This window comes from Panthera uncia, chromosome D1, assembly GCF_023721935.1.
Source record: "Panthera uncia isolate 11264 chromosome D1, Puncia_PCG_1.0, whole genome shotgun sequence".
Classification (NCBI taxonomy): domain Eukaryota; kingdom Metazoa; phylum Chordata; class Mammalia; order Carnivora; family Felidae; genus Panthera; species Panthera uncia.
In genome coordinates, this window is record NC_064808.1 from 23819171 (window position 1) to 23889453 (window position 70283).

General features: G+C 46.8%; 1 protein-coding gene and 1 non-coding gene across 3 annotated transcripts; one reads left to right on the forward strand and one right to left on the reverse strand.

Annotated features, from left to right (window-relative positions):
- Positions 1-40323: 40323 nt before the first annotated feature.
- On the forward strand, positions 40324-57349 carry COMMD9 (COMM domain containing 9). 2 transcript variants are annotated; one of them, XM_049648142.1, is made up of 6 exons: positions 40324-40387; positions 49794-49919; positions 51643-51782; positions 53148-53182; positions 54061-54164; positions 55233-57349. In XM_049648142.1, the coding sequence occupies exons 1-6, from the start codon at positions 40337-40339 to the stop codon at positions 55371-55373; spliced, it is 597 nt and encodes a 198-aa protein (XP_049504099.1). In that variant the 5' UTR covers positions 40324-40336; the 3' UTR covers positions 55374-57349. The 2 variants fall into 2 exon arrangements, with proteins under 2 accessions (XP_049504099.1, XP_049504108.1); XM_049648151.1 differs by lacking the exon at positions 40324-40387 and adding an exon at positions 40416-40671.
- On the reverse strand, positions 40844-40948 carry LOC125917204 (U6 spliceosomal RNA). Its single transcript, XR_007456114.1, has one exon. It is a non-coding gene; the product is annotated as a U6 spliceosomal RNA (small nuclear RNA).
- Positions 57350-70283: the final 12934 nt, after the last annotated feature.

A 70283-nucleotide genomic window follows, 5' to 3' on the forward strand; every position in this document is an offset into this window, starting at 1 on the left:
CGCTGAAGCAGACCATACTGTATCTGCATTCTAAATAAATACCACGTACTTGAGAATACTTTGTCCCTCAAGTGGGTCAACAGAGCCTCACCTCCCCAGTTAAAGGAACAACGTAAATATGTGACAGCATGTGTTGCCGCCCTCCCCCAAGCCCTCTGCCCTCCACCCCTGTTCCTACCCTCAGTTCCAATTCCCCCGAACTGCCACCCCTACCCCAGGAGACGGGAGGTGAACTGTACAGTAACTTTTATTTCCACAAACTTTACTCATTTCACATCACCTCCCCCATACACATACCCCCTGCCACCCAAGCAGACATTTATGGAAAGATCTCCCCTCAACACATCGATGGCGACTCAAGTGACCATTTAGGGTGGACGTACAGAGCAAACAACCGAAGAAAATACTATTAAGCCTTTTAAAATCGACACCTAACAAAGGGAATCAGGGCTCAGTGAAACTACAGAACTTCTCCTCAGTGACTTCACTTTGAGCAACAGCACTGGATAAAGCGCATTCATTCATTCATTTACACACTCGGTAAAAGTGTATTTAGCTCGCTCAGCCTTGTTAGGTACTCATATACAGAGGTGAACAGAAAGGAGCTCACAGTCTAGTGTGTGCGAAAGGTTGGGATCATACTGTCACACAAATATAAAATTACAAACCGTGAGAGGCACCATCTAGGAAAGGTAAGTGTAAAACAAATGAGGAATTTGCCCTAAGCTGAGGAGTCAGGATGAACCAGAGCTGAAGGATACGGTGGTTCACTAGGCAAAGAGTGAGGGTAACGTGTTCCAAGCGGAGGGAAACAGTGAGTGAAGCCCTGCTGATGTGCTAGAGGGGCTAAAGGCAGTAAATACTGGCCGGAGCTCCTCAACCAAAGAGAGTAAGGTCGAAAGTTGGCAGGGACCAGATCAGGCTGGTTTAGGGAGGCCGTGCAAGGAGTTTGGCCTTTATTCTGAGGCCAGTGGAAAGTCACTGCAGAGCTTTAAGCAGAGAGGGTACTATGATCAGATGCACATTTTGAAGACAAGATACAAACAAGCAGCTGCGTAAGATACTAAGTCCACTAACTGTCCCTTTATTTCTATTTTCCCCTTCCTCTATATACATGTGACCATCTGAGATAAAGACTACATTTCCCAGACTCCTTTGTAACTAGGTATGTCCATGTGAGTAAATTATGGCCAATGGTATACAAGCAGAGTTGTCGCCAGGGGGGGAGGAGCTTCTAAGACCCTCTTTTAAGAGGCAAGCTGCACGTGCTCTTTGCCCTCCTCTTTGTCCCTTCCTCCATCCTGCAGCTGGGAAACCGGATGCTGCCATCTTGGACATGAGGAAGAAGCCATGCATGGAGGGGTAATGAGATAAAGGATCCCAGGTTCCTGACATGGTGGAGAGCTTACCAGTCTCAGACTGCTCCTTTGACTTTTTAATTTATCGATGTCTAACTTACATACAGTTTTTATATACAAAAAATTCCTCCATCCATTTGAAGCATACAATTTGGTATATCTGACATTTGTATACATTCGTGTAATGACTAAGATTGAGAATATTTCTATTATGCCCAAAAGATTTTTCCATGCCCCTTGGCAATTCACCCTTCCCTGTACTCCCAATATGAGACAACCACTGACCGATCTGCTTTCTGCCACTATAGACTAGTTTTCATTTTCTAGAACTTTATATAATGGAATCATATAGTACGTATCCTTTTTTGTCTGACTTCTTTCATTCAGCATGATTATTTTGGGATTCATCCAATTCCTTCCTTTTTACTGCTGAGTAGTATTCTATTGCATGGATGTAACAGTTTGTTTAATCCATTGACCAGTGGATGGACATTTGGGTTGTTTACTGTTTGGGGCTATTGTGCACAGAGCTGGTATGGACATCTATGTTTAAATCTTTGTGCAGGCATATAATTTGCTTCTCTGGGTAAATAGCTAGCCATGGAATGGCTGCATCATATGGTAGATGTCTGTTTAGCAATGTGAGAAACAGCCAATTTTTCAAAGTGGGATAGTATTTTATGTTCCCACGAGCAGTGAATGGGAAGGTCACTTTTAAAATTTTTAGATATTCTTTTAAAAAAAATTTTTTTAATGTTTATTTATTTTTGAGACAGGGAGAGACAGCATGAACGGGGGAGGGTCAGAGAGAGAGGGAGACACAGAATCAGAAACAGGCTCCAGGCTCTGAGCTGTCAGCACAGAGCCTGATGCGGGGCTCGAACTCACGGACCGCGAGATCATGACCTGAGCCCAAGTCAGATGCTTAACCGACTGAGCCACCCAGGCGCCCCAAAAATTTTTAGATATTCTAATGGGTGTGCACTTGGCTACATAAATTTCTATGTGGGAAAAACAATCACCATCTTAATTGAATTTAAACCATGTTATTTTGGATTTTCTGTCACTCCAAGCTAAAGCTACCACTATGGAATACAGAAAGCAAGAATGGAAGGAGGAAGAGAAGCCAGGAGACTCCTTGTGGCGTAGATAAGACATGGTGGTGGACCAAAGTCGGGGAGTCAGGGGGGATGGAGAAAAACGGATGGATTGAGGAGGTAATTAGGAAATAATGGATTTAGGCTCAGAAAATTAGGTATGGAGGGGGTGTCTGGGTGGCTCAGTTGGTTAAGCGTCCAACTCTTGATTTTGGCTCAGGTCACGATCTCACGGCTTCGCAGGTTCGAGCCCCACATCAGGCTCTGCACTGCCAGCGCAGAGCCTTCTTGGAACTCTCTCTCTCCTTCTCTCTCTTCCCCTCTCCAATTGCGCTGTCTCTCTCAAAATAAATAAATAAATTTAAGAAAAAAAAAGACAGTTTGGTATGGAGGGTTAAGAAAATCACTTGGGTTACACAGCAGAGGAGCTGGGTCTCAGACCCAGGCTCATTTAAAGCCAGAGGATATGGTCAACCACTTCTCTCTTTGCTCACTAGATGTCAAGGTCATATGGAGGAGAACCAGCAACTGCTCCAGCTTCCACTGGGGCAAATCTCTGGTTTTTGGTCGTTGAGTTGTGCCTTTGTTTTGGTGCAGAGGAGAATGTTTTGGACAGGAGGAAGGAGGAGGATGTAAAAATGCTGATGTTGGCATTCATGAAGATTTTCAGTCATACTGGTACTATTTTTGTTAATACTTATAAAATTACTATTATTAATATTTATTTCTGTGGGTATCTCATCCTTTAACTCCAATTCCAGGAATAGCAAGAAATCGGAGGATTCAAATACATATAATCCCATGTGAAGCCAAAAACTAAACCAAAAGCTTTGGGTAGATAATTTGTATTTCATTCTTATAATAATCCTGTGTTTTTTCTGCATTTTACAGATAAGGGAAACTATGACTCAGAGAGATTAAGAAACCTGCCCAAGGTCACACAGCATGTAAGAAGGGATGCTTCCTATGTTTTGGAACTTCACTTCCAAAGCAGAAGGATTATAAAGGAGGGTCTGTTGGGATTAAGATGGGTGAGGAAGAGCACAAGAGATTAAATAAGGACAGTGAAATGGTGATTAGCAAAGCTGGGCAATAGGGATGTGGAGGTTCACAGTACTTTCCTAATTTTGCGAGTATGAGATTTCAAATAAGTAAAATAAGACAGTACACATCATTGCTGGTGGTGTAAATTAATACAATTTTTTTTGGAAAGCAATTTGGAATTCACATCAAAAGTACTAAAGATGTTTACCTCTGAAAAAAAAAGTCTCAGCATTTTTGCAGACTTCAACAATGGGCTCATGGGAAGGCATCCTAGGAAAATAATCCCCGATATATGTCAAGACCACTAAGAGGATATGCATTCAAGAGGGGGTTATAATGTCAGAACATGGAAAACAATCATAATGAATATCAATAAAAAAGGAGTTAAAAAATTAAAAATAATAAAAAATTTAAAATGAGGTAAACAAACCATGGCAAAGGAATGTGTTGGTGTATTACGCCTTCTTGAAAAAAGCTCCTGCTGGAGAATACTTACTGATATGAAAAAATGTCTCTTAATAGGTTAAATAAAAGTAACAAAACAATTGGTACCCTATAATCAGATTTTTCCTTGATTTAAAAGAGAATGGATGGGGCACTTGGGTGGCTTAGTCAGTTGAGTGACTGACTCTTGATTTCAGCTCAGGTTATGATTTCACAGTTCATGAGTTTGAGCCCCACATTGGGCTCTGTGCTGACAGCTTGGAGCCTGCTTGGGATTCTTTCTTTTTCTTTCTTTCTTTCTTCCTCTCTCGCTCTCGCTCTCACTCTTGCTCTCTTTCTCTCTCTCTCTCTCTCAATAAATAAATAAACTTAAAAAAAGAGAGAATGAAAAGATATATATCAAAAATCAACGATATTTTATAAGTAGTAGGAATGTGAATGACTTTAAGCTCTTTGTATTTTCTAAAATTCTAACAAGAAATATGTACTTGTTTTCAGGTAAATTAGGAAAAGAAGAGGTTAAAAAGACTTTTAATATTAAATAACCATGTTTTATAGACTCAAAACTCAGTATATTTTAGAAATTTTTGAGTGATAACACACCTGAAGTAAAGCACACTAATTTCAAGTGCCCAACTTGATGATTTTTTTTTTTTTTTTTTTTACAAATATACACACCCATGTAACCACTACCCAGATCAAGATCTAGAACATTTCTGGCACCTCATGAGGTTCCCACACACAGCTTTCTAGTCCATTGCCCACTCCCTTCCCCTTAGAAGTAACCATTGTTTGGACTTCTGTAAACATTGACAAGCTTGTGCTTTTCTTTAACATCACATACATGGAATTATGCAGCCTATAGTCTTCTGTGTCTGGCTTTTGTAACACAACACAATATATGTGATTCATCTATATTCTTGTGTGCTCCAGCGATCCTGTCTTTTCTGCTAACCGAACAGAATTCCATTATTTAAATATACCATAATTTATATATTTATTATCTTGTTTCTGGGGCATTTGGGCTGCTACTGACCACTAGGAGTAATTCTTCCGTGGACTTTGCTGTTCAAGTCTTTTTGTAGACATATATGACCATTTCTCTTAGGTGTATGCCTAAGAGTGAATTAACTGCCAAACAGTTTTCCAGCGTGGTTGTACCATTTTATACCTCCACCAACGATGGTACAGATGGTACGACCTTCAGGTGCTCCACATCGTTGCCACCTTTTGTGGTTGTCGCAGCCTATTAAATTTTAGCCCAAAGAGTTTTTAGTAGATATTCTCCAAATGCTAAACAGATTTATAGCTGATGATGTCAAATTAACCGGGACCATTTTAAGTGCATGTGCTGGAAACCGGGGCAAACTAGTGTCCGCAAAAACAGGAACTTTCTGGTCGATGTCCCTGGGAAGGCTATGGAGTAGGTTAATGCTTCCCAACATTCTCCTGTCATAGTATAGATAGAAAATGACAACATGTGCAGAGTGCATGGGATAATACTAACTTGGGCTGACTCTGGTTGCAGTTGGAGGCAGTCTGCTCACCTCATCCCAGCTTGACCACTCAAGAGCCTGTAGAGACCAATCTCTCAGGATACCTACAACCCTCTTGCCTTTGCTGCCCTGGTTGAGAAGCTCTGAGGTAGGTCACAGGTAGCACAATAAAGAGTGGCTGTGGGAACCAGGCCAAGAGATGAAACTTACTCCTTACAGGTCCATCTCTCGTCTCTGTTTATCTCTTTATTTTGGCCTTACTCTTCCTCCACAGGCTGGGGATGGTAGCCACCCAGAATTCTCAGCTTCCACTTGCTATTTAAGAGAATGGGGGGGGGGTGTCTCAGTTTCCCGTGGCTGCTGCGATAAAGTACTACAAACTAGATTCCTTAAAATAAAAGAAATTTCATTTTTCACAGTCCTGGTGACCAGAAGTCTAAAATCAAGGTGTCTACAAGGACATGCTCTCTCTAGAGGAAGGCTCAGGGGAGAATGTCCCATGTCTTTCTCCTAGGTCCTACTGCTTCCAGCAATCCTTGGTGTTTCTTGGCTGTAATATCACTCCAATCTTTGCTTCACCGTCACATGGCATTCTCCTCATGTGTCTCTGTGTCTCTTCTGCTCTTCTTAGAGGGTACCAATCATATTGGATTAGGGCCCATCCTACCCAAGTACGACTTCATATTAATTTAATTATATCTGCAAAGATTCTTTCTGAATAGGGTCCCATTCACAGGTAACAGGGGCTAAGACTTCAACATATCTTTTGAGGGAGACACAATTCGACCCACAACAGGATGGCTATTCTTGGTCTCTAATTCCTAACATTCCAGTAAATCCCAATTCGGGCCATGTTTTCAGTTGCTCAACTAATCACCATGTCCCAAGGATGCAACCACATTTTTAACCCCAAGATGGGGCCAGAATAGTGGTGGTAGTGGGCAATGATTTGACAGTTTAATACCCAAAGGTCACTTGAAGTAGAGAAGGAATTCCCCCAAAGAAACCAAAAGAAAAGGTATGACCAAAGTGTGATAGGCAGATGAAAATAATAACTGCCATAGTTCGCTCTAAATCATTAGGTTAAATCATTCAGTGTTCTAGGGTTATATTTATTACCAGTTCATTTTGAGAGATTCACTGAGTACTTATGTGGAGTATATTCACATGGGCATTTTACTGAGATACTTTTTATTTTATTTTTTTATATTAAATATAATTTATTGTCAAATTGGTTTCCATACAACACCCAGTGCTCAGCCCAACAGGTGCCCTCCTCAATGCCCATCACCCACTTTCCCTTCTCCCCCATCCCCCAACAACCCTCAGTTTGTTCTCATTATTTAAGAGTCTCTTATAGTTTGCCTCCCTCCCTCTTGGTAATTTTCCCCCCCATCCCCTCCTCCATGGCTCTCTGTTAAGTTTCTCAGGATCCACATATGAGTGAAAACATGATATCTGTCTTTCTCTGCCTGACTTATTTCACTTAGCATAACACTCTCCAGTTCCCTCCACATTGCTACAAATGGCCAGATTTCATTCTTTCTCATTGTCAAGTAGTATTCCATTGTATATACAAACCACATCTTCTTTATCCATTCATCAGTTGATGGACATTTAGGCTCTTTCCATAATTTGGCTCTTGTTGAAAATGCTGCTATAAACATTGGGGTACAAGTGCCCCTATGCATCAGCATTTCTGTATCCCTTGGGTAAATTCCTAGCAGTGCCATTGCTGGGTCATAGGGTAGATCTCTTTTTAATTTTTTGAAATTAAAAAATTTCACTGTTTTCCAGAGTGGCTGCACCAGTTTGCATTCCCACCAACAGTGCAAGAGGGTTCCCGTTTCTCCACTTCCTCGCCAGCATCTATAGTCTCCTGATTTGTTCATTTTAGCCACTCTGACTGGCGTGAGGTGGTACTGAGATACTTTTTATTTTTATTTATTTATTTTTTTTAATGTTTATTTATTTTTGAGACAGAGAGAGACAGAGCATGAATGGCGGAGGGGCAGAGAGAGATGGAGACACAGAATCAGAAGCAGGCTCCAGGCTCTGAGCCATCAGACCAGAGCCCGACGCGGGGCTCGAACTCACGGACCTCGAGATCGTGACCTGAGCTGAAGTCGGACGCTTAACCGACTGAGCCACCCAGGCACCCCTGAGATACTTTTTAAAAATAGGCACTTAAATTAGTGGTTACACCTGCCTTAAAACTTATCTAAAGTGAAATTGTCAGGCACATGAAAGACTTCCTGACTATTGAGAGACTCTCATGGATAAAATGGTTGCCTTAATTTCTGAGGCAATGTCAGCATAGGTTCATTACAAAGAATGTTTTGAGAACAATTATAAAGTATAGATACGTACCAGACCACAAAGAAAGTTATTCTAAGGAGTAGTCTTGGAAGTTGAGAAGTGTTATGGGCTGAATTGTGTTCCCTAAAACTCACGTACTGAGTGAGATCCTAACCCCTAGTACCTCAGAATGTGACTAAATTTGGAGATAGAGCCTTTAAAAGGTAATTAAGGTAAATGAGGTTTCCAGGATGGCCTCTAATCCAACATGACTGGTGTCCTTATGAGAAGAAGAGATTCAGGCCAAACACACAGAGACAGAAGAAGAAATAGCAAGAAGGCAGCCATCTTAAAACCAAGGAGGGAGGCCTCAGAAGAAACCAAACCTGCCAACACCTTCATCTCAGATTTTTTGCTTCCAGAACTGTGAGGAGATTAATTTCTGTTGTTTGAGCCACCCAGTCTGTGGCATTTTGTTATGACAGCCCTAGCAGACTAATACAGGGACTTACAAACAACACAAAGGGTTAAAATAGGTTGTGGACTGCAGTGAGTGTTCTGGTCTTACCACTTGGTCATGGTGCAGGTTCCTTGGGGGCACACGCCCCTCCCTCGTTCTTGGGTGTGCTGTGTAGACACTCAGGCAGCTCCACGGCTACATCTGGATCTGGATTGCGTTAAGCACGTTAGTGATGCCCAACCTTGATGGGCGCAATTTCTTTCAAGAATGAGTTCATGACCCAATCTGGGCAAATGAGGCTTGAAAGGACTTTTGTTAGAGGCTTACGGGAAAACAACTTTCTTGCTTTTCGGAAAGAGCCACTTAGAGAGACTTTTCTCTTTCTACAAAATGTGGAGGAGGAAGCAGACAGCCCCTAGATCTATTGACCCCCATCTATGACCATGACTTGACGTTGTTTTACCATTTCATGGTCCCCAAAGAAGGAAGAAGGTAGAGAGAGGAAGAAAATCATCTTTGAGAACATTTTTGAGTTATTAAGGTTGAGAGGACTTTACGATGACAAGGGACAAGAAATGCTCTTTCTTATATAAATCTGTTACTTTAACTGAAAGCATCTTACTCTAATGGTTAGAAAATCAAATGTGTTTTTAAAAACAGGTGTGTTTTACCTTTGTAATTTTATTTTTTTTAATTTGTTAATGTTTATTTATTTTTTGAAAGAGAGAGACAGAGTGTGAGCGGGGGAGGGGCAGAGAGAGAGAGGGAGACACAGAATCCGAAGCAGGCCCCAGGCTCCAAGCTGTCAGCACAGAGCCCGATGTGGGGCTCGAACTCATAAGCTGTGAGATCATGACCCGAGCCGAAGTCAGATGCTTAACTGACTGAGCCACCCAGGTGCCCCTTTACCTTTGTAATTTTAGAGAAATAACTAAAAGCAGGCAGCAGCACTGAAACTCAAAGAATTACTTTTGAAAAATTGCATAACACGAACAGTAAAAAGCAAAAGGAACTTGCTAGGAGGAACCCATTTCTAAACGCCGAATAAAAATCATTATAAGAAATTACAATAAGCAATTACCTTTTCCAGATTATCTACTATGTACTAAGCATGCTGTGTGCAGTATCTCATCTAATCTACACAACAACCCCATGAAGAGGGTCCTATTACTATCTCCATTTTACAGATGACAAAACAAAGGTTTTGCTCCACGTGACTGTAAGAAAAAGGCTAAACAAGGATGGAGTCCTCCTAATCTAACTCCAAAGCCCCCACTGTGAACCAGTACACGCACACGCACGCACACACACACACACACACACCGCCCTTATGCATGTAGCATACATAACTCTAATCCTCACACCCTTTTTCCAAGGTAGAGCCAATAACAGATGAGGAAATTCATGCTCACGGAAGTTCAGTAACATGAGAAGCTCCCAGAGCTAGTGCGTATGCAAAGAGGTGAACCACAGGGCAGGGAGTGTTAAATCTTAGAGACCAAACAGCAAGGTAATTGACATATGGAAGGAACCATCATAACTTGGCACCCAATGGGTCTTAAAGATCCCTATTTCATCACCTTTTTTTTTTGTACTTGAAGATTTAAGGCCCAGAGAAGTTTCATACCTTGCCTGGGGCAACATAGCATGTTAGTGGTCGGGTACAACTAGGACCCAGGTCTTCTGTCAAGGAGATTTTTTTCTAACACACAAAAATGCCTCTGATGAGCTTCGTGTCTAGGGTGCTTGCTGAATATGCTTGATTTTGGAACCTTTTCCTGTCTTAACGGAGTAGGTCCAACCCCCAGGGCTGTTTTTTCTGATAACAAGGGGGTTAAGCAGAAGTTGGGCCGTGAGAGGTTAGAGCTTTGTGTGTTTATACGGGAGGCCCATTATCCCTCAAGGACCTCCATAAAGCATCAACTTACGCTGACTTCCGGTGAGTCCCCAAAGTAGGTAAAGGAACCCATTATGTCATACCGGGGGCTGATTCAGACAGCTCCATAGAAAGAAATCAGACCACTTAGGAGAGCCAGACTGAAAGGAAATTGAAAAGCACAATACCATGGAAATACAGGTAAGTTTTAAATGCTGTTCCCATGGAACATAATTCATTGATAGCTCAAGTGGTCTCTGGAAGCATTTTTAATAAGAAAATTAATAAATGGGGTGCCTGGGTGGCTCAGTCGGTTAAGCGTCTGACTTCGGCTCAGGTCATGATCTCATGGTCCATGAGTTCGAGCCCCGCGTCGGGCTCTGTGCTGACAGCTCAGAGCCTGGAGCCTGCTTCAGAATCTGTCTCTTCCTCTCTCTCTGCCCCTCCCCCATTTGTGCTCTGTCTCTCTCTGCCTTTCAAAAATGAATAAATGTTTAAAAAAAATTTTTTTAAAGAAAAGTAATAAATGTATTAAATATAGTGCTTGACAGCTTTCAAAGGATTTGAAAATTTTGGCCCCATGCCCACTCTCTGGAGCAGATACCATCTCCACTTTATAAATAAGAACATAAGATATGTGAAGGGGTTCTAGCTGGTAACTGAGCTGTCCCTGTCCTCCTAGTCTTTTAACTCCAAACTCTTTCTACTCCAATGAGCCGTAATCCCACAAATCACATGCTTTTGCCTTGGGTTGTGTCCTCACGGCCGCAAGTCAAAGCTTGAGAACCAAGTCACCACGAGGAAAAATACCAACATAATAAATGCTTCTATTTAGGTTTTATTTTCACAGGCTACTGAGTCTATTTAATGCTGTTTCATATTCGCTAGCTGTGTTCGTGCACAGAACGGTGTTGGTTAATTTGGCTCCACTTGACTTGCAGAGTGGTAGATTTTACCACCCTTAGCTGTGGATAGCATAGTGGTTCAGAGTTCAGATTCTGAGGATATGGATCGGAATCCCCATTGCTATCTGGGGATATTGGGTAAGTTGTAAAATGGGGATATAACAGTGCTGAACTCCGAAGGTTATTTGAGGATGAAGTGAAAAATAGTATCTGAAAAATGCTCAGAACGGTGCCTGGCGCACAGGATGCCCTTGATAGATGCTAGTGGTTAGTATTTGTATTGCAATCAACACTTTGATCTGATCGTTATTATTGATGGCCCAACCAAAATTTTACTTTGCACGAATATTAGCTTCAGAAGTACACCTTTCAATGCCAACACTGCATTTGGGATCTGTTTATTCCCGTATGGTGAAAACCGTACATTCATTCATCTCCATGTATTTTTTATACGGCCCAAAGCCTGTCTGAAAATATCCTCTCACTTACTCCTCCAACAACAGGAGGACTGGAATCCTTTTCACACTGGATAGATAAGGGATCGGAGATTCAGAAACTTAATTATTAAGCGTCGGAGTCAAAATGCAAGCAAGGTCTCCTGACTCCGCAGTTAGTTCAGGAAGCTGCACTTTGATGCTTTTTGGCTCCTAAATCACACAGCTGCTCTTTGTTTACAAAGCTCCCCCGACACTCCAAGTTCCCTTGCTAGGTATGATGGCCCTTGTTTGATACTTCCCCGGCATCAGCGGCCTTCCTGTTATTAGAGAATTCACTTGCCCGCCTCTCAGTTTGGGCGGGACCAAGCCCACACCCAACTCCAGGTTGGATCTTGTCTAGTAAAGATAGCTTGCCTTTGTCTCTTGGCCAGGTGATTGGATGAGGCACGGGCACGTGACCCCCGTTGTGGGCCAATGAGAGGTTACAAATCCCAGGTTTTCAGTGGCGACATTAGAAGAGGTTCCTTGTATTTCTGTGTTAAGTGCCGAAGGAGGGTTACAATTGCTTTAGTTATTTTGCTCTTACGAGGAGGGAGTGGGAAGCTACCAGGGGGTGGGAGTGGCCATGCATATAAGCCAAGGATGAAGTCAGCAGTAGTGAACGTAGAGCCAAGTAACGGAGAAAAATCCCAATCCTTGGTGACATAAACTGCTAGAAAAAGCCTAAACTGAGGCCAGCATGCACTCTAGATTTTTCAGTTACGAGAGTCAAAACTTTCCTTTTATCACAGAAGGCTTCAAGTTGGGTTTTTCAGTCACTTGCAAACAAGAGTTCTTTCTGATAGAATCGACCTCCCAATACAATTGACACAGAACCCTCAAAGAAAAGGAAAGATTCAGGCTGGGCTAGTTCTATAATTTTGACATAGGATATATATTCTTCACATTGCTGGCTCCCACTTCTAAATTTCCTTTATAACTTATTTTATATAGCACCTATTCAAAAGTTAATAACCCATTTTATTTCCCATCAGGAAGGGGAAAAAAGTGGTGGGTATGATGTGCCTCTATTATAAGAAAGGAAGGAAGGAAGGAAGGAAGGAAGGAAGGAAGGGAGAGAGAGAGAAAGAAAGAAAAGAAAGAAAGAAAAAGAAAGAAAGAAAGAAAGAAAGAGAAAGATAATAAAGAAAAAAGAAAAAGAGAAAGAGAAAAAGAAATCATTGCTACATGATTTGGACTATTAGGGCCTTCTAATAAAAAAAAAAAATGGGAAAATTTAAGAAGACCACCTCTCAAGGCCAACCTCCCACGAACACCTTCTTTTGTTATATTTGAGTCTCTGACATTTGCTACCAAATCTCTGTCTTTTCCTTTCATCTCCCTTCCCTCCCTTCTATCCTATGATTCACCCCATCTTAATTCCTTTTCACTTTTCCGGATATCCGGGACATCTCCCTGACCACACTGCATGGTCGTTCAGCTTCCATTTCACTGTAGCACTTCACCTCGCCTCTGAAATCCTGCCCCGTCGCAGACTTCCTGCCCTCGGTGTACACAATGATTCAGCGTTCCACGCATCCATGACCATCCTTTTCAGGTGGTTGAAAATGAATCCAAATGAATACCAACTGGTTGAGTTTCATGGATTCATCAAATCTCAGGATTAAAACAAATTAGCTAGCTAGTCCAGTGGTTCTAACTGGTGTGTATTGATCAGCTATGTGAAGTATTACAAACAATGGAGTGTAAATAGCTCCAAGGGGCGCCTGGGTGGTTCAGTTGGTTAAGCAACTGACTTTGCCTCACGTCGTGATCTCACAGTTTGTGAGTTCGAGCCTCGTGTCGGGCTCTGTGCCGACAGCTCAGAGCCAGAAGCCTGCTTTGGATTCTGTGTTTCCCTCTCGCTCCTCCCCTTCCCCGGTCACACAATGTCTCTCTCTTTCTCCAAAATAAATAAACATTAAAAAAAAAGTTTTTTAAATAGTACCAACTAATTAAGTTCTTGAACTTAAGACAGTAAAACAAAGATTGATAGATAGCATTGTATTAAAATCAGAGGCTCGGTTAGAAAACATCTGTAAAGGCTGAAGTTCTCCGATCCAGACTGTAGAAAGAACCCCTACAAACCAGTAAGAAAACGTGGCATTCAAACAGGCGCTTCAAAAAATGGGATATTCATATGACTAATAAGTAGATGCCATGTGCGCAAACTTATGACTTCCTTGGAAGACGCCAGTGAAAACCACCAGAAACCAGAATGATAAACAATTGGAGCTCTTATAACAAGGCTCACCGAACTGTGAAGAGGCATAGACATTTTGGAAAACTACTTAACGTCTACTAAGCTATTTCTTATCTACCAAAGCTGAGCACATGCAACCTATGACTCAGCATTTCCGCCCCATGGGGGTATCAGGGAACTAATTAAATACCGCTGAACACAGACCCAGCTTCTGGGGAGTCGTATTCTCAAGTCTGTATGAGAGGGGGACGTGGGCGACTCAGTCAGTTAAACGTCCTGCTCTTGATTTTTGGCTCAGGTCGTGATCTCATGGCTCATGACACGGAGCCCCGAGTAGGGTTCTGTGCTGACATTAGGGAGCCTGCCTGGGATTTTCTCTCTCCCTCTATCTCTCCTTCTTCCCTGTTCACGCTCTGTCTCCCTCTCTCTCTCAAAATAAATAAATAAAGTAAAAAATAATAATAATAAAGTCTGTATGAGAGGTGGAAGAAAATTCCCCAAAGGCAAAACGACTCTTGAAGCTTCCTTAAGTTGCCCATAAAATACGGTGTTCAGATATACTACATCGGCTATTTAGTGTGTGCTAAGCACTTTACAAAACACAGTTCATTTAATCCTCATAACTTTATGAGATGGGTTTTATCATCCCGGTTTTACAGATGGGCTCTGAGGGGTAAAAATAAACCAAGGTCACACAGCTAAATCAGGACAGGGTTTAAACCTGATCCCGGTAAGTTCCCACACTCTTACCCATTCTGTACCACCTCTCTAGCCAATTGCTTACATTAGGATAGGCAAACCCTATAAAGGAAGGGAAAAGAAAACAGGTTTTGAAGTTTCCCCCAGCCCCAATTGCCCACACCCCTATTTCATCCATCAACCCAGATGCTAGCCTGCCTCAAGGAAGTGGTGGTTTTGATACTCTTCTCCAGTTTCCCATTCAGAACCTTGGCCTAGACCAGGACTCCATGAACTACAGCCTATGGGCTAAATCCAGCCCGTCACCTGTTTCTTTAAATAAAGTTTTATTAAGGGGCAGCTGGGTGACTCAGTTGGGGTTAAGTGTCTGACTTCGGCTCAGATCATGATCTCACATTCATGAGATCGAGCCCCACATCAGACTTTGTGCTGACAGCTCAGAGCCTAGAGCCTGTTTCAGATTCTGTGTCTCCCTCTCTGTGCCTCTCCCCCACTCATGCTCTGTCTCTTTCTTTCTCAAAAAATAAACATTAAAAACAAACAAACAAACAAATAAATAAATAGTTTTCTTGAAACATAACCAGATCTGTTAGTTTATCAATATACTATGGCTGCTTTTGCACTACAATGGCAGAGTTGAACCATTGCAACACAGACCATATGACCCTCAGTGCCTACAGTATTTATTATCTGGCTCTTCACAGAAAAAGTTTACTGTCCCCTGGCCTAGCCTAATAAACTTTCCTTGCAGCCAAACCCCTATAAGGACGAGGATGAGGTTGCATTCACCATTCAACAAGCTTCCTGGTCACCCAGGTCCTATCCCAAAGGACAGCCATCTGGATGCTCTGCGTTCAGAAGAATTCCGAGGGGTCCCAAAGTTGCTTTCTGCTCCAAACCCATCCTCTTCCTCTGGTAGCTAATCCCGGAAGGACTTGTCTGGGAGCAAGGTAACCACAGTCATCTGTGTGAACTGCATTTATGTCTAATTACCCCACGGCGTAATATTGATTTTGCATATCCTTTACAACATCACATTAAGTTTGTTGCAAGCCTTATTTGATCCCAACACTAAACTCTGCTCATGCATATTCTGTCTAGTGGCTCGTGGAATATGGCCAATTGCTCACAGTTTACACAAAATCAAAGGGAACACCGGTCAGAACTACTGAGCTATTAGCTCGTACCCCAAATTAATTCTTAATGTGTAGCCGATGAAAGGAAACTAGTACAAAGCTAACAGACCAGAAAGAATTTGAGATCTCCAAAATGAAATATCAAGAGAGACCCATTAGTAAGTTTATGAATTGCGTAGTGATTTAAAATTTCTAAAGCCAAAGCTATCTGCTTGAATTAATCAATTTCTGTCTTGACTAAAGCATTCAGTTAAATAGCACTGGGATTTCCTGAATACATCTGAACTTTGCAAATTTGAATTTTATGCCAGGGAAGGAGACAGATATATCTCCCTATCCTAGAAGTTCAATTCAAGGCATAAACTTTTAATAGTAATAGCTACAGTTTTCTAAACTTTTAAATTGGACGAGGCTCTATTTTTACATGCATTATCTCATTTAATGCTCCCAACAGCCATATAAATAGGTATTATTATTATCCCCATTTTACAATGGAGGAAAGTAATGTGCAGAGTGATGAATTAGCCTGCAAAATTTCCCAGCGTCATCTGGTTAGACCCACGTGTTTATTCTTTTATGTCCCGTCGTGCCTTATACACATCTCATAAAAAGTTATAGATACCCATCTTTTGCTGGGAGAAATCCCACTTAGGTTTTCTGAGAGATGAGGCTATTATTTATTCCAAGAGCATAGGTTGCACGACTATGAACCACCAGGCACTGTTCTGTGTTTTGCAGGCATGATTTCATTTTGTTCACAACAGCCCCTGAAGGCCCATCGTTACCTTCATTTTGCAGATGAGTCACCTGGGCCTCAGAGAAGTTGAGTAACTTACCCAGCATCACGGAGTTAGTAAATAACAGAGCAGGAGGGACTCAACATGGGTCTGGGCATTGGGATGTGTGCAAAGTGCTTTGATGCGCCATCTTGATACGTCAAATGAATCAAGTTGGCGATGTTGGGCCATCGTGTATCTGAGAGGGTGTGTGCTGACGCTGGGGCAGGGCCAAACAGCTCTGCTTCTTACAAAGAGTCAGGAACTTAAAGTTCCCCAGAGGCAGAGAGAGGAGAACAACACTGGAGGCTGGTGTGGGGAAAAGGGCACCGACGGAAATCACCAAAGTGTAGCCAAGCGGGGACTTTAGAGGGAAGAAATCCTAAAGGAGACGTGAAAGCTGTTTACGGTGGTGTGTGTGCCCAAGTGTGTGCGTGTCTGTGCACCGCGATATCCCTCCCCTCAGCCCCTCCTCACCTCACCAGAATACTGTCAGAAAAGTCCACCTTGCTCACTGATGTGTAAGGAGATTCTTCTGGGGTAACTTAGTGAGGTGCCAAGATCAGGACTATTGCAAGGCCAAAACAGAGACTGCTCCTGCGGACGCAAAAGCCCAAGCCCAAGGGGCCCAGTGACATCCACCGTAAGTCATTTACAGGGAGATTATTTCTGTTCCTTCTTGCCAACCACACGGTTCAACCGAATTAAGTACTCTTTAGTGCCAAGTACTAAACAGGAAAAGAAGAAAAAAAAAAAAAAAGACTCATCACAGAGTGTTTGAGACCAAACTTCTCTATCACTTACTATGAAACAGGCACTTGACCCACGTTAAGTCATTTACCCTCACCGCAACCCCACGGAGTAGCTGCTATTATGATTGCCATTTTACAGAAGAGAAATTGAGGCACAGAGGAGTCAAGTGATTGAGCCAAAACCACTCAACTGCTAGTAGGCAGCACAGCTGGGACTTGAACTCAGGCAGACCCATTTCCGAGCCCATGATCTGGACCACTGCACTAAACCACCTTGGGCACGCTGCCTGGAGTGTAGTGCACGGAGGAGAATGACAGGAATTGCGGGGCCCTACCCCCCAATCTCTAGTTGCTGAGTTGGCCAGAGTGTCCATACTCTATCTAGTATTCTTCCTCGAGGTACGTTTCATTGGCATTGTAGGTAAGGTCAATGGCGCTTGGCTGCTGCTGGGCCCCTATTTTGACGTGTTTGGATTCTTCATACAGGAAAGGCACTGGGGATGAGGTGAAGCCGACAAGCCAGATGTCTGGTCCCCAGGCTCTGCTCTGCTCTGCTCTGAGCACAGCTTTCTCTGCCTGATCACGTCCAAGGGGCAGGTTTGTCTGTCATCGGCTCACCTGCTGCTTCAAAAAGAGACTGTATTTGGCAACACAACAAAGCAAAGCTTGCCTCTGACCAGAACATGGGGACCAGGACAAAACTAGCCGCGAAGTATGAAACATTTTTAAAACCTGAAACACACTTAACTCTTTGAACCTTGGACATTGCTGTGGCTTAAAACTTCTTTCACAAGGCGGGGTAAAAACATAACAAAATTAATCGAGGGATCCCTCCAGCAGCACGGCTAACACCTTCTTCTTGCCCCAACTAAGACCCAATCATCACAACCAGAGCTCCAAATAAATTTCTCACCTAGGATGTAGTCCGGTCCATCGCTCCTTTCCAGGAGACAGAAAAAAGGCTGAGAACTGAGGACCCGGTGCAGTTGGGAAATGGGAGGAGGGAAGAAGGTTCTCCTATTAGAGGAACCATTAACTTTTAGAGTCATTTCCACAATAACATTAAGCCATTTACTTGGCAATTATACAGGGAATAAACACTGATAGGGTGCTCTGTGAGCACAGCTGCATGTCAACATCTGGCGTCACCTCTGGCATCCTAGAGGGCACATCTGCCAGCAGGTAGCTCTTCTGGAGAGCCCCACACCAGGCCCTCCGACTCTGGAGAGGACAGGCGACTGCTTGTCGGGAAGCATCAGCCAGTGAGGTCGGGGAGGGGCGCCCTGCCCCCGCCAGAAAGTGTAGACTCTGTTCAGTCTTACGTGCAGAGTCAGGACCTGTGCTACTTTCCGCAAAATAAGTGACTAAACTGGCAGAAATAAACACCAGAAGCTCTTGAGCACCGATAATGTGCCAGGTGCCATCCCATGCACTCTGTGTGTGAGTCTTCATAACAGGGAGGTGGGGGCGCGTACTTTTCTTGTTTTACAAGCGAGGTAGGGATGGATTAGACACTCGCGCCCACACGTCTACCTAGTGGCAGAGCCGAGAACACAGTTTTATTCTGACCGCTGGATCCCATGCTCTTCACCATCACCCTGCACTGCCTCCCAAGTGGGTGGCAACAAAGTGCTGTGCCAACAGATTATTCAGGGTCCTGGTGAGCTCAGACCCTCGCAGCTGTATTTCTGAGCACCTACTCAGCGTAAGGCCTAGCCAGTGAGCTGAGATGTGGGGAGCACACCCCCGGCCCGGTCTCAACAGGGGCAGACTGTAACTCTCCACCTTCATGAAAAGTACGCCCCCGTTCCCCCTCTCTCTCTTGTACCTTCTCGTATTTTCCCACTCACCACTCTTTCCTTCTCCCTTTGCCAAAGTCATGACAAGAGACAGCCAGGTGACTTACGAGGAGGGGCAAAACAACTGTTTTAATCCATCCGTCTAAGTCCTCCCCTTCTGAGTCATTTTCTAGGTCTCTAGCCACATGCAGATAATAATGTACATGTTTTCCCAAAATGATGTTCAGCGAAAAGCCTGCCTCCCACCCAGGCCCCTACTTGCCCCGTGCCCATCCCCCAAGCTCAACCTACTAGGATTTTCTCGTGATTCCTTCCAAACTTTACATATACATAGGACACTGCACACTTACGTTAGCCTCCCTCATTTCTTGCCATTTTTTTGAGTTCTTCCCTGTGACTACTCAGAGCATATTCGTTCCCTTTTTTAGTCGCATAGTGCTCCATTTTATGGTTCTACTGTGTTTATTTACCCTTTTCACCTATTAATGGACATCCAGATCGTCTCCGGCCTTTTGGTATTCATAAGTTGGTGCTTTGACTCCTTGTGTCTACACTTAAACTGGTTAGAACTCAGTGAGGAAGGAGGTTGATGGGTTTCCCCAAATTCCAACACTCTCCACCACTGCGATCTATCAGAGCAAGGAAGTAAAACACACTCAGTGAAAGCCCCACTGTAAGAAGACCTTTCTCTGCCAGGAGAAACTGCCATGTCTATCTTTCCCCAAATATTCCATTTCTCTTTAGCCCAGAGAGAACGTGACATCCTGAACGAGGTGATCTATACAGGGAGTATTTTTTAAAATGATAATTTCTAGGGGTTCGTTGAGGTAATATAAAATTCAACCGAGCCTAGCCTACCAACTCAAGAGAGGGCCAGGTAGGGAGGACTTTGCCTCTCTGACTGGGCCCATCAGGGGCTAAGCAATTGTCCTCTCCCCTAAGACATTCGCTGCCCCAGCCCTCCCCCATCCGAGTCAGACATGCATGCCTGCAGCTGTGAACATGCCATGTCAGTGCTAGATTTGTCACCAAGGAATGATATGTGTTTCTTCTCCTATTCCTTTAAGGTTTTTGCTAAAAACAGCTGTGGCAAGCAGCCACCCCTTGGAATGAGACTAGCACTAAAAAATGAGAACGAGGACAATCTGGGTACTCTTTGATTTGTCCTACCAACCTTGCCGCGCCACATTCTCAAGCTGTCTTCCCGCGCCCCCCCCCCCCCCCCCCCCCCCCCCACCGCAAGCCTGTTATTGATATTGTTGGTGTCCTCCCCACATTCTCTTGGGTGGTAACATTTCAGGGCGCGCTGGTCTGGTTTGCAGTGCCCAGCATCTGCATCCTTTTACCTAAGGGCTTTCTCCAGCTACCAGAGTTCAAACTTGCACATGAGCAAGGTAGGCTGGAAGGGCTCAGTAGTTAACCCCACCACCACGACTGCCGGGCGGCCTTCAACCAACAACTGACCAAAGCTGGTATAAATAAGTAACCCAGCTCCCTTGCCACTCAGGCGGGATAAGGCTAAGGATTGCATTGTATGCTGTTTTCCAGTGTCCCCCAGCAGGGATTAGGCTCATTGTGGTAACTTGCTTGATAATATGACCTTTACTGGCCTTCCTTTGCTTGTCTCACTTCCTCACTCCCTGCTCGTGTTTCCTTCATTTTCTACGTGAACTATGGGCACTGAAATCCTTGTTTCAAGGTCTTCTTGGTACCAGAAGTTCTTCTAAGAAGCAGTGTCTCTGGAAATTGCGTCACAGATGGCAACAAGGACCAGCTGCTGGTGTCAGGTGAGGTCTGTTAGCATCACAAGAACTAAGACTGTGGGTAGTCTTAGAATTGGATTGGGACACAGGGGAAGAAGAATGCAATAAGAATTGGCAGTATACGGGAGATCAACCGTAATTATTGAGACCTCTGGATGGCTCAGCTGGTTGAGCATCCAACTCTCGATCTCAGCTCAGGTCTCGATCTCAGGGCGGTGAGTTCAAGCCCTGTGTTGGGCTCCACATTGGGTATGAAGCCTTTTTTTTTTTTTTAAAGGGAGGGGTGGTGATTATGAGGACTGTGGGGTGGGTTGGTTGCTTAGAGGTTAAGTGCAGCAGGAACACTGAAAGAGAATGAGAGGCTAAAATCATCCAACTATCAGCTCAAGTTACGGTGTAAAAGCCAGAAATCCCTCATAAAAGCCCTTAAAAAGAGCTCTCCTGTAGCCAGACAGCAGATGTGCTTAAAACCAAGCACAGGATCTAACTGTGTGAACAGCAAACTTGCAAAGCATGTGGAATTCATAGCCCCGGCAAGTCTCCAATGCTCAAGTCAAGGTCCTGATAGGGCAGGGGTACTGGAATTGACCATGTATTCCAGGTATGGATTTGCCTTTCCTGGCTGTAGTGCCTCAGCTAGCTCTACTGTCTGAGGGCTCGCAGAATGTCTGATTTATTGTCATGGATCTGCAAGACATTGCCTTGCCAAAAGACTCATTTTATAGCAAAGAATGTATCATAAGAACCATGGGATCTACTGGTTCCACTTCATACCACATCACCCAGAAGCTGTTTGCCTAATGTACGATTAGAATGACTTCATAAAAATGCAGGTAAGATGTAACTCGGGAGATGACCCTTTGCGGAGCGAGGTGCTTTAAGATGTAGCGTATACTTTTAACCATTGGTCACCATATGGTGCTGTGTCTCCAATCCCTTGGGCTACATGGGTTTGGATACCAAGGAGTTGAAGTAGAAGTAGCTTCTCTCACCATCATTCCCAGTGACCCACTTAGAGAATTTGTACTTCTCATTCTCCCAACTTCAGGATATGCTAGGTTCTGGTGCAAGGGGAAGAGAATGTTTCTACCCGGGACACAATAAAAGGCACACTAAACCAAAACTATAGCTGATGCCTGGCCATTTGGGGTACCTAACTGCTAGTAAGCCAGCGTGCAACGAACGCAGTCAAAGCTGTCTAGCAAAGCTGTCAATCTCAATTATTATAAGGAACCTAGTGAAGGGAGGGAGAAGTATGTCCAGAACTCAGAGAAGGGAGGCACCCTGTGGTGCTTCCATGTACAGTGATAACTGTGAATGGGCAACTGCAGTAACCACAGCTTGTCAAAGACAAAATAATCCAAGGCTCAGATCCTTCAAGGATGGAGGTCTGGATTGCCTTAATGTACAAGCAACTTAGAGCAACAGAAGTGCCAGTGGGGATGAGGGGAATGAGAATAGGGTAGAAGGGCAGGAGTGGATGATGATGATTTGTGGCCACAGGAACACCTGTAGCAGTGAGGACCTCAGTTCCCTTAGCATGGGAATTTGTCCCACAGATTTTTCTGTTTTTAGTCTTTTAGTTTACTTTAAAGGAAGTATGACTGGCCATCATCTTGAAGAATCAGTGACAGAACAGAAAGAACTTGAACGATGACAGTGGTAGATCTGAATGGCACAAGGGGTGGACTGTAGCTGGCAAGCTTGTGTGTGCAAGCCTTAGCATTTAGATGCATCTCTTTACCTCATGACATTTTCTGGCCACCAGGGTGCACTCTCCTCATGCATATGACTGGAAAAGTCGGGAAATTAGTGCCCTGGGAGCAATTCTTACCCAGCAACCAAGGAAGTTGGTGTGTAAATGCCCCGGCTCCCTTTCCTCTTGGGTGGAATAACTGTAAGATGTGTGTTCCATGGGTTTCCTAGTGGGATTTGTCTTCAGTCACCCACACAGTAGTTTGAATGACAACAAACCCATTACTGGTTGCTTTCCCTTGCTCACTTCAATTCCCTTCTCTTGTAATAGTGCTTCCTTCACCTTGCAAGTAAACTACTTGCATGTGAATCTTTGTCTCAGGGTCTGCCTCTGGGGGACCCAAACTAGGACACTGTACTCCATACTCATCTAATACTCCTGAGCATGAATCCGAGGAACTGATTCTTATTAAAATGTGAATGACTGATAGGGCCCAGGGAAGTGAGTTTAAAAGAAGAAATATCCTTAAGGCAGTGATTCTGAAGAAACAGGCTGGACACACAGAAGCCCTTGGCAGGTGTGCTGACAAATTATGATCTAGGGGTAAGATCTATTTTTGTAACAACCAATTTCACTTATTACACTGTCAGACAGGCTTGTAAGCTGAACATGTCCTTGGGTACAGAGTAACATGGGGCACAATTTGCAGCATGTGAGAATAAAGAAGCCCAGCATTATATGGAGCCACAGGATGAACGTGTGTTCCTCTGAGAGGACGCAACAGATTTCCAGGTCAGGTTGACTTTGCTCAAATAGTGACACGGGGTTGAAAAACAGCCATGTGACTAGAGGGATAACCACAGGTGATTGCACAGACACTGAGTCACTGCAGCAGTGACTGTGTTGTAATTATGGTTGATTTGTTGAGGGTGGTTGAGTCTCTTCATCCCTTCAAGCTTCAAAGTGTGTCAAAACACACATACACACACACACAAATCTTTCATTTTGGATTTCAGATTACAGTCAGTGGGAGAAATCTGGGAGGAAGAGACAGCAGGGAAACCTTTTGGGAGACTGGAATCATATGCCATCACCACCACCATCACGACTACCACCGCCATGGACGTTTGTAGAGAGGTTTCACTATATAAGTTGTTTTCAAACTGGGTTGTGGGGAATCCTAAGGGCTCTGAGAACCCAGCAGGTTCTGCCGACAATGAAAAACTTGGTGCCAAATAATAAATATTTAAAAACAGTTATTAGTTTTGTATATTGATTTTGTTAGAAAAAATTCACCCACTAGAAGTACAATTTGAAAACCATAGATGTGCATGATCATTTTATTTTTATAACCACCCCCAGCTTGCAGGTGAGGACAGCGAGGGATTCAATGACTTACCCAAAGTCATGGACCACACATGAGCTGAACTGTGGTGCAGAACCACACAATGTCCAGCACTCTTTCCTCTACATTCTACTATATTTGAACACTGATGATGAAACACGTGGTTTAGCAATTTCTTGGCCATGAAGTTATTTTGTTGAGAAGGGGCCAGAGAACAGTTTATAAAAGTTCTTAGAATTTGGGCTGTTCCAAGAAGCTTACCCAAATATCTCCAGTTCATTCTCTCCCTGAGCTATATCCAACACATGCTATTCCAGGAGGTGCTTTGATGGGACATGTTCTCACAGCCTGTCCTGCGTGTGTGCCACACCCTCCAGACCCTTCGGGCAGCATTCAGAAATACCCCTTGTAGCAGTCAGCTTGGCTGCAGCATGGCTCCGGAATAAAGGCGTGAGGCTTATGAAAATAAGCATTAATTTTTCCTGCACACAGGTCTGCAGGTTGGCTAGGGCGACTCTGCTTCAGTTTGAGTTCGGGTCTACTCCATGTGGCTCATCGTTGGAGGCCAGAGAGAAGGGGCAGTGGCTATCCAAAGTGTGCTCTTCTCATGGTAGTTACACAAGGGAAGCCAAGCAGTGCACACGCTATTTAAAGCCGCTGCGAGAGTCACATCCATTCATCTTCCACTGGCTAAAACGTGTCAATGACCAAGCCCAAAGTCAGAAATATACTGTGTCCTAAGCTGCAAGGGAAGTGAATGAAAAATTGCTGACTAATACTCCAATCTATCACATTAGCTAAAAATATGATTCCCATGAAGGGAGGCCAAGTACCTCTTCCCAAAACCCTCTAAATCCACAAACTGACACAGTCTTATTGATGAAGTCAGTCCCTGAAGCTGCCAAGAGGAGACCTTTCCTGAGAGCCCCAATGGGAATGTGAAGTGACAGTGTCCCAGGCTAGAGATCCCCAAGATGGAAATTACCTAGTTGCCTCTGGGATATTTAAAAAACCCACTACTTCGCTCCCAGCGATCTGCCCTAAATCAAACTTCCAAGCCTCCCATCATAGAGGATGGGACCTTCAGGCAGAGAGAAGGGGCAGATGTGGGTGATTTATAAGCTTCAGCTTTAAAAAACCAATTTCTAGCCATGGAAGCATTGGCCACCATGCAGAGCAGTGCGGTAACTAGAAATAGACACTCTCGACTTTGACAACGTAAGTCTCTCCATATGTTGGATACTGTTGGGTCCTCCACCGAACTCTTCAACATCCACTTACCCTTTTCCCTTCCAAACACACTCCTAATTTTGCTCAGGGGCCTCCCTTCCTCAAGGAACAATGACCCACCCGACACAAACTCCGGGGGATAGGCCAAATTGGTCAAGAGGTAATTCCATTCCCTTTGGCCATGCTTGGCTCAGGGACAGATAAGTGACCTAGGGTCAGCTTATGAGACAGATTGTTCCTGTGGGAAAAGCTTGCTGGAAGGAGTGGGGATGGGCTTCTGGAAAAAGTTACTTCACTCTAAAAAGAAAGCCCCAAAAAGAAACTGACTCTCTCTCTCTCTCTCTCTCTCTCTCTCTCTCTCTGAACCCTGCTCTGTCTAGATATTCCTCCTACTGCCCTATTTCTCCCTGAAGATGAAAACAACAGGAAGATGGCAGAGAGAGACTTGGAAAGGACAGGTGTCCTAAGGACATCACCAGACTACTGAACCTGCCTCCCTTGAAGGTTGCCTTAACTGCATCCTTACTTTTATTATTTTTTTAATTGTTTTTTTTTTTTTTAGTTAAAAACAAGTTTTAACTTAGGCCTTTATTTAGCTATTCATTTTTCTGTCTATACAAGTTCAAATAAATTAAAAAGGCATCCTTACTTCTAAATGAGGTAATAAAAGATCCAGGTGTGTGACTCACTTAACTCACTACTAAAGGCATCTTTCCCCATATCTACCATTTACTAACAGTGCATTTGGGCAATCGCTTAATTTCTCTAACTTCTTTTTTTGCAACGGTCCCGATGCCATAGGATCTTTGTGAGGGTTCAATGACAAGGCATATGAGGTATTTGCAAACTTTGGTGTCCAGTGTCTGGTAAGGGTGCAAATGACCCACAGGTATGTTTTTTTTGGTACCATCAACCGAGAAAGCGCAGGCCTGGGCTAATCACTGCCATTTCTATACTTCCCTGTGTTACTGTCCTCTGGCTGTTGCAACAAAACCTTCCCAATGGGAAGGAGCTGTGTCTTTTTAGGGTGGATGAGTATAAGGTCTCCCATCTTAACCACTAAAGCCTGCAAAGGGCAAAAGTCTGAGGTTGAAAGGGAGATAGAACATACTTTTACTTTTAAAATGTTTTATAATTATTACTTGTTCCGGATTTGTAAATTAAAAAATGTTTTTTGAGGAGCCTGGTGGCTCAGTCAGTTAAACGTCCAACTCTTGATTTGGGCTCAGGCCATGATCTCATGGTTCTTAGGTTTGAGCCCTGCATTGGGCTCCATGCTGAGCGTGGAGAATGCTTAAGATAATCTCTCTCTCTCCTTTTGCCTCTCTTTGCCACTCGCACTCTGTCTCTCTAAAATTATATATATATACATATATATATAATAAAAAATATTTTTGGGGGCTCCTGCCTGGCTCAGTTGGTAGACCATGCAAGTCTTGATCTTGGGGTTGTGGGTTCGAGCCCCACATTGAGTGTAGAGATTACTTAAAAATAAAAACTCAACACAAATATTTATTCGTGTATAATTAACACACAGTGTTATATTTTACAGGTGTACAATATAATGATTCCACAATTTTGTACATTACTCAGTGCTCATCATGGTAAGTGTACTCTTAATACCCTTTATTTATTTCACACATCCCCATATCCACTGTCCCTCTGGCAACCACAAATTTGTCCTATGTATTTAAGAGTCTGGGTTTTTTTTACCTGTTTTTAATATTTACTTGTTCATTTGTTTTCTTTCTTAACTTCCACATGAGTGAAATCATGTGCTATTTGTCTTTTTCTGATTGATTTATTTCACTTAGCATGATATATCCCCTTAGGTCCATCCATGAAAAGATCACAAATCATCAGGTAAATGCAAATTAAAACCACAGTGAGATCTCACTTAACGCCTGTCAGAATGGCTAAAATAAAAAACACAAGAAACAACAAGTGTTGGTGAGGATGTAGAGAAAGGGGGACACTCATGCACTATTGGTGGGATTGCGAACTGGTGCAGCCACTGTGGAAAACAGTCTGGAGGTTCCTCAAAAACTTAAAAAAAGAATTAACATATGACTCAGAATTCCACTACTCGATATTTACCCAAAGAAAACAAAAACACTAGTTCGAAAAAATATACGTGCCCCTATGTTCATTGCAGCATTATTTACAATAGCCAAGATGTGGAAACAACCCTTGTGTCCTTCTGTAGACGAGGGGATAAAGAAGATGTGGGATATAAATCAGTGGAATATTACTCAGCCACGAAAAGAAGGAAATCATGCCATTTTCATGTTCTGTTTTTGAAAATATGAGAAAATTCAGACAAACAATATGGGAAAAGAAAAGAAAATCCACACATGATCCCAACACCTGAAGAAAACCAGAGTTAAAACTGATATGTATTCTTCCAGCCCTTCCCCCACCCCCCTCCGGTGGTGGCTTCTTTGAAAAGAAGAAGAAAAGAGAAAAACGGGCACTCGCACACTGCTTCTGAGAGTGGACGGGTGAAGACAGCTTTGAAGAGGGCAACTTTGCAATCTTGGAAAACTAAAAAATTAAAATTAAAAAAATGCTCAACAGTTCTGTTTCTGGGAACCCATTCTCCAGAAGCAACAACAGAAGGGTGGACCCTCAGAGCTTCCGGATGCCAGGTACCGTTCTACGCATTCTTATGCCGTCTCAGTTCATCCTTACAACCTACAAGCGAGGTATTATTATTGTCATTATTTTTAAATAACAGCTCTATTGAGATACGATTCATATGCCATACAATTTACCCACTTAAAATGTACTGTTCAGGGATGCCTGGGTGGCTCAGTCGGTTAAGCGTCTGATTTAGGCCTAGGTCACAATCTCGCTATTCCCGAGTTTGAGTCCCGCCTCGGCTCTGTGCTGACCGCTCAGAGCCTGGAGCCTGTTTCAGATTCTGTGTCTCCCTCTCTCTCTCTCTCTCTCTCTCTGCCCCTCCCCCACTCATGCACACGCGCTCTCTCTCTCTCTGTCTCTGTCTCTCAAAAATAAACATAAAATAAAACGTACAGTTTAATACTTTTTAGCATATTCACAGAGTTGTGCAACCATTATTATAATTTTAGAACATTTTTATCACTCCAAAAAGAAACCCTGTACCTGTTAGGAGTCATTCTCCATTGCCTCAACCCCTCAGCCCCCTGGCAACCATCAGACTACTTTCTGTCTCTGTTCATCTGCCTATTCTGGACATTTCCTATCAGTGAAATATACAATGTGCTCTTTTGTAACTGGCTTCCTTCAGTTAGCATGCTTTCAAGACTCGCTCATGTTGCATTTCATGTCTTTTTAATGCCAAATAACATTCAATGCATAGATATATCACATCTTGTCTATCCATTCATCAGCTAGTGGGAATTTGGGTTGTTTCTACCTTTTGGCTGCTATAAATACTTGCATGCAACTTTTTGTGTGGCCATGTGTGTATCTGCATTACAGTAGAATTGTTTGGGTCCTACGGTGTAATTGTCTGCTTTACCTTCTCGGAGCTGCCAAACTTTTTCCCAAAGCGGCTGCACCATTTTACATTCCCATCCGCAGTACACAAAGGTTCCAATTTCTTCCTATCTTCTCCCGTCAACACTCGCTATTATCTGTCTTTTTGATTATAGACATCCTGGCGGGAGTGAAATGGCACCTCTCTGTGGTTTGCACTTCCTTCATGAACAGAGGGAGGCACTGTTATTACCTTCGGTTTATACATGAAGCAACGGAGGCACAGAGAGGTTCATTAACTTGCCAGTGGTTACACAGTACGTGCGCAGACTCTCACGTCTACAACAACATATGCGGAAGAAAGTTTGCTGCAGCCTATTGGCGAAAAATATTAGAACAACCCGTGTGCCTATCTGCAAAGGATTATCCTGCAGAAGACCATTAAATAGCTATCAAAGATGAGGCAGGTCCATTCAGGCTAACATGGAATGGGCTGCAAGGCACACTGTTGGTGAGGAAGCCACTCACGGAATCATGTGCACAACATGAACTCGGGGCACAGGTAAGACACAGACGTAGACAGGAAGCCTGCACCCAAAGCCCCTCACAGTGTTCCCTGGAAGGTAAGCTCCCGGGAGAGCAGGGATTTTTTTCATTTTGTGCGCTGCTGTATTGCCAACACCTAGAACTGGACGTACACACAGCAGCGGCCAAATAAATATTTACTGTCAAAGGAGCAATTCCCCGGGAGAGAGACATGGGGGGGCAGTATCTACAGAAGTGCTCATGTTTTACTCTGCAGACCCGTGTTCTCTATGCATGAATTCATGCGGTAGTCGTGTCATTTTTGACGTACACATATAAAATAACCTTGAATTCTTGGGGCCTTTTGCAAGGGAAAACAACAAGGCCCCCAGAGATTGGCATGAACCCGAAAGTGGCCTCAGTGGCTTTCCAGATGCCATGAGGCCCCTCCCAGGCCATAATGCCCTTCACTTGGAGTGGGTACCATTCCCTCCCAGCTGAGCTCCGTCTCTGGGGTTGATGACCTGGACAGGGGACAGGCCCATACTGGCCCTGCTGGGTACCCCCACCCTGATCGATAAGCCACTCTTGCAACTAACAGGAATCCAATGGCAAGATGACAGCGGTGAATCTTGTTTTCATGCCTGAGAAGATCTTAAAAATCAATAAGCATTAGAAGGACACGGCCAAGTGTTTTTCTTTTTATTGTTTTTCAATATTTGTTTAATGTGTCGTCCCGGCTGAGCCCTGTGAAGGGGGCCCAAGGATCAAGGGCTCCTGGTGAAACAGCCCAGGCATCCTTCTTGTGTCATTCGCAGCCAACGCTGTGCTGGGTGGGCTCGGAGGCACTTAGGAAAGCTACCGGGGGCTGTGGCCTAACTGTGCCAGGAAACTTAGGGTCCGGGAATGACCTACAGATTACAGCAGTGGCAGGTGACAAAATTAGCAGAGGCCAGGACAAGAGAAATGTGAGTCGGATGGCCAGTAGGCTGCCCCTCACAGATGGAGGTGATCTTAAGGATCTGCTAACCCTCTCCGTGTGCTGGGAAGAGGATAGCTCCACTCTGACCAGGTCCCCGGTGTCATGCCAAAGTGGGGCAGGTTCTCGGTGGGGTGTGGGCTGGACGCCATCTTTGACCCCCCCTGCACACAACCGTTTGATCACCAAGTCCTGTCGACTTCGCTCCCGAATAGCTCTGTCCTGTCCATTTCCTCCGTCTCCACGGTTACTCTATCAGTGCAAGTCACCTTCGCCACTCGTCTGGGCTTGCGCAACTGCCTCCTAAGTGGTCTCCCTGCCTCGAGTCCTGCTCTCCTCCAACTCTTTCTCTGCAGAGAACAGCCTGGCCCTGAGAGGTGGGGTGGCCTAGTGGATTGAAAGCATGCTCTGGAGCCAGGCTGCCTGGGTTCCCATCCTGGATCTTCCATATTTGTGACCTTCAGCAGCTACTTAGCTGTTCTGGGCCTCAGTTTGTCTTAATCTGTAAAATAGAGGTGCTGATTTCTAGGTGCCTGGAAGTCAGTGAGGATTAAGTGAACTAAGACGGGTGAAGTGCTTCCAACAATGGCTGCCAGACCCAACAGCTCAATACACGGTAGCGTCACCTCTCTGAAATGCACCCCCGGCTTACGCTAATGTCAGCTCAAAGTCCAAACTTATGCACACACACCTCATGACACCTTCCCTTCTCACCTCTTGGTAACTCCTTGACTCACATTCTACAGTCACATTGAATGTCTTTTTTTGTTGTTCATCTAACAAAACTGGCTACCAAGCATTCACACATGCTGCCTCTTACATTCTCCCCAAAGTGCTTCCCTATCCCCCTGTCCATCAACCGTTCCATCTCTCCACTCTTAGATGCTATTTTCTTTGGGAAGCTTTCCTCACCCATCCAATTCCAATTAGGGGCCCTCTTTTGTGTTCCCCCAGCACCCTTACTCCCCATCAACACACTTGCTACTTTGTATTTTTAAATTTTTATTTTGAAAGTTTTCACACGAAAAAACCAAAAGCCAAGGAAATAATCATGTATAACAGTACCATGAACTCTCATACACTCACAACAACTGGTAACATTTTACCATATTTTCTCTCTCTTTGTTTGTGTCCTTATTTTATTTCCAAGTAAATTATGGACATCTTGAACTTTCACCCCTAAACAATTCAACTTGCACCTCCAAAAAAGGAAGAAAGCCGAGAAGTATTCTCCCACCTAAAATACAACACCATAATCACACTTTTATTTTTTTTTAAATTTTTTTTCAACGTTTTTTATTTATTTTTTGGGACAGAGAGAGACAGAGCATGAACGGGGGAGGGGCAGAGAGAGAGGGAGACACAGAATCGGAAGCAGGCTCCAGGCTCCGAGCCGTCAGCCCAGAGCCTGACGCGGGGCTCGAACTCACGGACCGCGAGATCGTGACCCGGCTGAAGTCGGACGCTTAACCGACTGCGCCACCCAGGCGCCCCCAGAATCACACTTTTAGAAATGAATCGTTCTCTGATGTCGCCAAATGCCTGGCCAGTACCCAAATTTCCCCAGCCCTCCCCCAATTGCCTTTTACAGTCTCTCTGCTGCATTACATTTGAATTGTTCCTTCGCTTGGGCTGTGAGCTCTGAGAGGAATGGAATGTGTCCCCTCTGCTTCCCTCTCCCCGGCTCTCAGCTCAGGGCCCCGAGTTACCTATTTGTTGAAAGAAAGAACAACTTCCATGCTCTACTTCCTCCTGCTAAAAGGCATCTTCAGCCAGCTCCAATCCTAGCCCAGCTGCCCTCTTCACACACACACACACACACACACACACACACACACACACCTTGGTAATGAATGGCAAGTGGGCCAACTCAGAAACCAGAGGAACGTTCCAGGTGCCAGGGCTTTGGTCCAGCTCTTCGTCCTCCCTCGCCCAACTCCCTAGATCTTGACACCTCTAATGCTCCAGTGTGCCCCCATCCTGCCCCCATCAGAGCCCTGTCTCTAAAAGGCAACCCCTTTCAAGTCTCCCTCTCTGCTTAAAGCCCTGCTGTGTCCCCACCTGGGTCCAGCTTCCCTGTCCAGCCTCAAGTAATAATCTGGCAGCTCCCACCTTCCTCCTTTGCCCTGGCCTGACTCCTGCACCCCCTACCCTTGATGCCTGATAATTCAAAACCAAGTGCAGGTCGCCGATCACATCATGCTTTTCCAAGCCTCCCTTCCCTCAACCGGAAACATTCTCCTTCCAGTGCCTCACCTTCCTCTGAGAACCCAAACAGAATCTCAGACCTCGCTTTTTCCAGGGCCCATTCAACGACCCGTGCCTTCCTGGAAGAGTGCCCGCAAAAAAACCTTAAGCGTAATAAGTGTTCGCTAAATGATTGCTGAGCGGATAAAAAAAAAAATATCGTTCCCTCTTTCTTTCCTGGTCTAAGTCAGCTGCAGCCCTGGCACATCCCCGTCCAGTCCCCAGGGCCCCAGACTCTCATATGACTTCACTCATATGAGGACTTTACGATACAAAATAGATGAACATAAGGGAAGGGAAGCAAGAATAAAAACAGGGAGGGGGACAAAACAGAAGAGGCTCATAAATAGGGAGAACAGACTGAGGGTTACTGGAGGGGTTGTGGGACGGGGGATGGGCCAAATGGGTAAAGGGAATTAAGGAATCTACTCCTGAAATCACTGTTGCACTATATGCTAACTAATTTGGATGTGAATTTAAAAAAATAAAATTAAAAAAAATAAGATTTCAGAATGCAATTTTGCTTTGGTGCACAGAGAAAGATATTCCAGTGCTATGTCATTGCTCCACGGATCAAGTCATGCTGGGGAGGGGTGGAGGGTTCAAGCAGATCCCTTTGGTACAGGGAGCCCATCTCACACTGGGCCTGCTGCTGTCCCTGGCACCAGCCCCTGCATTCAAACTGGAACACAGGCAGGGATTTTACCTTTTTTTTTTTTTTTACCTTTGTAACATTCTGCTAAGAAGGAAATTCTTCCCAGCACAGAACAAAGTCCAGCAGTCAAAAGCTCTAAGAAGCCTGGTGGTGAAGGCCTAAGGAAGGGACAGTAAAGCAGGTCGAAGCGGATCTCCGCTTCCCACCCTCCACTGGCTCAAGAGCCTACCCTGGGGGAGTTCCTGCACCATTCTCAGCTCCAGAGTCTCCTCCTTCAGCTAGATGTGGACCCTATTATCTTTCCCATAGGGTTCTTCATGAAAATTAAATGAGATGTCGTAGGGGTAGCAGGATGGGAAGGCTATTTTAGTCTCACTTTGTGCTGAAGACACATTAGGTGACACATTCCAAGGGAGCTGTGGCCCGTCATGCAGGACTTACTAAAGGAACCAGTTTCCCCCTTATTGGACCATGCCCAGCCCGCCAAGGAGGGCTGGAGGAGGAAACTGTGGGAGCGCAGAGGAGGAATTTTGGAATGAGCAGTAGGTATGCTCCAAGTCCCAACCTCCCACCTCCCACCTCCCAAGAGCGATCTCGAAAGCACCGTATCCCTGGGGCTTGAGCGTCTCTGAGGTCCAGCGTCGGCATCGTGCTTTGGAAGCCCCAAGTGAAGAGAGATGGGGTGGCCAGCTGGAGTGGGGGGGCCTGGCGGCTTTGGGTATTTCTGATGAGCCAGAGGTGTGCAACAGGTGACCTCACGGGGTGTGTAGATCCTCTCTGAGAGGGCCACCAGGAGGAGTGCAAGCTCCTCCAAGGACAAAAGCTGACGGCACCTGTTGTGGCTGGATTGTGTGTCCCCAGACTCCCGGTACCTCAGAATGTAAGTGTATTTGGAGACAAGGCTTTAAGAGAGGTGATTGAGTTAAAATGAGGCCTTTAGCGTGGACCCTAATCCAATCTGATTGGTGTCTTCATAAAAAGAAGAGATTTGGACACAAAGGGAAGACCACGTGAAGAACAGGAAGAACACGGCCATGTCCAAACCGACAAGAGAGGCCTCAGAAGAAACCAAGCCTGCCGACAGCTTGATCTCCGACTTCCTGCGCCCAGAACTTTCTGTTGTTTAAGACACCCAGTCTGTGGTGTCTGTTTTGGCTGCCCCACCAAACTAATAAGCATAGCTCAGGCGCTAGGGGACAGGAGAAAGAGTCTTAGGAACCAGCAGTTTAGAAAGTCTCGAAGACAAGGACAGAGGGTGTTCTCGGAAGTATCTACAAAATTGTGCCAAGAGGTAACGAATCAGGTGTAAACAGCCACCGGGCCCAGCCAGATAACCGCAGGATTAACCAAGTAACATCTCCCTGCTCCTCCTCCCCCTCCTCTCCTCCCCTCCCGTCCCCGCCAGGGGCCAGACTCCTCAGCCAGACAGACAGAAGCATAGGTGGGAAGCAGGAAACCCACCGGGTACTCCCGCTCCCTGCTCCAGGCCCCAGCTGGAGGGGGAAGAGAGTCTCCACTTGGAACAGAGTTTGAAGGGCTGGGTTATTGCACACACCCGAACATAATCCGTTACTGAACTGAGTCAGGGTGGGAACTAGAAAGGTAGTCAGAAGAGGCATGGCCCTGCCCTAATTTTCATCCTGGGGACAGCAGAGAAAAAAAATTGAGGGGCAGGAACAGGCCAAAATAAAGTTGGCTTCCTGACTGTACCCTGTGAGTCCTGTTTATTTAACATACATCCTCCTACATATATGGCAACTGAGCCCAGGCTCTGGCAAAGTAGAAGATGGCATTTGTTGAGCAATTATCACTCCAAATTCCTTCCCGGTCCCCATTGGGCAGTTCCACTGGGCAGTCAAGCAAGGCAAAAGCTAACCACAATAGATAAGCCATTTAAGATCTTCTGTATTCCTCAAGCCAATGACATAAGTACAGATTTTCTACAAAGCCAGGGACAAAATGCCACTCTCTATAACTCATGACCCAGAGGAGGACACTAACTCCAAACCAGCCACAGGGCTGGACAGGCTTTAGATCCACATAACACTCCAGAGAGAACTGAGTTCAAATCCAGGCTCTGCCACTTGACGGCTGTGTGACCCTGGGAGAGTGACTTGACTTCTCTGTACTTCAACGGCCTCGTCAACAAAATGGAGGTAACAAAAGTACCCATCCAATAGTGTTACTATGTGGAATAAATGAGGACACAGAGGCAAAACACTTGGAACGCTGCCTGTCAGAGGGCAAAGGACTCGATACACATAGTTATCATTACACACGACTGCCTCTCAAAGTGAAACCTTGGAATAACCTTGATTTAGTGTAAAGAATATTATATAAGAAGCGTGTGATGAAAAACACAGACTCTAGGACCAGAGTGCTGGGCTTGAATCAAGCAAGAACGGAAAACACATCGTATAAGTGCTTGCTATAACTGCTATCAACACGGGAAGATACATTTGGTAATATGTATGCAAATGCAGTACATATAGTAAGAGCTTAATAATGGCAGCTATCATTAAGGGAACAGTCCTTTCAATAGGTCTACATGGACCCTAAAGTTTTTTGTCACCCCAAGACATCAGAGGCATTGAATAAGCATCAGACAGGCTGAGTGTTTCCCTAACTGGGAGACTGTTAACTTGGCCTCAGTTGCTTTTGCTTGTGTGTTTGTTTACCAGCAGCCAGTGACTCTCTAGCAAACAGGGCATCTTAAAAACAGAAACCCATCCCCCTCAGCCATTGCCCCCAGGTCCTGCTCCCCATCAGCAGCTTTCAGCCCATCTCTCCCCTTACCTGGTCTGGCTCCTTCCTCTAGGGCTGGTCCCACCTTGCAGGGGAGAGGTGAAGTACCACCACCTTCCAGCCTCCTGCAAAGGTGACATTTGGATGGGCCCCGCTCTCTCGGGGTCTAGCTCTCCACTCCGTCCCCACTGAGCTGGGGCCTGAGGACTGACAGAGAAGCAGACGGAAAAGATGAAAAGCTGATACCTCCTGCAGGAAATAATTGTCTAGCTGATTCCAGAACTGAAAAAAAACCAAGTATAACATTGGAGAAAGGAGAGCAGAGTGCCATTCAAGGCCATTGTTACAGCCTCCTCTCTGTGTATCGGGGAAACAAAGAGGCCCTGTGTGTGAGGACAATGCCGTGTGTTACCAGCCACTTCTGTGTTGCTCCTGGGGACGGAGGGTGAGAAACGAGGCCACAGTGCCCTCCCAGCCTGATGCGCTCTGGACTTCACTAATCATACCCACCAGGCTCGTCAGAGCCGGGAGGGGGACTTCAGACTCCCAGCTCTCGGCGTTCTCAAGTGGGAGGATAGGGGACACCCCCTCGGGAGTGAGCGACTGGGTACACGCTAGTCTTCCAGGCATCACAAATTGCCAAATGCCCCTCTCGTCTCCCTCCCCTCTTCTCTCGCTAGCTGTCAGAGACTCACCACAAGTTAGAGCCGAAGAGAATCAGACATCATCTCTCCAAACACATATGTCATCTATTCCAACTCCCAGCTTCCCTGAAGGGCACCTGGCCAGGGCCGCCCAGCTGGGGAGCGGAGAGCAGTGGCAAGGCCAGGTGACTCATCGTGCGGCATCCTCCGCTGACTGCCCCTAATGGACCAGGCACTGTATCGTGAGCGAGCTCACAAGATGACCTCATTTGCCCCTGCTTTCCAATCCTTGGTCTGCCGCTAATTACCCATGGATTGTGAGTTTGATTTCTGACCCTTAGTTTTCTCACTTGTAAACTGGGATTATTCTTGGGTCCCTGTGAGGACTGAATGAGTTTACACACGCGAAGCTCTTAGAACAGCGCTTGGTCCGTACAAATCACTTGAGAAGCGTGAATGGGAAATTAGATGTCCACACCTGCAGCTTGCTTGGACTCATGATGAGGACACAGATAGCGGGAACTCCAGGATCTCAAGTACAAACTCAGTCTTGCCATCGACTGTGGCCTAACTTTATCCCATTAGGTCACTGAGGGAAGCTGGGCACTAACGAATACTCCTGGGCAGGGGTGAGGCCGGTGACAACGTGTGCAGAGGGCCAAGTGTGACATAACAGGGAGCAGTGGGGACAGCAGGGATGCAGAGACAGCCCATGCCCATCTTCGGGGGGCAACTGGGGCTCAGCTCCAGCCAAGTGCTGCAACGTGGCAAGGTGGGAGCAGCGTGGCGAAGCCAGTCGAGTTTTAGAGAAAAGCCAGAAATCTGGATTTTGAGGTCACGTTTCCCAATTTTGAAATACTGCATAAACTAAGACACTGTTAGTGCAAAGGGAGCCCCACATCATGCAGCTTGTGTTGCCTGATCCGGACACAGACAGCACGTCCACGCCAGTGTGCACCTGTCATTTTCAGGTCTTCTGTCCCCAGTTTGTCTGCAGTCTCCCAGTGAGCTGATCGGGGCACCTCACAACCAGTCTTTGACTCAGAGCAGGTGGCCTAAGACCAAAAAGGGGAAGCCACCCCTTAGCTCCTTCTCTCCATGGACACACACCCTCATCTCAGTCCATGAAATGGGGGCGAGGAAAAGGGAAACCAGGGAAATGAGGGGCTCTCCCTAAAGGGCCACAGGCCCCTCGGCCTAATCTGCCTCCTGCAGGCATTCCTCTAATGAAGAAGGCAGCCCGGACTTGGTGGCAGGACCCAAGGGTAGACTGGGGTTTTAAACCTCCATGAACTCCATCAGTCACCTCAAATGACCATCAGTAGCCTCAATGACACATGCGCTTGCCATGCACATTTCAACTGGAAACAAGCTTGCTCATCACACCACCTCACACCCACAGGATGGCTATAACCAGACAGACGGATAATAACCAGCGGCGGTGAGGACGTGGGGAAATTGGAACCCTCAGATGTCGCTGATGAGAACATAAATGGTGCAACCACTCTGGGAAACAGTCTGGAAGTTCCCCAAAAAGTTAAACCCAGAGTGACCCAGGAATTTCACTCCTGGGTATACACCCCAAGAGAAAGGAAAATAGGAACCTATGCAAAAGCTTGCTCAAGAGTGATCGCAGCAGCAGTACTCATGAGAGCCAAAAGGCAGAAATGAGCCAAATACCCATCACTTGGTGAATGGGTAAACAAAATGTGATCTCACCATACAATGGAAATTACTCAGCAATCAAAAGGAATGAAGTATTGGTACACGCTATACAACACGGATGATCCTTGAAAACAGGTTAAGTGGAAGAAACTGATAAAAACAGTCACGTGCGATTCTGTTTTATATGAAATGTCCAGAACAGGCAGATAGAGAGGAAAGGAGATTAGTGGTTCCCTGAGGCTGGGGTGTAGTGGGGAGAGAAGGCGGGATGCCTTAAAGAGTGTGTTTTTTCTTCTAGGTGGTAAATATGTTCTTGCATTGTGTGATGGTTACACAACCGTGTGAATATACCCAAATCCTCTGAATTGTACACTTTAGGTGGGTAAAGTGCATATGTGATTTATATCTCAATAAGGCTATTAGCAAAAAAAGAAAGAAAGAAAGAAAGAAAGAAAGAAAGAAAAGAAAAGAAAAGAAAGAATGAACTTTCAGCCTAAGATCCTTACCCCTAATCACCTTCTATTAAAAAACACTGCATCCATACTGCTCTCTTCACATCAGCCCCACTGGAGGAGACAGGACACGTTCTACAAGGATGATTTCCCTCAAAGGCTCAGGGCTCAAACGAGGGTGACCAACTAGCCTTGTTTGCCCAGGACTGTCCCAGTGTTAGCACTGTGAGCGTTGTGGCCCAGGAAATCCCTTGTTCTTGGGGAAACGGGTGGGTGATCACTACTGGCAACCCATTCTCATAGCACAGGAATGTTCTGCCCTTTAGAGTTGCCAGTGGCTAAAATGGAGTCTCCGAATGAATAATTCCTCCCTCCTTGGGGTATAAGTCATCCTTGAGTTACCCCTAATGGTCAAAAGGTATTTTAATTGCTGTTCGCATTTTACAGATGAGGAAACTGAGGTTCAGAGAGATGAAATAACTTGCCAGAAGCACACAGGAGCCAGGAATTGAACCTGAGTCTTTTTCCAAAGGTACCCCTTCCACTCATCATCTCGTCTCTCATCACACCACTGGGCTGATTGTCCAGGAACACCCTGAGATTGCTCTTGCCCTCTTGGAAAGGTAATCAGACATCCAGACAGAAGAAGCATGAGTTTTCAGCTATGAGAAGACAATGAGGCATGTACAGCTTGGGAGTTAACAGCACAGACTCTGGAGCCCAGCTGCTCAAGTTTGAATCTGGGTTCTGCCACTACTTAGCTGTGTGACCTTGGACAAGTTACTTAACTTCTCTGTACCTTAGTTTCCTCATATGTAGAATGGGGAAAATACCAAGTAGTGGGACCAAATTATGGAAAGAAACTCTTGACATTCTATCCTGTTCTTTCCCATCAAAACATTTATGGTTTAGGAATTTCTGGAAGCTCTCCAGACCATAGACAAACCTTTAAATTTGTCATGGTAGTGGCTGTCTGCGCAGCTCTACCAAAACGGGATGACATGGTGCAGGGTTGTAAGCCCCGCCTTTTACTTACTGGAGCCCATGGGATCTCTTCATATCATACCTGCCCGCAAGGGAGCAAGGAGAGGGGGATGCCCTCCATGGGGCAACACCTATCAGTCAGCTCTGCTTTCTGAGGTAGGTGTGATCAACGTCATTTAAGAGATGTGGAAACCAAGGCTCACAGAATTTCCAGAATTTGCTCAAGGTACAGTTAATAACATGCAGAGTTGGGATTCAGACTTAGATGGAATTGTAAAGCCACTATGCTTCATTGCCTCCATGTGTTAGTTATTATTGCTATGTAACAGATTACCAAACTTAGTGGTTTAAAACAACAAACATTTATAATCATACAGTTCTTGAAGACCAGAAATCCAGGAGTGGCTTAGCTGGGTAGTTCTGGTTCTGAATGTCTCACGAGGTTGTAGTCAAAATGTTGGCCAAGACTGCTGTCGTCTCAGAGCTCCACCAAGGCTACTGAAGCTGCTTCTAAACTCAGTAATGAAGTTGTTGGCAGGCTGTAGTTTCTTGCTGGCTACCGGCCAAAGGCTTCAGTTCTTGGCCACATGGACCTCTCCAGAGGACTGCTCCCAGCATGACAGCTTACTTTCCCCAGAGCAAGAGAGTCAAGAAAAAGAAGACAGAAGAGTACCCAAAAGCTACAGTCTTCTATAAATAATCTTAGAAGTGACATCCCATCATTTCTGCCACCTGATATTGACCACACAGACCAATCCTGGTACAGTGTGGGAGGGGACTACACATGGGTGTGAATACCACCTGCAAGTGCATCCCCCAAAGCAGCCAGCCCACCCACAGGGGTCAGGGAAAATCAGTTTTCCCTGACCTGGTAAATAGCCAAGCCAGGCAAAGGTCCACGAGGGAAAACCATCCCGCGCCTGCGCCCTCCAAACTCCACTGTCCTAGGGTCCCCAGGCGGAGCCATCCAGTGGTCGCATCCTATTGGCCCCTCCCCATCCCGCAGCGCCACCACCGCGGCAGCCGCCACCACCCGAAGGACTACAGCCCCCGGCATGCTCTGCGGCGGCCTCGGAGCCACGTGACGAGCTTCTCCGCGTGTCACCGTCAGGTGACTCGGGGAAGATGGCCGCGTTGACGGTGGAGAACTTCGCCGCGCTCCAGAGCCTGCTGAAGGTAAACTGGAGGGGTGGGGACAGCGCGAGGCGGGTCTTTGTCCCCGGGACTTGGGAAGGAGAGGGAAGACTAAAGGAACCTGGATTTGGAGCCGCGACCCTGCCACTACGTCTTTGAGTGACCCCGCAGTTGCGCCTTTCCGAGCTTTTTTGGAAGTGAGCACGAAATTAATGCCGCCCCGACTGGATGGTGGGGAGACAAATCGGATAACGGACGTGCAGGCGCTGTACAAATGCCCCCTACTAAGAGTCTCTGGGGCTGGCTTTCGGGATTGGTGTATTGAGGTGCTAAGTGCTAGATCCTCACTACGAGTTCCCCATTTCAGCGCGCAGCCCTCCTTCGCTCTGTAGTTGGGAAATCTCTCTCCTCTGCGTCCGCACAGCCCCCTGAGCGAAGCGTGCGTCTGTTTTCCTGAATCGCGGGTTTTCTGTAGTTCCTTTGACCGGCGTAAGGGCCAAAACACTCCCTGGAGGATTATTTGAGTGTCATCCTTGCGCAGGGGCCATGCTAATCTTCTCTGTATCGTTCCAATTTTAGTATATGTGCTGCCGAAGCGAGCACCCTGGAGGATTATTTGAAAGATTGTGAGGCTACTTAAAACCAAATGAAATGATGGATTGGAATTACTTGTTTAACTCTGACTTCGCCTGTGGAAGAAGGGGCGGTCTTATCTTCCCTTGTAGACACTTTTCTGCCTTTCTTACAGAATGTAAGATCCAATCGGGATTTTTTTCTTTTTTTTTTTTAACTTCAGATGAAGAAGGCTGAGTTAATACTAAGAAGTTCATGGCACAGCATCGTCATTGATTGGTCCATGCAGTGGTTCCTCTTTTGTCTTAACAGTCTCTTCAGTGCTCATTTGTATTTTCCTTCCCTAAAAGCATCTGCTCTATGTTACTCACAAATGTATCCCCAACAAGTATCCTCAACTCCTGGCACACGGCATGTGTTCAATACATAACTGTTATGTGAATTAACGAATGAAGTAACAAAGCTAGGATTGGAAACCTATGGCTCTCAGCTTCCACCTTGGGCCTTTCAACCCTCATTGTGGCTGTTCTGACCACCCCTTATGTATTCATCGGTGTGGACTTTTTTTTCTTTAATAAACTTTAAAAAATTATCATTAATGTGTAACACACAGAAAAGTGCACATCTCAGGGATTAATCACACCTATGTAACCATCACTTTGGTCAAAACCAAAACATTACCAGTACTGCACAAATCTCTCTGTTGTTCCATAATTGCTACCCTCACTCTCACCAACCCAGTGGTAGCCACTGTCCTTACTTTTAAAATCAATTTAATATTGCCCATGTTTGAGCTTCACATAAAAGGAATAATACAGCATTTGGTTTTTCTGTTTCTGGCTGTTTTTTCTTGCCAATATGTAGCAATAGTTAATCCATTTTCATTCCTGTTACTCTATGTATTTTCTTTTTTAAAAAATCACTTTGAATTTTTATTTTGAGGTAATTATAGATTTACATGTAGTTGTAAAAGGCAGTACAGAAAGATCCCATTTACCCTTTACCCAGTTCCCCCTATCAGTAACATCTTGCAAAACTATAGTATGATATCACAACCAAGATATTGACTTTGATACAGGCAAGATACAGAACATTGCCATCATCACAGGATCCTTCATGTTGCCCTTTTATAGCCATATCCACTTCCCCTCTGCCCTTGCCTTCTCCTTGCCCTCTGGCATTCTTCCTGTCTATAATTTTGTCATTTCACACGTTGTATAAATGGAATCATTTAATACATAACATTTTGCAATTGGCTTTTTCACTTAGCCCTTTTCTCTAGAGATTCATCCACGTTGTAGCAATAGTTATTTTCTTTTTATTGTTGAGCAGTATTCCATGATACGACGTTTAGATTGTTTTCGATTTTTTGGTCCTACAAATAAAGCTGCTATAAACATTAGTGTACAGGTTTTTATATGAAAAAAAGTCTTTATTTGTTTGAAATAGATGCCCAGGAATACAATTGCTGGGCCATTTGGTAGCTGCATGGTTCGTTGGGGTTTTTTGTTTTTTTTTTATTCTTTAAGGAACTGCCAAACTGTTCTCCAGAGGGGCTGTACCACTTTGCATTCTCACCAGCAACAGATCAGGGATCCTGTTTCTCCCCATCCTGGCAGCATTCGTTGTCATCACTGCATGCTATTTGAGCCATTCTGATGGGTGTGTATTTGTATCTCGTGGGGTTTTTTTATGTTTCTTTATTTATTTTGAGAGGGAGAGCACACGCGTGCGCATACACAAGCAGGAGAGAGGGAGAGAGAGGATCCCAAGCAGGCTGCACACCTGCCGAGCCCATTGCGTGGCTCAATCTCATGGTCATAAGATCATGACGTGAGCCAAAATCGAGAGTCAGGCGCTTAACCAACTGGACCACCCAGGCGCCATCTCGTTGTGGTTTTAATTTGCTTATTTTTTATGATTAGTGATATTGGACATCTTTTCACATGCTTATTTACCATCTGTATATCTTCTTCAGTGACATATCTCTTTATGTCTTTTGCCCATATCCTAATTGCATTGTTCAGCTTTTTTACTTTTGAGTTTTGAGATTATGCATTTTAGATACTGGTTCTTTGTCAGATACGTGGTTTGCAAATATTTCCTCCTAGTCTGTAGCTATCTTTTCATCCTCTTCATAGGGGTGTATTAACTTGCTAGGTTTGCCATAACAAAGTACCACAGATTTCACGGTTAAACAACAGGAGTTTATTGTCTCACAGTTCTGGAGGCCAGGTGTTGGCCAGATGGGTTACTTCTGAGGGCTGTGGGGACCAATTTGTTTCATGCCTGGTTCCTAGTTTCTGGCAACATTCCATATACCTTAGCCTGTAAATCTCTGCGCTCATCTTCATAGGGTGGTCTCCCTTTTGGCATCCCTGTGTCTCCATTTCCCTTTTTAAAATAAGGACACGGGTCCTGTTGGATTAGGGTTTTCATCTTAACTAATGACTTCGTCTTAACTAATTACATCTACAACAATTCTGTTTCTAAATGAGATCACATTTTGAGGTACTGGGATTTGGGACTTCGACATACGAATTTTAGGGAGACACCATTCAGCCCATAACAAGAGCTTTCACAGAGCAAAAGTTTTGATTTTGGTGACGTACAATTTGTCAACAATTTTCCCTTTTACAAACTGTGCTTTTGGTGTCATGGCTAAGAACTCTTTGCCAAGCCATAGGTCTCCAAAGTTTCTCCTCTTTTTTCTAAAAGTTTTATAGTTTTGCGTTTTCCATTTAAGTACATAATCCACGTTGAGTTAATTTTGCATAACATGTGTAAGACAGTGTGAGATTGATTTATTTATTTATTGCCTGTGAATGGCCAGTTGTTCTGGTACCACTTGTTGAAAATGCTGCCCTTCCTATATTTACTTGCTTTTGCTACTTTGGCAACAATCAGTTGGGGGGCACCTGGTTGGTTCAGTCTGTTGAGCATCCAATTCTTGATTTCAGCTCAGGTCATGATCTCACTGTTCAGGGGTTCGAGCTCTACGTTGGGTTCTGCACTGACAGTGCAGAGCCTATTGGGATTCTGTCTCCCTTTCTCTGTGTCCCTCCCCTGCTTTCTCTCTATCACTCTCAAAATAAAAATAAAGTAAAAAAAAAAAAAAAAAAAAAAGAATCAGTTGGGTGAATTTGTGTAATTTATTTCAGAATTCTCTATTTTGTTTCATTTATCTATTTGTTTATTCCTCTGGTGATACCACATAGTCTTGATTACTGTGGCTATGTAATAAGTCTCAAAATCAGATTGGCTGATTTGTCCTACTTCATTCTTTATCAAAATTGTTTTAGCTATTGTAGTTTCTTTGCCTTCCTGTATAAATATTAGAATGATTTTGTCTATATTTTTAAAAACCTGCTGAGATTTTCATAAGAATTGTGTTAAACCTGTATATCAGTTAGGGGAGAATTGACCTCTTTAGTGTGTTGAATCTTCCAATCTATAGTATAGCTCCCCACTTATTTAGATCTTTGATTTCTTTAATCTGTGTTGGGTAATTTTTAGCATACAAGTCCTGTACATGTTTTGCTAGATTTACACCAAGTATTTTCCTTTTTTTGAGCAGTTGCAAATGATGCGTATTTTTATTTCTATTTATTTATTTTTTTAAGTTTATTTATTTTGTTTTTAGTAATCTCAGCCCTCAGTGTGGGGCTCGAACTCACAATCCCCAAGATCAAGAGTTGCATGCTCTTCTGACTGAGCCAGCCACGTGCTCCTGATATTGTAGTTTTTGGGTTTTTTTTTTTTGTTTTTTTAATGTTTATTTATTTTTGACAGAGAGAGAGAGACAGAGCATGAGCAGGGGAGGGGCAGAGAGAGAGGGAGACACAGAATACGAAACGGGCCCCAGGCTCTGAGCTGTCAGCACAGAGCCCGACGCCGGGCTCGAACTCACAGACCGCGAGATCATGACCTGAGCTGAAGTCGGAAGCCCAACCGACCGAGCCACCCAGGCGCCCCGCCGATATTGTAGTTTTAATTCCAGTGTTTACATGTTCATTGCTAGCATGTAGAAATACAGCTGATTTTTTATGCGTATCTCCTATTTGCAAACATGCTGAACTCACTGATTCTAGTAGGTTTTTTTGTACACTCCTTGGGACTTTCTGTGTAGACAGTCATGTTATCTGCAAATAGGGACAACTTTGTTTCTATGTTTCTGATCTTTTATTTCTTTTTCTTAACTTATTTCAGTGGCTAGAATTTTCAGCACTGTGTTGAAAATGAGTGGTAACAGCAGACATCCTTGGCTTGTTCCTGACTTTAGATTTTCACCATTAAGTATAATGCTATCTCTCGGTTTTTTGTAGATGCTGTATATCAAGTTATGGAAAGTCCTCTCTATTTCTAATTTTATGAGAGTTTTCATCAGGAATGGATGTTGAGGAGCACCTGGGTGGCTCAGTCAGTTAAGTGACTGACTCTTAGTTCTGGCTCAGGTCATGATCTTGCAGTTTGTGGGTTTGAGCCCCACATCGGGCTCTGCACTGAGCATGGAGTCTGCTTGGGATTCTCTCTCTCCCTGCCCCTCCCCTGCTTGTGCTCGCTCTCTCTCTCTCTCTCTCTCTCTCTCAAAACAAAATAAAACTTAAAAAAAAAAAAGAATGGGTGTTGAATTTTGTCAGCTGCCTTTTCTGCATTGATTGATATCATGTGATTTTCTTCTTGAGCTGGTTAATATGGTATCCTTTTTTGTTTCCTAGAAAAGATTGTGTAGAATTAGTTAATTCTTTTTAAACATTTGTTAGAGTTCTCCAGCAAGCGATGCCAGGGTGGCTCAGTCAGTTAAACGTCTGACTTCGGGTCAGGTTAAGATCTCAGGTTCATGGGTTCAGGCCCTGCATTGGGTTCTCTGCTGACAGCACAGAGCCTGCTTGGGATTCTCGGTCTCCCTCTCTCTGCCCTGCCCCTGTGCTCTCTCTCGCTCTCTATCTCTCAAAAATAAAATAAACATTAAAAAAATATGTTAAAAAAAAAAAATTCTCCAGCGAAACCATCTGGGCCTGGAGATTTCTTCTTGGGGAGTTTTAAATTATGAATTCAGTTTCCTTAATCATTATAGGGCTATCCAAATTATCTGTTTCATATTGGGGGAATTGTGGTAGTTTGTGTTTTTTGAGGAATTTATCCACTTTAAGCTGCCAAATTTAGAGTTTGTTTGCAGTTATTCTCTTATTTTCCTTTTGAAATCTTTAGAATCTGTAGTGCTATGTCCTGCTTCATTCCTGAATGTGGTAATTTAGGTCTCTTCTCTGTTTAACTTTGTCAGGCTTGCTAAAAGTTTGCCAACTTTATTGATATTTTCAAAGACCTAGTTCTTTGTTTCATTGATTTCTCTCTTTTTTTTTTTTTTTTTTCTGTTTTCAATTTCATTGGTTTCTGCTCTTTGTTGTTTGCTTCCTTCTTCCTTTGGGGTTATTGTGCTTTTCTTTTTCTTTGTTCTTGAGGTGGGAATTTAGATTATTGATTTGAGAACTTTCCTCTTTTCTAACATATGCATTTAATGCTGTAAATTTTGCTCTCAACATTGTCGTGACTGTGTCCCCAAAATTTTGGTTTTGTTTCTCGTTTTTATGTATTTAGTATAATTTTTAAAATTTCCCTTGTGCTCCTTTCTGATCTGTAGATTAAGTTTCCAACTGTTTGGATATTTTCTTGACATCTTTTTGTTAGTGATTTCTACTTTGATTCCATTGTGGTCACCAAGAACACACTCTATACAATTTCAGTTCTTTCACATTTGTCGAGGTCTGTTTTATGGCTCAGAATATGATGTATCTTGGTATATGTTCAGTGGGCACTTGAAAAGAATGTATATTCTGTTGCTGGGTAGTGTTCCATACATGTCGATTAGATTGATTGATGGTGTTGCTGAAATGTTCTATGTCTTTGTTGAATATCTGTCTAGTTCTATCAGTTGTTGAAAGACAGTTGTTGAAGTCTCCAACTGCATTTGTGGATTTGTCTATCCCTCCTGTCCGTTCTATCTGTTGTTTCTTCTTGTGTTTTCTAGCTCTCTTCCTGGGTGCATACATATTTAGGATGTTTTCTTAGGAGATGGAAACCTTTTATCATTATATAATGTCCCTTTCTGTCTCTGGTAATTTTCTTTGCTGTGAAGTCTACTTTGTCTGATATTAATGTAGTCAGTCTTGATTTTATTTCATTAATATTTGCATGATATATCTTTCCCCATGCTTTTAATCTGTCTCTATCATATTTGAAGAGCATTTCTAATAGACAGCATTTAATTGAGTCATATTTGTAGCTCATATTTAATTTATCATTTACAGCTCATATAATTATCGAATGTTAGAATTTAAGTCTGCCATTTAATTTTTTGTGTTTCTTTATCTGCTCTTTTATGTTCTTTGGTTTCTTTTTACTTTTTTCCTGCTTTCCTGTGGCTATTTGAACACATTTTTGGCATTCCCTCTTATCTATAACATTTTAAAATATATTTCTCTTTCTAATCTTTTTAGTGGTTCCTCTCGTTACATTTATATACATAAATCACAATCTATCAGTGTCCTCATGTTACCAGTTAGAGATGAAGTGTGGAGACCCTATCTTCCTTCAAGTCCCTTCCCTTGTTTATAATATGATTGTCTTTAAGTTATTTCCTCTGCATACATTTAGAGCCACATTGGACAGTGGTATAAGTTTTGCTTCATCCTTCAAACAGAATTTAGAAATTCAAGACAAGGAAAGTCTATTGTGTTTACCCTTATTTTTGTTTGTTGTGTTCTTTCTTCCTGATGTTCTCAGGTTCCTTTTATTGTTTCCTTTCTGTTAAGAGAACTTCTTTTGTCTTGTGACAAATTTTCTTAGTTTTCCTTTATCTGAGAATGTCTTGATTTCCTCTTCATTTTCTGAAGGATATTTTTTGCTGGTTTAGGATTCCAGGTTGATCGTTTTTCTTCCAATATCTGTAAATATTGTGAAAAATATTGTGCCACTGCCTTCCTGCTTCCATGGTTTCTGATTTGAAATCTGCTATTATTCTCATTATCCCATATAGATAAGATATTGTTTCTCTCTCACTGGTTTCAAGATTTTTTTTCTTTGCCTTTAGTTTTGCTGGACATACGTCTTGGTATAGGTTTCTTTGGATTTATCCTCTTGAGAATTTGCTTCGGTTCTTGAATGTATAGTTATGTCTGTAGCTAAACTTGGAAAGTTTTTTTTTTTAATTTTTTTTTTTATGTTTGTTTATTTTTGAGACAGAAACAGAGCATGAGTTGGGGTAGGAACAGAGCGAGAGGGAGACGCAGAATCCGAAGCAGGCTCCAGGCTCTGAGCTGTCAGCACAAAGCCTGACGCGGGGCTCGAACACACCAGCGGTGAGATCATGACCTGAGCCAAAGTCGGACACTTAACCGACTGAGCCACCCAGGCACCCCTACTTGGAAAGTTTTAAGCCATTATTTCTTTAAGTACTTTTTCAGCCTTGCCCTCTTTTATCTTCCCCTTCTAAGACTCCAGTGACATAACGTTAGATTTTTTTGGTATAGTCCCATAGACCCCTGAGGCTCTGTTATTATTTTCAGTCTGTTTTCTGTGTGCAGATTGGGTAATGTCGAGTGTTCTGTCTTCCAGTTTACTGATTCTTTCCTCTGTCCCTTTCTGGTACTGAGCCCATCTACCAAACTTTTAATTTTGGTTATTGTATTTTTTCAGTTCTAAAATTTCCATTTTGTTCTTATTTGTATCTTCTCTCTTTGCTGGGACTTTCTGGCTTTTTAATTTGTTTCAAGTGTGTTTGTAAGTACTTGTTGAAGCATTTTTATCATGTCTGCTTTGAAATCTTTGTCAGATAATTTTAACATCTCTTATCTTGATGTGGACAATCTAATGATTATCTTTTTGCATTGATCTTTCTGGCTCTTGGCATGATGAATGGTTTTCAGTTGAAAGCTGGGCATTCTTGTATTATACTCTGAGATTCTGGATCTTATTTAAATCTTCTGTTTTAGCTGGCTTTCTCTGACACTGCTTGGGTAGGGGGAAAGGATTTCCGCCTCATTACTACCAGAAGGAGATAAAACTCTAGGTTCCGCACTTGGCTCCTACTGACACCCAAAAGTGGGGGTTCCTTGTGGCCACGGGGCAGGGGTGGGAGTTCTGGCCCCATGTGGTGACTATTAATCCCATGGGGTGGTGGGACTTGCTGTCGTTCAGTGTGGATGAAGGTCCCAGCTTCCTACTTGGCCTTCTCTGACACCACCCTGGTGGGGGCGTTGGGACACCGCATTGCAGCAGCAGAGGGTGGAAGTCTGCATTCCCCACTCAGCCTTTGCTGACATAGGCGGGAGTGGGGCTATCGTTTTTTCTCTGGTGTTCAGCTGCAGTAGAGCTGTTATCACTTAAAAGTTTTCTATCTTGCTGAACTTTTTTGGCCAGAGAGAGCAAGTATTTGTTGGAGTTATTGGTTTTGTTTTTGTGTACCTGTTGGCATCGTGGGTTGCCCTGTTCTTCAGCTCAGAGTCTGCGATTTACAGACAAAAAGAGAATCCAGTAAACTCACCACCATGTCATTTCTTGGTCATGAAGTCCACAGCAGGTCCCGATCCTCCCCTCTCCCCCTGCCCCCCCCCCCCCCCCCCCCGCTGTCAGAGTTATTTTGCGTTTGTTTTCTGTATGTGGTTTTCATTGTGCCCAATGGGTTTCGTTATGCTTCTAAGGAAAAACTAAGGAAAAGTACATCTGTTTCATCTTTCCAGAAATGGAAGTGTCCTAAGGACCTTTAAATCTTGAGTCTCAAAGGTATCACACCATGACTGGGACAGTATTATGCTCTAAAACATGTATTTTCAGAGTCTGAATTGGTTTCTTCCCCCACCTGTGATTTAATTCATAGGCCTCCTCAAAAGATGTTGTCAGACAGCTGTGCCAAGAGAGCTTTTCCAGTTCAGCCGTTGGCTCAAAAAAGCTCTTGGATATGACATGTTCCAGCTTGTCTGTGACCCAGGAGGAAGCAGAGCAGGTAAGTATGGTCAGAAATGACCTTTGGCCACTGGTTTTTCAGCCCATTAGGCTCTTTCTTAACGTCCCAGTCATTGCCACATCTAAGGAAATATTTCCCCTGAAATGTCTGTTGACATTATAACAAACTTAAAATAGATTTTTTTGTTTTTGTTTTTTTTAATGCTAGTGAACTTAGGAAGGTCTTTGAACCTTCACTTCCTTATGATAAATGAGGCCTGGATGGGAGAATTATACCTAGAATCAGAGGTCCGGCCATTTCCTTTTTAGACCTGTTCCCTAGACAGTGTGGACCAAAGCCAGCCTTTCTGTGATTTTCTTTCCCTGTAACCTGCCTCTGCTGTTAGATTGTCAGCCAGATGGCTTTGACAGACTTCTTCGGGATCACTGGGCAGAGGCTCCAAGGCCTGAGTATGAGTCAGGGGACATGCGTTTGGACCCCCACCTGACCTCAGCGGGTGGCCAAGAGGAAGAGTGAGTTTATGCAGTACTCACAGCCTTCTCTTTTTAGGGCAGATAGGTTTCTAAAACAGGAGTTCATCCAAACAGACCTACGTTGTTGCTGTTGTTGTTGTTGTTATTATTATTGTTGCTATTTTTAACACAGAGCTCTGTTCATTGAAGTCAGTGATAGAACAGTAAAAGGCAGAAGCCAGATTATAGAAGCGAGCTGGACTTAGTTTGGGTTCCCCAAAAGTAGACCCCGAGGCGAAGAGTTGGCTGCACGTAATTCCCTGGGGAAGTGAGTCTGGAAAGCACGAAGGAGGGAGGGAGTGGGGAAAACCCAGCAGGGAAGGAGAGCAAAGCCGTGAAGGGTTGCATTGATGTCTGGTTACTGCTGTGGGTGACAGCGCTCAATCAGGGGATCCTGTAAGAAACCCTGGGGAACACAGCCCTGAATTGCCACCCTGGAGGGCATCGATCCACTAACTTGCACCCTCATCAGTGGAGGGCTAATGCCCCCTCACCTCTCGGTTGTGCCTCTGCGGCTGCAGGTCCTCCCGCGGCATCCGAAAAAGCCCTAGTTCCCTCCGGATTCTTGCTTTCAGCTAAGCACTGTTAGGCTCCCAGACGACCGCAGGCCACACTGGGCTGCACAATTGGTTGGAAGGACAGAGTGGAACACGGCAGCCTAGCAGGGCAGCGTCAGGAACCCCTGGGCAGTCAGCACAGCCACCTGATCCATTTGTTCTCTTTGCCCTCCTCGGTGACAGCCTACGGACTAGGACACCCTGGATTGAAAGGCCAGCCCCCTCGGGAGCCAGTATCTCTGGTAACGATTCAGTACGCCCAGCTTCAGGTTGGGGCAGGCAGTGTGCAGCCGGAAGCCGAGCTCAGGGAGTTCATGCGGACCTCCTGGTCCCGAGGCAGTGACCCCAGGCAGTGACCTGAGGCAGTGTCGCCTAGTAACGCAGCTAACTTTTCACTTCTCTCGCGTTACCAGGGAACAGGCTTGAAAGTGAACTGAAGGTCAGATTCTGTGCACAAGGAAAGAGGGCTTATTAACCCTTTGTTCCCAAACAGAAGTTTCTGGCATGTTGACAGGTTCCTAGGTCAGGCAGCTACACCTGTCTTCTAGAACAGCAGGTGGACGTAGAGGTGGGCCAAGGCACATGGGCGTCAGGACCCATGGGACCGTTCAGGTGACTGTGGCAGCGAGTCGCAGGCCCTCGGGGAGCACAAGCCTGCCCCCACCCACCCCGTCACCACACACTGTCCCGCAGCTGCTCTGGGCTCTGCACCGCCTCACCAGGCTGGCCGTGTTCCGCGACCTGTCCTCTGCCGAGGCGATTCTGGCTCTCTTTCCTGAAAATTTCCACCAAAACCTCAAAAACCTGCTGACGAAAATCATCCTGGAACACATGTAAGTGCTCGTTTCTTGAGAATTCCTTGCAATGCTTTTATAATGATACTTCGGGTCAATATTTATCTTCAGTGTCATTTTTAATGGCTAAATGTATTCTTTATGTGGAGAAATTGTGTATAATTTAGTTAAGAAATTCCCTAGTGTTGGATGTTTAGGCTAATGGCAGCTTTCACTTCAGTGAAAATTTTACTGTGGAAGTTTTGCTCACATGCTTAATCATTTCCTTATTGGTTAAAGGCCAGAGTGAGGCTTTGCTTTATATTCTCAAGTTGGCCATTAGAAAGGTTGCACCAACTGTGTTCCACCAGCAGGACACAAGAGCCCCGTCCCCACGCCTTCATCAGCACGGAGGGAATTTGTTTCACGTTTTCCCCCAGTTTACAGATGGCAAATGCACCTCATTTCAGTTTATGTATCTTTGATACTAGTGATGTCAAATGTCTTTTTCATGTGTTTTAAATTATTTTTTAACGTTTATTTATTTTTGAGAGACAGAGAGAGCAAGAGAGAGAGCGAGCAGGGGAGGGGCAGAGAGAGAGGGGGAGACACAGAATCCGAAGCAGGCTCCAGACTCCGAGCTGTCAGCACAGAGCCCAATGTGGGGCTCAAACTCATGAACCGCGAGATCAGGACCTGAGCCAAAGTCGGACGCTCAACCGACTGAGCCACCCAGGCGCCCCTCTTTTTCATATGTTTAATCAGTCATTTTTGTTTCTTTTGTGAATTATCTAAATATTTTCTGGGAAAATCCTTTGGATACATACAATTTAAGCAGAACCAATTAGCTGCTGGTTAGCAGTAGGCTTGAACGGAATTGTAATAACAGAAAATGCCTATTGCCAAAGGTTTTATTTTTTCAGAAACTTCCTCACACGTGACCATGTTTTATTTTGCCTGTGCTTGGCACCTCACTGTGGCGCTCTTTGCCGTAGCACTAGACAGGTCTGCTCGGGTGTGTCTGCAGAAGATGCATTACTTTGTGGAGCGGGTGCTCAGTACAGGAGAACAGATTGACCCTTCCTGTTTTGTCTCGGAGAACGATAGTGCAGGGCGAATGCCGTGCATAAGCCTTTTCTTTTTTTCTTTTTCCCTACCTATGAAAACTTAACCAACTGAGCCACCCAGACGCCCTTCTAAGCTATGAAAACTAACAGCACTTAAGGCCTTCACATCACTGAGTTGTGTAAAACAGACAGAAAACTGCTTCTTGGAGGCAAACATTTCTGTGGTCCTTTCCCGTCAGGAAGTGATTACAGGCTTAAAGACCCCGGAAGGGGTAGAGGTCCAGGTCCACGGGCCTCTCTCGTGATCAGTTCTCATCCCTCTTCCATTATTTTTTCCTCATCTTTCCCTCTTAAACAGCTCCACTTGGCGAACTGAAGCCCAAGCAAATCAGAGTGAGTACCAAGAAACCCACCTTCCTCCCTACCCTTCCTTTCCGGCCCCGGCTCTTCATCTGCCAGGCGGCCGGAGTTGGTAACCAGAACTCAGTGTGCATTAACCTAATCCTGGTGAACTGTGTGTTGTGCTTTTCTTTTTCATCATCACTTTTTCGTTTTTTTTTCTGATTGTGAACTTAATATAATAAGGGTGTGTTGTTTATATAAAAAAAGAAAATAGGCAAAGCAGAAAGTGAAGTACTTAAAACTATTATATTTCCATTAGGAAAAAAACAGTAATGGAAATTGAATTAGTTTGAAAGATTGAAATAAAAGAGGTATGTCATAAATGGTTACTATACTTACTAGCCAGTCACAGTGTTGACAAACTCTAGCATTAACTCATTTGGTCCTCCCCACCCCCACCCCCACCCCCGCCCCCGGGAGCTAGGCTAAGGTTATCCCCACTTTACAGATGAGGAAACAGGCTCCGAGGTTAGAGAAGTGGTGGAACCCAGCTTCAAGCCGACTCTCCCTCTCAAACCAGAGCTCTCTCCACTGTTGTCGAAGCGACACATTTCCTAAGGCTCAGGCCCAACCTCATCTTCCCTGCCTTGTGTTGTCTCTCGTTCTGTGCCGACATCCGGAGGGTCGTGTGTGCCGGCAGAAGCCTGGACGGGCGCCCACCGTGAATCGGTGCTAAGCACAGGCAGCACAGAGCGGTAGCGAAGAAGGCCTGTGACTTCCTGTGAGGTCTTGAACCCCAGCTTCTGCCTCCCTCAGAGACTTGCTCTGCGGCCCGGGAGCATGACACAGCCATCGGGGCTGTCTGTCACAGAGTAAGGGCTTGGGAAGGCGAGGGGCGTGAGCTCTGAGCTGGGCTGTCTCTTTCACAGTCTCTCTGCCACGCCTAGTCGACCTGGACTGGAGAGTGGACATCAAAACCTCCTCTGACAGCATCAGTCGCATGGCCGTCCCCACCTGCCTGCTCCAGATGAAGGTACGTCTGCCGCCGTGCTCGTGAGAAGGAACGAAGGGGCCGTAGCGACTTGCCCCCCCGCATGCCATCAAAAATGCCAGTCCCCAAGCTCTGGGACCTGTAACCCCGTAGGAAAAAATTTAGCACCCAGAGGGAGTCTTTATTTGTCAAGTATACATAATACTACTGTATTAACATATTACAGACATAATAAAACATAGACCAAAAGTAGACAGTTTAAAGTGGTAAGACAGACACAAAGCACAAGTTTTAAAAACCGTTTGCTGATCCGTGAAGTTTACCTAACACACTGACGGGAAAGTTTAGCTTCCACGGGGGCGCGCGCCATCAGACTTCAGACTGCCCTCTTGATAATTTTGGTGCCTCTCAGGCAACTGCCTGTCCGATGGATTTGGCCGCTGCTGTTTGTAACGTGGCTGAGCGGGAGCTCCTGTTAGCAGTTAGACAACTGTCAGCCCTTCGTTTTCTTGCTCGCACACTCTTGCCTCCTCGGTGTTACCTTCACTTTACAGTTCTTTCGGGAATCTTTTTAAACCGCATGTCCGTTTTAGGGCTTGTTTAGTGATGCTGTGTTCACTTAACCACACACCCAGAAAGTCACACCTGTAAGAAAATGAAAAAGTAGGGGTGCCTCTAACAACTAAGTCTTTAGATATTAGTAGACTTTTCTTTTGTTCTTAAAGAAACAGATAACCCTAACTAGAAGCTGTAATATTTATTCTGCACCCCGTGGAGTCCCATGTACCCTGGCTCCCTCTGAGTAGAGCAGCAGTGTGGGCCCCCCAGCGCCTTCTCACTCGACGGCCCAGAGTCGGGGGTCTGAGGGGTGAGTGAGCCTCGGCTTCTCCGATACTCTCCCTCAGCACCCCTTATGGACGGAAACTTTCCCGAGCCTCTGGGAATCCCATGTGCTAAACAACTCCAGGGCTAGGACGCTGTGTAGCACTGAGCCAAGGGCCTGTCCTCAGAGGTTCAGGAAAGCCGGGTAGGGCTCCCAGGTCCAGGGCTCACCTGCAGGGCGATGGGAAGAGGGGCGGCTCTGACTTTTGGGCCACGTTCTCTTTGCAGATCCAGGAAGATCCTAGTCTGTGTGGAGACAAGCCTTCCGTCTCAGCTGTCACCGTGGAGCTGAGTAAGGAAACGCTGGACACTATGCTGGACGGGCTGGGCCGCATCCGAGACCAGCTTTCCGCCGTGGCCAACAAATGACCCCAGCCAGCCGTCGCCCCCACTGCCAGGTCCCAGCTGCCGGCCAGCGGCGGAGGGCCTCCCGGCCGTCCCTGTAGCGGCAGCTGCGGCTGACGGCAGGCCGGCCAGTTGGGTCGGGGAGGGGGCTGCCATCCAGAAGGCACCGCTGGATTGGGAGGAAGCAGCCGCGCGCCCACGCTGTTCTCCTCACTCCCTATCTTCGCCTCTTTCCGAGGCAGAAGCCTCCGTCGCCGGAAGACTTAATCGCCGCCAGAGCCGTGTGAGGGGGTATCTGCCTCAGCAGCTGCACTCGTGGCTGCTTGGAAAATCCGGGCCCCGTTGTGGAGCTCATCTAACGAGTTCCTTCCCAGCAGCAGGTGTGACTCACGCGTTGGCAGCCCTGGAACACAGGGTGGTGACCCGCGGTTCCGCCCCTCCGTCAGGGAAGCTGGCCGGGTCCCCAGAGCGGGGCCACCTCGGTATGCTCCGCCCCGGCCTGCGCTCAGAGCCCTCCCGAGCCCCCTCAACCCTGCCGGCCCTCCTTCCAGCGTAGGGAGTCTGAGATGGCTCCTCGTCTCCTCCCTCGCAAAGCCAGAGGGCCCTTCCTTGGTATCGTGCTGCCGTTCCAGGCTACAGACGTGGGAATGACTGGAAATAAATAACAGTTCTGAAAACTTCATGACTCTAGTCATGCTCCTCGAAGCTTCTGTCCTCAGCCCGAGTTGTTGCCTCAGGCCAGTGCTGCCTCATGTTCGTAAAGATGATCCCAACTTTGCAATTCCCAGCTAAGCCCGTGGGCATGGCGTGACCTGAAACCAGGCTTGGGACCCTCCCACGTTCCCGGTTTGTCTGTCATGCAGAGCAAAGGAAAGCGAGGTTGACAGTATCTGCCCGTTAAGAGCTAGCGTGGATGTGCCCCTTAGAGCTGAGCCATCCCTGGCACGTGCCTGTCACATCCCAGGGACCCCTGTGTGAGGCTGCCGCCTCGCCATCCACATCACCCCACGGCAGCAGCGTCCAGCCTGCCGAGTGCCCGTTTTGACGGCTTCTGGGCAGTGTGCGTGAACGCGGGGTGGGGGCAGGTGGAACCCGGGGGAGAGACGATGGGCCCCGTCAGGCTGCCAGGGTCGGAAGCCAGCTCTGCCTCAGTGACGAGGTGTTTGACCTCCGAGTCTCAGACCACCTAAACGGGGATACTAAAGTACCCACTCTGCAGGGCTTTCGTGAAGAAAGGCTCGGTCATGTTAGTGCTGATTATTAAAGGAAAGGGAGGTGGACGGCTGTCTGCTGCCATCACTTCATCTGCTGTGGCAGGGCTGATGGACGGCACATGTCACCAGTGGGGAAATCCGCTCCGTGAAGTCCAGTCGCCTGCCGGGAAGCGGCCTCATTAGGACCTGGGCCCAGATCTGTCTCGCTTTCTGTCTACCACACGGGACTCTGCAAGGGAGGTGGAGGTCTGTGACTTTGGCTCCATTCGGAAAGTGCTGGAACCGAAGGAGAGATGAGAAAACTCACTGCTGAGACACTAGGAATGTCAAGAAAAAAAATCCCCAGCTCCTCTTTGCTGTTTCCTGGAAGCTGAGGAAACTTCTCTTAAAATGGCAGTTCTTGACTTCATGGCGGCTGTATCCATTGATAATCTGTGAAAGCTGTGGATCCTTTCTGTAGGAAATGAACATTCCATGTTTTACAGTCAGTGACAGGGCTTCATGGACCCTGGAAGCCAGCCCACTGTTTCCAGATTGAGAGCCCCTGATCGTAGGTTGAATTCAGCCTTGTGAATTCAACCCCTGTGTTTCCCTTTTGGTCCCTGTGACTCACAGAGTTCTCCCAATCCCTGTTCTCTGGACCTCCCATGGGAAGCCATAACAAAATCACTTGAAGCAGCGTAGGTGTCTGGGCATTTGGATGTTCCTTTAGTCAAGTTGACCTGAACAGAACCATCTGGGTGCATTCCATATGGAGGGCACTCAATAAATAACCGGAAAATTCAATGAATGTTTGCTACCCTTCACCTCATGTGCTCACTTACGGGGTTTGTTTTCCACTGATAGGGAAGATGGATTGTTTGTGGATACCGTATTTCTAGTTGGTCTGATCCTATCTCAGAAAAACCTCCTAGCTTTCTGTGGATCTCAAAGGAAGCTCCCTCCTTCAGTGCTTGTCTGATTTCCCAGTAGTACTTTGTGTAATGAGTAGCAGTCCGTAAACTGTCCTTTCCTTAGAAAATGGCGAGGTTTGGATGTCCAGACTCCATCCACAAAAGGGCAATGCTAGACCTATCACCCTGCCTGTGCCCCTGGCTGTCCAGCACTTTCCACCCACCAGGGCACAGTGGGCAGTGCGTGGCTCAGTCCTAACCAATGTGCTTGGCCCACAGACTGTGTCATGATTGTATATAACTCGAACTGGGCCAGCCTGAGGCTTTCTCTTTGACTTTTTCTGCTGGAATCAGCAAAAATCATCTCCCACCTCTGGGTACTGGTAGTGAAGCCAGGAAGGTCCTTCTTCTGCCACACAGAGAAAGCCCATCTGCAAGGGGAGAGGCCAGCCCAGAGCAAAGCAGAACCCAGAGGTTGGGAAGAGGACCGGAGAAGCCGGTGTGCCTGATGCCACTCCCAGCCTCCTGCTGCTCTCTCCTGGTGTTAAAATGTACCCAGGATTTCCTTTTATCGGGAATGGTAAGATTGGAAACTATTGTCATGAAGGACGAAGTTTATGCACACGATCTCTAGAATCATGAGGTGTGGCACATCACACACGGCCACCTGGGGAAAGACCGGAGATGGTCAGGAGGCAGGGACGCAAGGGGACAGCACGGCCCGAGACTTTATTGGGGTTTTCACGGGGAGGAATGGGCAAGGCAGAATAGGTCCATCAAGTCAGCTTGGGATTGGCTAGTTTGAACAATTCCGGCGGGCTCTGGACTACAGAAGTGGTCCCTACTTGTGCGGTACCTGGGCCTGGGGTGACTCGGGCCAGGGGGACTATTGCTTGGTGTGGGAGAGTTTGGTAAAAGACCTCGTGGTGTGGCTGTGGATTGGTTGATTTTTGTATCAAAGTCTTGTTCTCCGGGGAGGTAGGAATTAGCACAGGGAGGGAGAGTCTCCAGGATCAAGGCCCCAAATGCCAGAGCGTCAAGAATACGGAAGATAAAATGCAGTCACAGGGAGGTTATGCAGCAGTAACAAACACTCCCAAGGTTGCAGCGGCTTTTAAGTTAACAAGTTTATTTTTGCGACCCAGCTGATGAAGAGTGGGGGGGACAGGGAGTAAGTGTTCTCACCACAGTCACTAAGGACAGTGGAAACTTTTTCCCCACACAATCACTGAGGTAGGATGAGGGGATATGGCAGATCGCACACTCTTGAAGCTTCCTCCCAGAAGCGACAAGCCAATCCCATGAAGACCGAGGACTTCAGTCCTTCCATACACCGGTGACGAAGGGAAATGTGTTCGTGATCCGCTCTGAGAACTGTCTGCCATCTGAAGCAAAAGATGCCATTTTTTGCCTACGCTGACTTGCACTTACAAACAAAAGAACAGTGAGCAAAATGTGTGGCACTCGACGCATCTCCCCAAACATCTTCCTGCCTCCTCACATTACCCTCTGGAGTCGGCGGAACATCTGCTCCTTGGGTAGTTGTGCGTCCACCTAGGAGCCAGCTTGCGACGTCCAGGGCCAGGTTAGAACTCAATCTGGGTCTTTCAACTCAAAGGCCATAGTCTCTCCATCCCTGCTTCGATTCTGGAAAAAGAACACGTGGATTCTCCACAGACAGCCGGACCTCCCCCTTAATGTGGCCACTTGCTGCTCTCTGCCTCTCCAGCCCTGCCTTACCACTTCCACCTGGGGCCTCTTTGCCTCCATCTCTGGTGATTTTTCAGTCCAAAGACATTGACATGAGGACCAGACATTTGGGTCTTTCCCACACGAGTCAGTTCTCTAAACACACCAAGTGGCCATCTTGTCTCGTAGTTACTTGTCACGCTCTGTGGCCTGGTATTTATGAATTTCCAGGAAGTGAGTCCAGTGTGGTGTAAAAGGCCCTTCATTATTTTGCTCAGTAAGCTGAGATGTTATCAGAAGTGAGAGAGTTTTTATTACTTTTGAAAAACACTTTCATCTAGAAACCATTGACTACTTGGCATTTTGAAGGCTTTCCAGTGGTTGAACATGAACAAGAACTATTTTGAACCCGTAACCACTGACTTCCAAATGCTAGTAACCACTACACTTCCCCTGACCTGCATGATGCTGCCTTTTGTCCAACTTCCTGTTTTCTCTAGTGCTCGCATTTCTGCGGCTTAATTGTCCTTTTCACAGCTACTTTAAGAAAGGGAAAAGAAAGATTTCTTAATAGTATTCCCTGGCTTGTGCCAAAGGACCCTAATTTCCAAGGAGAGAAAACCATTCTTAATTTGAGGAAATGTCAAGAGCTCTTAAAGGTAAATCTGAGAATCAGAGTTTCTATTAACCCTGGGCTCTTGTCTGACACGCTTTCATGCCTCTTCTCTAAGTGGAGATGAGCTACTCCTCAGGTAACACACCTCACAGATTCACAGTAAACCATGAAGTGGTCCCATTGACTGATGAATGGGACCTTCGTGGCTATTGCCATCAATGTTGCGCTAGCCATATGACCTTAGACATATGCCACACAATGAAATACGATGCTGTCCCAACAAGTGGATGATAAATGAACTGAGTGATGCCCTGGGATATCAGAGGGCACTGGGATCATTTTTATAAACACTGGATCCGGAGAGGGCCTCTGCTTAGGATTTCAGGAACTCTGAGACAGCTCCTGCTCCAGGCATTCCTTTGGCTCATTCAACTTCTGGGAGGGGGAGTCACTGTAGTAGGAAGTGGATTTGAGACTGCTTCAACAAAAGCTCAGTTTCCATGGGTGAATTTAGTTTCTCTCTTGCATGTGAAAGTCCGGGCTGGGAGAGGCTTGAAGAGATGGGATAGTTCTCCGTAGACCTGGGTCCCCCCCCCATCTTGTGGCTTCGCCAATCAGAAGGTGTTGGCCCTCGCCCTGGGTGTGAAGCCTGCTCACCACTACGCTCCATGCTTGCATCCCAGCCCACAGGAACCGGGAAGGAGGGAGCGGAGGGCGTACCCCAAAAGTCGCTACATATTTCCACTCATATGTCATTGGTCATAATCACATCGTCTATACTTAGCTTCAGGGTAGGTTGAGAAATCCTTTTTCTGGCTGGGCAGTCACGTGTCTAGCCAAAACTGGGGGTGGATGTGGCGGGAAGGAGTGGGGGGTGCTCGTTACTACAGTAAGAAGGAGAGAGAGGACAGTGAGAGACAACCGAAGGCCCGTGTGTTTACCTGCTCAGCTGCTCAGTGTAGCCTAATTTACCGTTGCTTTCCCAGCAGCAGGTTTCATGGAGGAAGAGAAGAGAACAAAAGGCTCTGTGGGCGTTTATGGTCATGGTGCTCATGGTGTTCATGGGGGGTGCTTCTTGAGGATGACGACCATGTCTCCTTGCCTCAGTCTCCATAGTAGCTAGCACAGCGCCTACCCAGCACACAGTAGATGGCCCAGTAAATGCTTCCTCATGTCCCACCTTCTTCCACAAACCTACACAGGATTTGACCTGTATTAGTAAGTGATGGTTGAATTATATCGAATCGATTAGAACGCCGGCCGATGGAATCAACACCGACTTGACTTGCTCCTCCTAAATCTACCTCAGTCGTGCTGCCTTTTACCCCAGATCAGTTCATTCAAACACGTGCAGAGGGACCTTGGGTGGCGGGGCCCTAATTCCCCAATCTTGCACCGTGTTTCCAGTCCTGGCCGGCTTCAGGTCTGTGGGCGCGGGGATGCCTGCCCCGGGCGGTCTCCCAAGCACACCGGTTTTGGAGGAAGGGATAGGAGCCGTGGGGGTGAGGGGAGGGCGAAATCCACTGTCGAGGTGATAGCGAGGAGCAGACGCCGGCACTTGGAGCTCCTGCCACTGTGTTCAAGGACCAGCATTTCTAAGGGGCAGCAGAGGGAAGGTGGGGAGTTCTCTCCCACTGCTGGAGGGACAGGCAGGGAGCAGCCAGCCCCGGGCCCAGCACACACTCCCAGGTCTCGCTCTGTCCTCTGTCTGGAATGTCTCCCCTTAACCCTGGTTTAACTCGTATTCACTATCTGGATTCAGGAGCAGCACCTAACAGAGGCCTAGGAAGTCAGCTTACCCTGCCTGTATTTCCCCATCATTCCTCTTACCAGATCGCATTGTAATTAAGACAGTTGTAATTGTCTTTGTACCCCCCCCCCCCAACACACACACACATTGTTCACGGTATCCCCTTCCCCTGAGTGCACAGCTCATAGGCAACCCCTGTTGGCACTGAGAGCTTCCTGCCACCCGCCGAAGTGGGGTTCTGTCCCCAGGGTTTCTCCTATAGAAGAGGTCACTCATCCCTTGTCATGCCCACTCTGGTGACTCAAGACTCCTCTGCCCCCAAACGCCTCCACGGGAGGCAAGCTTCCACCTGCTGGTCACCTGGGCGTGGCTGGAGCTTGCCCACCATGCCCAGCAGATGGTGCAGTTTCTCTCCTTATCGTCCCTCCCAGGCCTGACATCTCGAACAAAGACCAGGCAAGAGTGGGCAAGGTGGGGGGAGCCTGCAGGCCTCTCCCAGAACCCCGGCAAGGGGAGACACTTCCTGCCAAGGAAGCCCCCAGGCCCCTTCCCCTACAGAACTGTCCCTCTCAGGCCTAGGGCGACAAAGGATAGAAGGAACGTGGGGCAGGACAGACCCACCCAGGGGGCCCATTCAAGCCACCAGGTTCAGAAGCACCCACTGTCTCTTCCTGGCTTCTACCACAAGCTGGTGGACGCCAGGATCCCCCACCCCCCACCGCCCCACGGGGACCTGTTAGGTACAGCGCTACCCTTTTGTCGGAGGCAAGCCCACAGGTTCAGCGCTCAGCCCACGGGGCCGTGTGCCGTGTGACTTTCTAGCTGTACTCCTCGGGCAGGTGGCCGAGCGAGGACTCAGATTCAGGTGAACCTGAAACCAAGTCTCGGTTTCTTGTCTCTAAGAAAGGTTAAGTGTGATTTCTCCCGACAACACAGCTTGGAGGGGATTAATTATACATGAAGGTGTCTGGGAAGCGGATGTGGCACCACCAACGTTGGGTAAACTTCAAACACGCAGCTTCCTCCGCTGGACCTGACCCTGCCGCGTGTGCGGGGGAGCTGGGGGTGGGGGGCTGCCGCAGGGGGGAGGTTCCTCCGTTCTCTGTTGGGAGTGAGTGGGTCGGCTGCGAGGGCTGGGAGTGGCCAGGGGCCTTGTCATCTCTCATCCCGATTGTTCCAAAAGGCCCCTACCTGCTTTCCACCTCCAGAGCTGGCACCCTGTCTCCTGACCTCCCATCTTCCCCCTCCTTGCGGCAGGTGCTTTCTAAACACAAATGCAATGCCATCCCCTTGCCTAAAACTCGTAAATGGCTTTTCTGATGCTCTCAGACTAAACGCCGAACTCAGGAAAATGTCATTCAGCCTTCTTTATATTCTGCCCTCTGTGTTGGTCTCTTGAAACAAGATTAAATAAAGGGGTTTAAAATTTTTTTAATGTTAATTTTGAGAGAGACAGACAGAGAGACAGAGACAGCATGAGTGGGGGGAGGGGCAGAGAGAGAGGGACACACAGAATCTGAAAGAGGTTCCAGGCTCGAACTCACCAACCCCAAGATCATGACCCGAGCCAAAGTCAGCCACTCAACCGACTGAGCCACCAGGCGCTCTAAGGAAAGGAGTTTAAACCAGAATGAACAGCGTGAGGTCCAGGGTCTGGAGGGAGTGGGTCCTGGGTGACAGCAGGACACCTCTGAGCACCGAGAATGGAAGAGGGGGCAGGGTGGGGAAGGAAGGAGTGAGGGGGCTGGTAGCCAGCGCTGCCCCATTCTTCATCTGCCTTTTCTAGAGGACACAGGCTGGAGGGCGCTCACCGTTTTGTCCCCAGCATCGGGGACACTGCCTGCCACTGTAGATGTTCGGGCAGTGTTTGTCGGGGGGATGCAGGCATGAACTGGTGAGCGAGTGAATGAAGAGCCCGACAGAGTCCAGGGTTGACTGGCCACCTCTGGGGTGCACCAGCCGCTGCCCCTGGCCCGTAAGAGGATACACCCCTTCTCCCCCACGGCTGCCAGGCCAGCCCCCTGTCCCTGTCTAACCTCGGAGGCTGGAAGGGGGCAGTGCTACAGGATAGCGAGGTCAAGGAGAAGAGAGCTTGTCCAGGGGGATGTAACAGTGGCACCGAGGGCAGACATCCCAGAAGGTGTTACGCCCACAGCCTCTCTGAATGCTCTGTCCTAAACCTTGCAGGAAGGTCGCCTGGCAGCCAAGGGTCATCCTGCTTTTGCCCCCTGAGCCCCTTGGTCAGCCAGCATCCTGGGCATGGCTGCCTGGCCTTCTCCCTCCCAGGACGGCCCTCTCCCCGGCGCACGTGGTGTGCATCCCGTGTTTGGGAGACAGACACTGCTGCAGCCGCTGCCTTGCCCCTCCTGTGACCCCATTTTCCACGTCACCTACCTCCCCCTTCTCCATATGCCGGTTTCACTTCAGCCTTCTCCAAAAAGAACTCCTCCCTCTGGCTGGACAGACTCCACAGCCTTTGGAGAGGCAGAAAGCTCCTTGCTTGTTGAGCAGGGACATGATGTTTCCCACCGTCCCCACAGTCAGCGCCCCCCATGGGTCACCCTCCCCCCATCCTAGTCTCTTACCTGGAATACCAGCTCAGCCCCGAGCTGGGCTCCCTTGCCCGAGGCCTGTCCTCCCCTAATCCAGCCTTCACTGTGATCTTGTCTTACCCTCCAAGGCCAATCCCCCTTTTTCTAGGCTTCTCCATCTCAGTAAATAACAGCTCTAACCAGAACTGTGGGAGACAGCACTGCCTCCTCCGTCCCCACAATGCTGCCCACGCGCATCCTTGCCCCCATCCCATCCACTGGCATCCCCTTGGTTCCGTCTCTCACAGACCCATTTCTCTCCATCCCTGCACCAACTTCGTTCATGGCCAGCCGCTTCCCAGTAGTCTCTACCCATGATGACATCCGTCAGCCTTTGCCTCTTGGTCTCCTGTCCAACCCCCCATCAGCTCTGAGCCCCCGAATCTCTTTCTGCTGCAGGGCCTTTGCACTCACTGCTCCCCCAACCCCGCCTGAAATGTTTTTTTCCCCTAGTGTTCATGAGACCGGCTCCTTCTCATCTTCTAGGGCTCAGCTAGAAAGTCACTTCTGTAGAGAGACTCTCCTGGGCTACTTTCTCTAAAGAGGATTCTACCTTTTATTCTCGATCCCAGAATCCTGCTTATTTCCTTCCCGCTCCCCAATATAAAATCTTATTAATTTAATGCATGTATGTGTATACTTGTTTATTTAACTTGTCGTTGTCTGTCTCCCCACTAGAATGTACCATGAGGGTGAGAAGCTTGTCTGTCTTGTTCAACCTGATACCCCCAGGGCCCACGACAGGCCCGCACAGAGTATGCGCTCAATTAATATCTGTGAAGCAAACGTAATAAACAAATGGCAGATCCGCCGTGTCACTGTCCTGCTTTAGTCTGCCATTGGTTCCCCCACTGTCCTCAGCAGACATTCTGAACTCCCCAGGGCCCCCATTACACTTTCTTCACCACCTTGCTTGAGCTGACTTTCTGGCTTCCTTACCAACCAATGGGAGTCAATCAAGTGGAAAGGGTTAAGCCAGAATGGGTTTCATGGTGCCAACAAGAGCATTGGCCAAGGAGGTTTAAAAAAAAAAAAAAGGTGGAGGCAAGGGGGACATTGGACAAACGATCTTCGTGATCCTGGGGACTGCTTCAATTCTGTGATGTCTATTTTTCTTTTTTTAAACCATAACAAGGATTAAACTCTGGATCAAGCAGCCAAGGGAGCAAGCCCCGATCAGAGCGGGCAGCCCTTGCTGCTGTGTGGCTGGGAAGGGAGAGACCGAGGTCGGACTCCGCAGGGCTGACTCAGGCCGGGCTGCATCAGAATTCGCAAGAGGGCAAGTCCTCGAAACGAGCAGATCTGAAGGCAGGGAACAAGCCCCATCTAGCTCCCGCCCCAGAGCTTAGCTAACACGTGCTTGGCACATGTTTTGTCCTCAGTAAAAACACGTGTTCTGGGGACCAGAAAACCTCTTCCCACTCATGTTACAATCGAGGTGCGGCCAGACCACAAGAAAGCCCCCAGAGGTCGTGGTCCCTCTGAAGGAGAAGCCTCTCTAGATGGCAGGGGAGGGGGCGACCTGCCTACGACCACCCCCTCCCCACCGCCCCAGTTGAAGATGTCCCGGTGGCCCACCTTCTCTTCTGCTCAACGTTCATGCGCCAGATCAAACCCATCTCCGCTGGCTCCTTGCAAAGCTGCTCTGTGCTGAGGCTTCTCCACGGGCCCAGCCCACGCCAGGCAGCTGCCGGGGTCGGGGTCAGGGTCAGGGTCGGGGTCGGGTCGGGGAAGGCGTTTCCAAGCGCGGGTCAGCCCCTCTAGGAAGCACTGCCTACAGGCCTGGGTGTGCGGCTCTGGGGACGGCTTCCGGCCTCAGCCCTGCCCACACTGGGAAGTGGGGACGGAGTGAGGGTATCGGGGTGCCTTTCCACCAACCACAGTCCGAGCAGCGGGAGGTTCTCCGCGGCAAACTCCAAAACCGATTTGTTTCTGATCAACCCGCTGCGATCCATCCGCCACGAGGGGGAGTATCTCCACTTTCACGCTGGGCGCCAGGAATTGTCGCAGCCGGCCTCTGGCAGGGTGTGCCCTGGTGGCGGAATGGGGGACCCATGTCACAGGGCGCTCTCCTCCAAGCGGGATGTATGTGATTCCAGGCTGCTGAGGGCAAGGCTGGAGCCGGGAGGAAGGTTCGCTTCATTTTATCTTTCAACTGGTAATACATCACATGATCAAAAATATCAAAAGGAACAAAAGTGTACACGATGAAAACCCTCCCACACCCAGTCCCCAGGTCTCTTCCCCAGGGGCACGGATGGTGTCAGTTTCTTGCTTATCCTTCTAGAGAGAGATTTTGCCCCTACAAACATCCTGCCCCTTCATCCGGGGCTCAGCAATCCTCAGCTCAGCTCCCTCCCAAGGCCAAGGCCAGCTCACAGCCTGTTTTTATTCAACCTGAGAGGGAATTAGAGTTTTTACATTAAAAAAAAAATGTTTCTTTTTTATTTTAGAGAGGGGGGGGAGTAACTGTGTGTGCACACGAGCTGGGGAGGGACAGGGAGAGAGAGGGAGAGAGAGAGAATCCCAAGCAGGCTCCTGGCTGTCAGCACGGAACTAGATGCAGGGCTCAATTCCATGAAATGCAAGACCATGAGCTGAGTGGAAATCAAAAGTTAGACGCTTAACCAACTGAGCCTCCCGGGTGCCCCTGGCTTTTACATTTTTTTATTTAAAAAAAAAATTTTTTTAACGTTTATTTTTGAGACAGAGAGAGACAGAGCATGAACGGGGGAGGGTCAGAGAGAGAGGGAGACACAGAATCTGAAACAGGCTCCAGGCTCTGAGCTGTCAGCACGGAGCCCGACGTGGGGCTCGAACTCACAGACTGTGAGATCATGACCTGAGCTGAAGTCAGACGCTTAACCGACTGAGCCACCCAGGCGCCCCTGGCTTTTACATTTTTAAAGGATTATAAGAAAACCAAACCAAACCAAACAAAAAACAAGGAAGAATATGAGACCGAGGTGGCCTGTGGTTTGCAAAGCCTAAAATATTTACTGTCTAGTCCTTTACAGAAAGTTTGTTCAAAATGTAATCAGTAGATGCATAGTCTGCATACCCTGCTTTTATTCATTCGATAATCTATCCTGACGACCTCTTTCTATCAGTATGAAGCAGAACTGCTACAGTCATGTCTAGGGCACGTGGAATTCTGTGGTCTGGAAGGACAGCTGGGTTGGTACCAGCCTTTTGCTGTTACAGACTGTGTAGCAACAGACGCCGCCTGCTATCACCACCCGCGGACTGGGTGGCTTACAACCGTGGAGATTTGTTTCCCACAGTTCCGCAGGCTGGGCGTCCAAGATCAAGACACCTGCCGATTCAGTGTCCGGTGAGGGTCTGCTTCCCGATTCACAGATGACCGGCTCCTCGAGGTGTCCTCCTGCGGTGGAAGGGGCGAGGGGGGGGGGCCCTCTGGAGTCTCTGGTAGGAGGGCCCTGCTCCCGTTCATGGGGGCTCCACTTTCATGAGCTGAGCACCCCTAGAGACCCCACCTCCTCATGCCCTCGCCTTGGGCATTTGTTCTCAACATAGGAATTTGGGGGAAACAAACATTTAGTCTGTAGCCCTATCCACCCTCCTCCTACTCTCCCTCCTTTTCCTCCTTCCTTCCTCATTTTTCCTCCTGGCTATATTGCTGGCATCTCGAATACTGCTGAGTGAGTGAGTATCTGGGAGGGGAGAGTTCAGTCTGGAGACAGTTGCCCGAGGAGAACCAAGTCTCTGGTGGTCTTGGTGGCAGGCATGCAGCCCCTTCCCCTTCCTTCCTCGCCCTCCCCGCCAGCACAGTGACCCCTGCCTCCACAGCACCTTCCCGTGGTCTTGGGTGGCCCCCCTGCCGCTCCCTCTGCAGGAAGCAGGTCTTTGAGGAGGGTGACCCCCAGGTCCTTCGCACTTCCTGCCTCCAGGTACCTGTCCCCTCTGGACTTTGCTGCAGGTGAACAGACTCTTCAAGGCTTCTCGGTGCTCCATCCAGACCAGGAGCTGAAGCCACATGGATAACCCCTCTGCAGGGCTGGGGCTGCCAGGACCCAGAGGCTACAATAGCACGGAACTCCGGGTGCCCTTGACCCCATACCCTTTTGTCCCATCCCTGCAAAGCTTCTCACTTCCAAGCTTTGCTCTGATGAGAGAAGGTACTGGCCAGCAAGGCCAGCCACCAGCTGCCCAAACCTGCCGTCTGCTGAGACCCAGGATGGAGGAGGTCGCTCGTGTTGGGGGAGGCCCCTGGAGGCAGGGCCTCTCCCCAAAGCCTTTTCTGTTGTGGACAGTGCAGGACAGGCTGCCACCAGCGCCTTTCCTCAGAGCCACACCTTGTGCCATCATGGGACGGGGGGCCTCGGCGGCCTGTCCCCCAGAGCTGTAAGCAGAGGTTCTCGCGTGTCATTCACGGGTTCCAACTGCTTGCTTAGCTGGCAGGGCGGAGAAAAACCCAGAGGCAGGTCCTGTGCGGAGGGGCAGCCCCCTGGACTGAAGTCCCAAGCCTCAAAGTCTAACCGACTCGTCCTTACCCTCGCCCACCACATGCAGGGCCCAGCAAGGTCTCCGGGTCCACCCGCCCGCTTCCTCAGTTCCACTGTCCCATCCGTTGTAAATCGGGATGGGAGCATCTCTCATTAGGACTCCGCATGAGTTCCCCTAACGGGTCTCCCCGCTTCCGCTGCTGCCCCCTGAAGCCCATGCCTTTCCTGGTAGCCAAGTGATCCCTTTAAACCCATCAGGGGCCATCACTCCTGCACTTAAACCAGCCGCGGGGCTTGTCCCAGCAACGACTCAGCTCAGCCTCCAGCCTGTCCCCTTCTCTGGGGCCCTTGTCCTTCCCTCCCTCTGCTCCAACCAGGCCAGCCTCCATGCCACCCTGAACCACGCTGAACTCCTCCGCATAAGGCCCTTTGCACCAGCTCATCCCTCTCTGGAATGCTCTCCCACAGACCCGCACAAGCTGCTCACAGAGCTCAGCCCAACACAGCCCGCTCACAGAAGCTTCTCTGACAGCCCAGCCCAACTTCCTCATCCTGTGGCCGCTCACTGAAGATATCTGGCTTGTGCTGTCTCCTCCCCGTGGAGGGCGTGCTCTGGGACGGTATGGACCTTGTGTGTCAAGTTCACGGTGGTGTCCCCACCTTCTAGAACTTGCACTCCCTTCTCTGTAGAGCTCCGCCAAACGCTCTATCTTGGTCACATCCCTAGAGCCTTTCGACAAACACCTTCATTAGGCAGGAGGTCCGGCAGCCCCTTAGTTTTGGTTTCTGAAACTTACCTAAAATTCACAAATTAGAGCGCAGATCCAGTCTCAGAGGACGGAGAATCCTCCAGCTGATCGGCCCCTCTCTCCTTTGATGTGGAGCCCTTTGATTTCCTCCACCTGCCTGCCTCACTCCTTCCGCCCGCCCGAGCAGCCCTCCCCGAGCCCCAGCCCCGTCTGCTTGCTGCTCCCCCATCAAAGGAAGGCAGGATCCGCTGGGGAACCCTGAGCTTGTCGGAAATGAACAAAGGAACTAGGGAAGAGAGACAAAGGCAGAGAACGTGGAGGGAGGGGTAACAGCACTACCGGATGCCCAGCCACAGAAGAAGTCAGCCAAGACTGTGCCAGGCATCCCTGAGGGTGCCCAGCCCTGGCCTGGTGGCTCACAGCATCAGGGACACACGCTCACGCAAGCTTGCCCATGTGACCAGCCCTCTCAGCAGCGCTAGAGGGTCCGGGGGGAAAGTCCCGCAACGAAAGTGACATTCGAACACCAGCTTCGCCTTGGACTTGTTGAAGAGTCAGGGACGGAGGGGTCTGAGCAGGTCACAAGTCTCTTTATTTCCTTGTCTCTTTGTCTCGTCCTTGACCTCCATCCCTGGATGATTTGAGAAGGAAGAATAACAGCTCATATTTTTGAGCATCTGTCAGCCAGATGCTATTCTGAACCCTTTAAATGCTTAGGATGTTGAATTCACACAACAACCGCGTGAAGAAAGAACTCCTATTATTCTCCTTTGTGGCAGATGAGAAAACGGAGATCCAGGGAAATTCAGTAACTTGCCCAAGTCACACAGCTAATACAAATGAGAACTGGAGTTTGCCCTAGGCTGTCTCATTCCAGACACTGCACGCCCCCCCCCCCCCCCCCCCCCCCCCCTCCCCCCCCCCCCAGCATAATCGCCCCCACCACCCCCCCCCCCCCGACACCCA

Coding starts and splice junctions, on each gene's coding strand:
- COMMD9 (XM_049648151.1), top strand. CDS start 40,558: ATGCCGCCCCGACTGGATGGTGGGGAGACAAATCGGATAACGGACGTG. Junction 51,783..53,147: donor AAAATCATCCTGGAACACAT/GTAAGTGCTCGT, acceptor CCTCTTAAACAG/CTCCACTTGGCGAACTGAAG. Junction 53,183..54,060: donor TGAAGCCCAAGCAAATCAGA/GTGAGTACCAAG, acceptor TCTCTTTCACAG/TCTCTCTGCCACGCCTAGTC.